Here is a 72,089-nt window from a genome sequence, read left to right as displayed (position 1 = left end):
TGTGTCCTAATTATTTTTGTAGAAACTTATATTGATCGTCTCATTTAACACATGTACAGAAGTATTGTCGAGTATATGCCTATTTGTATGATCGCGGTCTTCCTTGTAACTCGTTAACGTTATGTTCAGCGTGTGGGACATGAGTATTGTACCATATACACTACGGTGTGATAAAATATTTGTGCTAAAATGGGTTTACCAAAAAAGGGCGCCCATCACTTAATCTATTGTACCTCAACAATTCTTCACTTCTCAACAAATTTATTCTCGTACGTCATTTTTTCATTTTGATATAATAGGAGTAATAATGCTTGAGAAATACATTTGTCTATTTACTGCAGAACAGTTGAGGCTAGTAGCGTTCTTTTTCCTGCTTGTTGTCTCATTTTCACGCAATGATACTCAGTTGTTTATAATGTTCGCAAACACGACATGCAAGTTTAGTTGACAGTTTTGCAATTCTATTGTAACAAACTAGTCAATCAATTAATTTCCAAAGTAATATTTGTGTGAAAAAAAAATAAATGTTTATGCGATTGTTTTTCTCGTACCAAATAAATATCAAATTTAGGAACTTTCATATTTGATACCTCAGGTCAGCAAATACGTTGCTAAGGTAGTTTTAAAGGAAAATGCGTTTTTCATTTTACGAATGACTCGCACCTTTTCCTCATCCTTTATAAGTGTAAAACTCTTTGCATCAAAGTTCAACTACATCTAAGGGATCATTTTCTGAAGAAAAGTCAAAGGTCACTCGTTCTTTCCACCATTATGGCTGGACTAAACATGTTTCCAATTGTGGTCATTTTTGCTTTTGGCCACTAGTATCTCTCTTCCAACGTCGGTGCATTTGGATGACTCGCCGACCGTTGTTGAGTGTAAAAAACATTTCAGCATAAAGTATGCATTTGACGTGTGCAACTATATTTTCAAATGGCGGGAAATTGGCAACAGTAGTTGTCGGGCTCTTGTGGCATCGGAAAACACTGCCAAAATGTTTTCGTGAATAGCACTTTTACGTATGAACACATAAGGAACAGATTATCATTCAAGCCAGGGCTAACTAAGTATTTAATCATTGTATAATTGCAACTTCCATGCCACCTCCTTCTTCTCTATCTTAAACAGAGAATTGAACTTCTTTAGGGCTAATAAATTTGTGGGACGTTTCATGAGTTAGAATAAAATGTCAATATATTTGTTTGATGCCTTAATACGGCTTCACTTTGTTGCTTTGAGTTGTAAAGCATTTTCTTCATAATTGAGGAGTGAAAGCAACTACCGCGCAAATTTAGAAAACTTTGTGAAAACGTCACATGTAATATAGGTCAATTTTATTTTTATTCAGCCTTTACTCGTGCATTACTTCACGTTATTGTAACTAAACCGCATATTGATGTGTCCTGATTTTTTTTCTAGGAACTTATATTGATCGTCCCATTTAAGTCATGTACAGAACCATTGTCGAGTATATGGCTTCTCGTATGATCATGGTCTTCCTTGTAATAGTCATACGTGTCTTCTTTATTATTGTCTCCAAATCTAAGTTGAGAAAGATGAAAACTTTGTCATATCGTATTGCTCAAAATTATTACAAAACAATGTTGAAATAAGTTTATGAAAGATTCTTGATCAACTACTATTGAACTTTTGAGTAAAAGTGTATTCATTTCGCACACCTCCCCATCTATTTTTTTAACTTTATTTTATCTGGTCTTAATAACCTTTGTGAATGATTTGACACTTATCCGTGATGCAACTGTAGCTCGTTAACGTTGGCGTGTGGGACATGAGTATTATACCATATACATTAGGGTGTATTATAATATTTGTGCTAAAATGGGTTTACCGAAAAAGGGTGCCCATTTACTTAATCTATTGTACCTCAACAATTTTTCACTTCTTAACAAATTTATTCTCGTACGTCATATTTTCATTTTGATATAATAGGAATAATAATGCTCGAGAAATATGTTTGTCTATTTATTGCAGAACAATTAATGCTAATAGCGTTCTTTTACCGGCTTGTCGTCTATTTTTTACACAATGATACTCGGTCGTTTATGTCGTCTCTTGTTCACGTTATGCTCATATGAACAGATTTGAGATGCTTGCACTCCAATATATTTTTATTTTATAAAAGTGATAAAATATTTTATTACCAAGACCAAACGCATCGAATGAACGCATGAAAAGTTGTATACTAGTCTTGTAATTGAGCCAAACCTTGAATCGGAATTTTCTAACACTCAGTGATTTTCTTCTTGTACTCGTCATTTTATTTCGTTGGATTGTCCTTGTCCTTTGACTTGACAATTTATTTGAATTTTCAAACCGATTTAAGAGCCTCCTGTAAACCAGAATTTCTGGTCTCCTTTGCCTCCAATTGCAAGGTGCAAATTGCATCAAGCACTTGGAATTCAAGACGCAAACGTCGACGCGATTCAATGAGACATTGAATGGGTCAGTCAATCCCCACACTTAATTCTGCACGCGGAGTCTGGACCGGGCAACTCGGAGCTTAATTAGTCCCAATGACTTTTCAAGTAAATTGGAAATGTAGACCCCCAGCAGTTTTGGACTTTGATGGATCCCAATGACTTTTTAAGGAAATTGGGAAATGCCGACAAGACTTGCAAGGGCTTGCATGGTTAAATTGTCCAAATGGAAATTACTTTTGAGAAATTAACTCATTTAATATGATCAAAAACCTATTTGATCCGTATGTATTTGATTTTGATAAGTTCAACAATTGAAATTTATAAAATAATTATTACGCTTAATCTCCCAAAAATTAAACAATTGACACGACGTGATGACGATTATTCTAATAGAGAGACTAATATTAGTGTAATTTTGATAATTTCATGGTTGTTCTTTGTTTAGAAGACATGAATCAAACTGCCTTAGACGTTAAACCACACAAATTAAGCGTGAAAATTGACCACAATTTTTCTTTTGGAAAATGCTAGGGCCACATTTTGTAAACCACATCTAAACTATCTATCTAATAGAGGTGTTACTTTTATTAGAGAGATGGTGGTTAATCTTTAATTAAAACTCATTATGCACGTGGAGCAATTTTCTCAAGTGCATGTATTCAATCGAGTACTCCGCATGTTATAAAATATTGGAGGGGACATGAAAAGATATATAATTTCTTCCACATATTATGACATGTAAAATACCGTTTGAATACTCAATACTTGGAAAAATGTCTCTATATACGTATCTGGCAGGTTGTCATGATATTATCAGAGTTTTGATGCAACTGCAGGTGCCCACATTGTTAGTCCACGCAGTGATTGCCTGCCTAATTGGTAATGGTTTGGGACCTCCTCCAATAAATTCTACAGTCTACCATACCAAGTTGGAAGAAAAAAAAAAAAAAAAAAAAAAAGAGACTAAATTTAACCATGGCAGCCGCCTGTATATATAACCAATATATGTTTAAGTTATACACTCTCTTCTAGCTTCATGCATTTTTCCGACATATAAAATTGGAAAAGCTCTCATGGCTTCCATATTGCTACTACTTGTACTCTTGATGCCTGCCCTGGAAATAACAGGTCTCACTTAATTTAATGCCTCTGTCTATAGTCTGCAATTATATTGACATAAACACTAACAGCATATATATATATATATATATATATATAGTCGTTTTGAAATTATGGCTGGCTTAGATAGTTAATCAAAACTGTTTCTAGCTTAACTGGTTATACTGATGTGATGGTTTTTCTTCAACCATTGTTTCCAAGATATATTTACATGTTTTAGTTGTACGTTTGATAACTACTTGGTTATTTTATTTAATTTTTATTTTTTGGACTTGAAATATAGAAAAAGCATAAAGAAGAAAGCGAGGAAGAAGGGTGGTGAGGGAGAGGGAAAAAATATTTTAAAAAAAAACGAATAAAAAAAATATTGAAGTGAAATCAACTTGGAATAGTATTTTGTTTTGTTTTGGATTTAATTAGTATGCCCTGCCTTATAATTAATCAGAACTGTTTCTAAGCTTGGTCAGAACAAAAATTCTAAACTCTTATGTTTATGAATTCAAACAACAGACTTGGTGCATGAATATTTAAAGATTCTGATTTTTGTCTAATTTTTAATTTTCTTTTTCTTTTACCAACCTTCATCCACTCTTCCCCATTTCCAATTTTCAATTTTATTTCTCTTTTACCAATCTTCATCTACTCTTCTTCATTTTTCATTTCACCATATACCTTCCTCATATTTCAAGCATACAAAATATAAACTAAAAGCTAAAAATCAAATGGTTATCTAATATGTGTTAAATAATTTTATTTCTACAAACCATTGAAATGCCATGCAGCGAAGAAAAGAGTATCGTTTGGCTCGATCTTCTGTTACTCTTTCGTTAGTGATGTTCTAATTGTGAAATAACTTAAGTTAGATGAAGTTGTAGCTATAAAGTTTCACAACCCAAAAATCACCACAACCCAAAATATTTCTTACAGGAAATTCGAGTTTTTTCTTCCACAACCGAAAAATCACCACATTTTGATTCAAATATCATCTACTTATTTCAGGTGCACAATCTGTTGGTGTTTGCTATGGACGAAACGGCGACAATTTACCAGCTGAAGGAGAAGTGGTCGACTTGTACAAAAGCAATGGCATCGGACGGATGCGGATGTATGAACCAAATGAAGCAACCTTCCAAGCCCTAAGAGGTTCCAACATAGAACTCACTGTAACCATCCTCAACAACGAGCTTTCAGCCCTCAATGATGCTGCTGCTGCAACTGCCTGGGTCCAGAAAAACGTACAACCCTTTTCAGCCGATGTCCGATTCAAATACATCGCTGTTGGAAACGAAGTACACCCTGGTACTGCAGAGGCCGGGTTTCTCCTTCCTGCCATCCAAAACATCCACAGTGCAATTGTAGCGGCCAATCTCCAAGGCCAAATCAAAGTCTCAACAGCAATTGACACAACTCTTGTGACCAACCCCTACCCCCCCTCAGATGGAATATATACTGAGGCTGCAAATCCATTCATAACACCAATCATCAATTTCCTCGTCAGCAATGGCGCCCCACTCCTTGTCAATGTGTACCCTTACTTCAGCTACAATGATGACCCTAATAACATAGACCTTGGCTATGCCTTGTTCACTTCACAAGGGGTCGTGGTACCAGACGGAACTCGATACCCTAGCCTCTTTGATGCTCTTTTGGATGCTCAGTACTCAGCTCTTGAAAAAGCTGGTGCACCAAATATAGAGATAGTCGTATCGGAGAGCGGTTGGCCTTCTGAAGGTGGTAATCAAGCAACCGCTCAGAACGCAGCCACATTCTACCAGAATTTGATCAGCCATGTGACGAGTAATACTGGGACTCCAAAGAGGCCTGGGAGAGCTATAGAGACTTATCTTTTTGCATTGTTTGATGAGAATCTCAAAGGCCCTGAACCAGTTGAGAAACACTTCGGAGTTTTCTCCCCTAACAAACAACCCAAGTACCAACTCACCTTCGGATAGGAGTCCCAGAATCATGTCTCAAGTATGTGAGTTTATAGTTGAATAAGAGTGCTTTGTGCCCATGTTCTCTCACCCATATGTTATGCGATACAATAATACAAAAAGGCAATTAGCCACAATAAACATATTTTGACATTTTGTTGCAGAAATAATTAGTGTTTATTATGTCGTCATTGTATTACCATTGTGTTGTCGTTATGTCATTGTTGGTCATCAATATACAATCTCATTACTAAACAAATGATCATTTCCATAACCAATTATCAAAATATGTTTATTGTAACTATTTTTCCTAAAAAAGAATGCAGATAGTCATCTTGAGTTCGGATGTTGTTGAAGTTGTTCCTGATGTTATTATGTCATCAAGTTAAATGATAAGAGTAACTGTTTAAATAAAGTCGTCTTTTTAGCTAAGTCATTTTTTTTAATACTTACAATATAATCTATATTCAGGGGTGTGAGAGTATGTTAAGTCTCACGCTGAGTATTAAGTGACCAATAATGTGGGTGATTAAGAGATTATGTATAATTATTTTCGATGCTAATCACTAGTTTAAGCATATTCCACATTATAAGCTCGTGATCTAAACCAACTCTTTTGTTGTTTGATTATGTCCACTTAATCAAAACAATATTATCTACACCAAGGAGGTGGGAAAGTGGGCTAAGCCTCACAATAGGCTACCAATAATATGGTTCAAATTCGTCTTTGATAAGAATCGAATATATGACTTCTCACTTACCAGTAAAGATGAATATCACTAAATCATGATTTTAAATAGCATAAATAGAGTCTTAGATTTAACTTTCATGAATAACGAATTTTGATATCAAACTAAGGGTGGGCCATCATTTAGTTTAACTCAAAGTCCCACTCCTTATTAGCCTTTGGGAAAAAAGGGCCTATGCTGATCAATTCTTGTCATGGCAAGTGGTGGGCCACATGAAGCACGACCAGCAGCCCAAGCAAAGCTGGCCCGAGGAGATACCTAGAGTACATGAAAATCAGAAAAACTACAAAATAAGAAACAAAAATACTTATAAATACAAAAAAAAATTATGGATATCTTTACTATAAATACACAGCCATCTTCTTCATTTCCCTCCCTAAAAATATCCATACAAACTAATCCCTTTCTCATATTTTTATCTTCCACTTTCTGAATCATTTTGTGTAAAAAAAAAAAATATATATATATATATATATATATATTTGTCAAAGACACATCAGATATAATTCAATTATGCCTTTGAAATAAAAAGTTTATTATCAGATGCATGTTTTGTTAGGGGCGCGTTAAAATTGATTGTGCATTAAAACCAGATGCATGTTTTGCTACCAATATGGGCATAATATCTCACTGTTAATCCAAGGAATTTGGCCTCTATACATAAGTAATTTGTAAGTGAAAAGATGGCAATATTACTGGAATTTTACTTATCAGTTTCATCATGGCCTTTGTATTCTTGCAGTCTGTGTTGCTACTTATTGGGCTTTTGGCATTAAGCCTAAGAAAAAAAAAAAAAAAAAAAAAAAAAACAAGTACATCACTATGCATTTCAGGGTTGGCAGATGACATCATGTTTTGTTTTTTCTGTTAGAAACGAAGTTCCACATTTACTCTTCATTTTCTGTTAAACATGATCAGGGGAGATTGACGGAATATAGCTTCAGAATTACTCTTTTCTATTCGAATCATTCAATTTATTTTTCATTTCTCTGCTATTTTTTTTTCTCTCTGAAGTTTATCTCTTAAGTTTATTCGAAGGTAAGTTGTTCTTCTGGTTTTATATTTAATTTTTCTTTTCTCAAGTTTCTGTTCCTATTTAGATTTTTGAACGAGTTGTGTGTTTTTGAATTTTTTTCGGTTTAGATTGTGAAATGAGTTTCTAATTTTTCAATTTTTTATTGTTCCTATTGAAACATTTAAGAATTGTCACCATTTTGATTGCCATTTGTGCAGCATCAGTTTTATAGAATCTTCAAAGAATTTTAGCTCTATAAACCTTCGTGCAGAATACTTTTGATTAGCATTTTGTGCAACATCAGTTTTTATTACTTTTTTATTATCATTTGTGCAACACCAATTTTACATAATCTTTGAAGAGTTTCATCATTTGAAACCTTTGTGCAACATCATTTTTTATTCATTATTATATTTATTTTTAAAGAGAATTGTTATTAGCACTCCAAAAATCTCATTCTACACTCCAAACTTTCTATATTAGGAAAGAAAAATACACTTGTGAGGAGTGTAGAATGAGAATTTTGGAGTGCCAATAATACTTCCCTTTTTAAAATGCATGTATATATTTAATTATCTAAGTACATAATCATTTTTATGCACAATCATTGTGCAATTGTTTTAATTTTATGCTTTTTTTTTTTTCTTATGTAGATCATGTTTGTTGTTAAAGTGTTGAAGTGTGTGTATAAAAATTGTGCAGTAATTGTGCCGCTTTATTCGCACACTAGTTACGAAGATTTGTGTGGCAATTAACTTTTAGGTTTCCAAGTTTGTCATCAGTAGGTTTTTTGTTAAATACTCATTATATGGAGGCGAGCCTAACTGTTCATTAGAGTGCAACGAGATATTCAAACCTTATATTGGTGAATAATTTGATTTCTAGTCCAGTTGTTGAAGTTTATGTTCATGCTAAGAAGGAGATGTATATTTTTATATTAGTAGTGTGCCGTCTTCTTGTCTAAGTGAAATTGCTAGTATTAGAGATGAGAACCAATACTTGGTAAGTATGGCTCTTATGGACCTCACCATTACGCAACAAATAAGTGGCAGAGTTATATTTCTTACGAGGGTCAAAGTTATGAAGATGGTGCAGTTGGGTTTCGTAGAAAACTTACACAATACTCTATTGAAGTTGGTTTTTTTTTCAAGTGCATTAATAATGATTGGAAGCGTGATACTGCTATTTGCTCAAAGAAACTGTCGGAGATGTGTCAATGGTGTGTTCATACTATTGTGCAACAACCTAGTGGTTGTTTTATCATTAAAAAATTAAATAATATTCATACTTGCACTGGACATATTCGTCAAAAGGAGAATAAAAGGTTTGGTCATTTTGTTTTGTCCTCTTTGTTGGCTGCCAAGGTTCGTTCGAATCCATCTATTAAGGCAAAGGATGTTATGAGAGAAATGAATGAGAGTTATGGTCTTGATGTTAAAGACCATGCAGCTTGGTGTGGGAAAGAAATTGCATATAACGAGGTTAACAGTGATGAGGCTCTATTTTTTTTAATATTTGCCATGGTATCTTGGCGAGTTTGCGCATGTCAATGATGGATTCTTTTGTGTACTAGAATTTGATAATGATAGTAATCGGTTTGAAAGGTTATTCATGAATCATATCTTTTGGTGTTTGTGTTAAAGGATTCCGATGGTGTAGCCAATTTTGTTCCTTGGTGGAACATTTTTTAAAAGAAGATGTACTGGTACTCTTTTTGGCTGTTATGCTAAAAATGCAAATAATGGTAAGTTTTTTTAAATGTGATAAATTACAAATTTGTGATATTGTTTGAATTTCAACATTTATTTATTTGCAAAATAAGTTTATTCTTTTGTGTAGATTTGTTTATTAAAGTGCATTATTAGTTTATTAATGTGCAATGGATTAGGAACTAGTTAATGGATTATGAATCAATTTATAGGGTGGTTGGGGGGGGGCCCATAAATAGTGAAGAATTTTTTACTTTTGATTAGCATTTGTGCAGCAGCAGTTTTACAAAAACTTTTAAGATTTCAGTTTTTATAAACCTTTGTATAGAACCAGTTTTACATAAACAAGCCCCACTCCTTCTCCCCCCCCCCCCCTCTTTTAATAAACTTATAAGAAATTTCAACTTTGGTAGATTATGAATCAGCTTATTCTTATGTGTATATCTGTTTATTAATGTGCACATCAATTTATTAATGTGCACATCAATTTATTGATGTGCAAAACTAATTTTGTGATATAATTATTAATTTTTTTGTTTTTATACAGAGATTTTTCTTGTGTGTTATGGTATTGTTGACATAAAAAATGAAGACAATTGAATGTGGTTTGTTGAACATTTAACTCGGATATTAAATTATCAACTAAGGAAGATCACGTTCATTACCGACCGACATCGTCTTTTGAATGCTATTCGGAAGTACTTTTCTACTACTTCTCATGGTTTATGCATTATACATTTGAGAGAAAATTTAGAGAGGCGATGTGCAAGTAATAAGTTTTTGAATGATCAGCTGAGTGAGTATTTCAAAAATTGTACATACGCATGCCGTGTTGAAGATTTTGATAAAAATATTGAGGGAATGAGAAATGTTGGCAAAAATATTTCTTATTCATTTTTAGATGATCTTCGTAAAGAGCATTATTATATTATACACTTAGGGAAAATCGGGGGGACGAAATGAGTAATGCAACTACAGAATCATTTAACATAATGATTTCTGAAAAGCGTCGTGTGCCTATTCTTGATTTGATTGAATCAATTAGAGGAAGGTTGATGGTCATGATGTCTGATAAGAGGTGTGTTTCAAAAAAGTGGTTTTATCTGTTATATCCGAAAAAATAAGATGATCTTAGAGGTTTTGTTTGAGAAGGTAGTCATTGGATTGCTAGTAGGTCCTTTGATGATGTATTTGAGGTTCAGGGGATAAGAACTCTTTTGTTGTTATGTTGGATCAATGTCAGTGTTCATGTGTTCAATGGAAGCATAAAGGTTTTCCTTGTGCTCATGCTATGCAAGTTATTTTGCATGATTATCGTGATATTGAGGATTTTGTGGATGACTACTGAAAAGTTTATTCGTATAAGCTAAGTTATCAGTTTCCTATCGTTCCAGCTTCTGACTTGAACAAGCCCACTTTTGATCTAATAAGTGCTCCTGTTAAGCTCCCTCTTACAAGGAGACAAGGTGGAAGACCACATATTCATCGTTACAAGTCTAAAAATGAGATAAGAGATGTAAGATGTAGTCTTTGTCATCAGACTTCACACCACAACAAGACGACATGTCAGGCTTTAATTAGATTTTTATTTTTTATTTTTTATTTTTTTTGGGTTTTGGGTTATTTATATTATTTTTGGATGTTTGTTATTAGATCAATTTTTGTGTGGAATCAATTGTCGATTTTATGCAGAATGAGGTTATTGTTTTGTGCAGAATCAGCACATTCTTGTATAGAATTAGTTTATTACTATTTGTGTTGTATCATTTTTTTTTACCTTATTTGCAATTTTTCGTTTTCTATTTTATGAAGAAGCATTATAGATAAACTGTAAAAAGATAATGAAATCTTTTTCATTTTCATTTTTTTTAAGCTTTGTTATTTCATTGTGCAGAATCAATTATTACTTTGTGCAGAATAACTTCATTACCTTATTGCAATTTTTTGGTTTCAAAATTTATGAAGAATCAATTTAGCATTAAATTCACGTTTTTCTAACATGAAGTGATTGGAAAGGCAGTAAGAAGCTTCCTATTCCCAATTTTGCAAATTTTTTATAATGGAGAAATTGAATGAATAGATTGAAAAAGCTATGTAACATTTGCAAATATTTTCTTCTTCCCATTTTTTCTTTTGTTGCTCCAACATAGTTTCTTCTTCTCCAATTCACTTTTCCCTTTTTCCATGGTTTTCTTCTCTTTTTCTAACTTCTTCTTTTGTTTTTTCAAGTTCTTATTCTCTTTTTCCAAAGCATCATTCTCTTCAAAAATGTTCTCAATCACAGAGTTTTTGAAATGGCATGTGTTGATAGCATTATTCAACATCTGTAGCCGAAGTTTCACCCTCTTTTTCCAATACTTTGCAGGATCTATTTGGCTTTGCGAGAGCTCTTCTTACGTTAGTTCATCATTTGAATTTTCACATTTTCATTTTTCTTCACCGGTAAATAGAACAAGAAGTCATTCATAGAATGTTTGTTGCTTCATTGTCTTGATTGCTGACTCCTCGAGGTGAACTGGTACTTGAGGGACTGATTCTGCATTTGCTTCTTGTCCCTAAGGGTGAACTGGGCTTTGAGGAACTAATTTTGCAGTTGTTTTTGCTTGTTCCTGATGTTAAACTGGCATCTAAGGATCTGATTCTTGAATTGAGGTACTTGGAGCCACTTGTTGCATTGCCTCTTCTTCCACTTGAGGAATTGATTCTTCAATTGAGGTACTTGGAGCCTCTTTTTTGTACTACCTCTTCTTGAACCTAAGGGACTGATTCTTCAATTGAGGTACTTGGAGCCTCATTTTGTGCTGCCTCTTCTATATGGAAATTAACCACATCATTGATCGCCCTATCAATTTCAGTTGCGTCCATGTTTGTGATGTTCGCATTTCTTTCTTCACTTTCAATATTTAGATATGCAGAATGATGTGCATCATCTTGGTCATCTTGGACTTGCTCATTTAGAACTTGAGTGCTAAAGATACTATGACTATCACCTAGTGTGTCAAAGTGTCTTCATTTGCATTTTGGCTCTCACCCTCTTCCTCCTGAAAGTATGCAAAATTAAGAATATGAATCAAATTGCATAATCAGTTTGTAGAATTACTTATTATATTATCATATTGCATCATTACATATACCATAATTAATATGCGTTATTACTTATACCAACATTAGTATGCATTATTATTTATACAAAAAATTAGTATGCATCATTACTTATACGGACAATTAGTATGCAGCATTAATTGTACCATGTCTAGTATGTAGCATCAGTTATCGAATATAATCACAAATCTTTGGTTTATAGCAGAATAAGCATGCAACATCAGTTATAGAAGAATCAAGAATATGAATCAAATTTTATTTATTCATCATTTACTTATACAAGAATTAGCATGCATCATTACTTATATAATTTTTAGTATGCATCATTACTTATATAAGATTTTGGGTAAATCTCAGTTTACTACCCTCAAGTTTCGTAATTTTTAACATTTAGTACATGAAGTTTTTTTGGTCCCAGAGTCATACATAAAGTGTTAATTTTGGGACAATCTCATACATCCGTTAGTCTAACTGTTAAGTCTCATGTTAACTGATGACGTGGTGCCCATGTGGACAATGACTGGGCGCCATATGTCATTAAGGGTTACATGTGGAAATTAAAAATTCAAAAAAAAAAAAATTGCCCACATTTAAAATATCAAAATAATTAATGAAATAAAAGTATTAAAATAAATAAAATAAAAAAACCCCAGAACCCCCTTCATCTTCCCCACCTGACACCTCTCCATCCTATTTGGTAAAAATGATTTCATTTCGTACCACAATAATTTTACACCTTTAGTATATATATACAAGTATCTTGGACCCACTAAGGGAAGCAAATACAACAAACAAACTAACTAACTAATAGATTTCTTAACCACTAAGTAATATCTCTAGATGGTATAGTTACAATATTGCCCTTTATATCCCCCCTCAAACGAAACTGAGGAATTTGAAGTTGAAGTTGGTCATGAAGAAATAAAAATCTGGACTTGGACAGAGACTTTGTGCAAATATCAGCCACCTGATCTTGAGTACAAACAAAATGCACAGAAATCTGCTTGGCTAAGACTTTCTCCTGAATGTAATGATAGTCTATTTCAACATGATATGTCCAAGCATGAAAAATAGGGTTCTTGACAAGAGAGATGGCAGAAATGTTGTCACACCAGAGTTGGGGAGAACAAGGCAACCCTCCATCCTATTTAGTAAAAATGATTTCATTTCATACCACAATAATTTTACACCTTTAGTATATATATACAAGTATCTTGGACCCACTAAGGGAAGCAAATACAACAAACTAACTAACTAACTAACAGATTTCTTAACCACTAAGTAATATCTTTAGATGGTATAGTTACAATATTGCCCTTTATATCCCCCCTCAAACGAAACTGAGGAATTCGAAGTTGAAGTTAGTCACGAAGAAATAGAAATCTGGACTTAGACAAAGACTTTGTGCAAATATTAGCCACCTGATCTTGAGTACAAACAAAATGCACAAAAATCTCCTTGGTTAAGACTTTCTCCTGAATGTAATGATAGTCTATTTCTACATGATATGTCCAAGCATGAAAAATAGGGTTCTTAACAAGAGAAATGGCAGAAATGTTGTCACACCAGAGTTGGGGAGAACAAGGCAAGCAATAACCAATATCAACCAATAGTTGGCATATCCAAGTAATCTCAGATGCAGTGTTGGCAAGAGATCTATACTCTGCCTCTATGGATGATCATGCAATAGTTGGTTGCTTATTAGCACTCTAACTGATTAATGAATTGCCTAGAAAAACATAATAGCCCCCAATTGGTTTTCTATCTATAGCACAGCCAGCCCAATCGGCATCTGAGAAGGCAGTGATGGTAGGAGTGGTGGAATACTTTGAAAACCACAAACCAAGATTGATAGAATCCTTAAGATACCTTAGGATTATCTTAACTCCCTGAAAGTGTGAAATTATGGGATTATGCATATATTGGCATACAAGATTGACTGCAAATTTGAGATCCGGTCTTGTCCATGTAAGGTATTAGAGAGCACTAACTAATGAATGATACTCAAAGACATTGTCAAACAATGGAAAGTCATGATCAAGTTTAGATGTGCTGAGTGGTGTATTGCAAGGTTTAGCACCAGTCATGTTGGCCTTGGATAGTAAATCCAAGATGTATTTGGTCTGAGATATGAATATGCCTGATACGGATCTCTTAACTTCAAGGCCAAGAAAATAATGGAGAGGGGCAAGATCCTTGATTGGAAACATGGAGCTAAGCTGCTGAATTACTTTTTGACAAGCTGCAGAGTTGGGACTAGTGACCAAAATGTCATCAACATGGACTAGGATGAAAACCACATCTGGAATCTTTTTGATGAACAGAGAATGATCACTGTGAGATCTTACAAAACCAAGAGATTGAAAAGCACCATGAAGTTTTTCATACCAAGCTCTTGGAGCTTGTTTTAGACCATACAAGGATTTGTGCAAGTGGCAGACATGATATGGCTTGGTGGAATCTTCAAACCCTGGTGGTTGTTACATGAAAACTGATTCAGTGAGAGTCTCATGTAAGAAGGCATTGCTAACGTCGAGTTAGTTTAAAACCAATCATATTGAGCTACAAAAGTGAGACTGAAGGTTTTAGTGTAATCTAAATCTTCATGTTGATTGAAACTCTTTGCAACAAGTCGGGCTTTGTACCTGTCTATAGTGCCATCAGGCTTTCTCTTGATTTGGAAAACCCACTTGCAACCTATAATATTTTGTGATGAAGACTAAGGGACAAGATACCATGTGCATGTGTTGATAAAAGCATTTACTTTTTCTTGCATTGCTTGGCGCCAATGAGGAAACTTTGAGGCTTGAAGATATGTTTTAGGTATATAGTCCACTGAGAGATGAGAGGGTAGAAGGTGTTTAGTGGCAGTGAGGGCTTTAGGTTTAAAGATGCTAGATTTGGACCTTCTTTGCATGGGATGAGTGTTAATATGTTGTATGGGATTGGTGGTAGTAGGTTCTAAAACTGCCATAGTAGAATTTGAGGGTGAATTAGAAGGGTTGATTGGGGAAATGGTAGGGTGAAGTGAGGAAGATAGATTTGGTGAAGTGGAAATGGTATGAATGGGAAATGTAAAGGTTAGGGTTGATGGAATAGTGGATCTGGAGCTAGTAGGTAAGGTGGGAGTTGGTGGTAAGGAAGTTGAGATAGAGTGAAAATGGAAACTGGATTCATTGAAGAGAACATACCTTGAAATATACATTCAGTTGGTGGCAAGATCAAGGCACTTGTAACCCTTATGATTTAAGCTATAGCCAAGAAATACACAGGCCTTGCTTTTGGGATCCAACTTAGATGAAGTATAGGGCTTTTACCATGGGAAACAGGCACAACCAAAGACTTTCAAAAAATTGTAGTTTGGTGCTCGATGATACAGAGATTCCCAAGGAGATGATCTTGATGCAATGGACAATATGTTAATAAGATAGATTGTTGTTTGAAAGGCTTCAACCCAATAAAAGTGAGGCACTTTGGAAGCTGCCAAAAGAGTGCGAGTAGTTTCAACTAAATGGCGATGCTCGTGCTCTGCACACCTATTTTGCTTAGGGGTGTGAGGACAAGTAAGTTGATGATGAACACCATAATAATTTTACACATTTAGTATATATATACAAGTATCTTGGACCCACTAAGGGAATAAAATACAACAAACTAACTAACAAATTTCTTAACCACTAAGTAATATCTCTATGGCATAGTTACAATATTGCCCTTTATACATCTCTTCCACCCCCTCCACATTTCCACCCCTCCATCCCCTCCACTTTTCACCCACCGACACCCTTCCCCTTCCCTAATACTTACCCCTACCACCAAGCCTTTTCTCCTTCACCAAAAACCCAGCCATTTCCCTTCCCCCAAAACCCCAAAATTCCCTTCCTCCCTTCTCTTTTCTACACCCACCAACAAACGAATACACTTTCCGAGAGAAAAGATCGGAGTTCGTCGACGGCAAGGATGAAGTCTTGGTAGTGGACGTTGCAAACCTCCTCGATTTCGAACTCCTTGGATCTGGCGAAGTGGTGGAGGTGCCGGAGCAGTGTTTCAGGCTTCTCGGAAATGAAGGCATTGCAAACATTTAGGGCTTTTTTATTGTTTGACACAGAGTTGAGAAGGGAGGGAGGGAATTTTGGCATCTTGGTAGTGGACCTTATAGACTTCCTCGTCCCAAAATCCTGCTCGAACCTCGCTACAAACTGCGTTGCTTCATTCCCCACCGCCGACACCAACACTAATAGGGCCGAGGCCACACAGTCCCGACCAGCCCCGACCTCAATCATTCTGAGCAAATACGATAGCACTCCACCCGTCACCCACAACCTGAGCCCAACCACGCCAAAAATCAAACTTAAACTACTAGTAATAACTGAAATCAGCAAAGTGATGTTCCTCCAAGCCAAACCGGGTGTCGCGATGGGGTTTGACGACTGTGCAGATTGGTACAACGGTTGAGGAATGGAGCGAAGGCCGTCCCCACCGCTAGTATTGGAGAATGTGGAGATTCCGATGGTAGATGAATCTTCTAGTGAAGCCGTATGGTTCGAGGTGGTGGTGAAGGAGGAGATCGCGAGCTCGAGGTCCCATGCATGGACGTTGAGGATCTCCACGCACAAATTGTAGTCTTCGAGGCTGGTGATCGCTTAGAAATACGCTAACTTGTTCACTTCGACCATCTCTGCATGTAGATTAGGGCTTTCTCTGGTTCGAATCAGGAAGAGAGAGAAAGAGCTGAGAACAATACGACGACCCCTTAATCTGGGGGAAAGGAAGAGGCTAGGTTTTTGGGGAAAGAGAAAATGCTTGGTGGTAGGAAGGGTGTTGGTGGATGAGGGGTGGAAGGGATGGAAGGGTGGAGTCGTGAATAGGGTGTTGGGGTGTCGGGTAGGGAAAATGAAGGGGTTCTTGGTTTTTTTTTTTTTTAATACTTTTATTTAATTAATTATTTTAATATTTTAAATTTGGGCGAGAAATTAAAAAAAATAAATTAATTTCCATGTGGACCTTTTAATGACACGTAACGCCCAGTCATTGTCCACATAAGTGCCACGTCATCATTTAACGGGAAACTTAACAGCTAGACTAATGGATGTATGAGACTATCCCAAAATTAACACTTTAGGTAGACTCTGGGACAAAAAAAAAACTTCATGTACTAAAAGTTGAAAACCACGAAACTTGAGGGTAGTAAACTGAGATTTACCCTAAGATTTTAGAATGCATCTTTACTTACACAAAAATTAGTATCCAGCATCAGTTATGAAATAATTAATATGCAACATCAATACTACCAGAATTAGTATGCAGCATCAGTTACACCATCATCATTCAGTTGATGGCATTTAATATTTTATGCAAACTCATCTGTTTATATAAAATATACACACAAAAACTAAGTAGAATTAGTTTGTTTGGGATTGCCATTTTGTTTGTTTGGTCTTCATCTGTTAGAGCATCACCTTTTCTCGGCACATCAAAAACTATTCTTTCATCATCATCCTTTTCTTCCTTTTCAACGCCATCCATCTCATCATCATTTTCACTTTAAGCATCACCTTTTGCCGTCCCCTCTAATATGGTTCATTCATCATCATCATCATTTTTTTTCAATAAATAGATCAAGTTTTGCAGGTTTCACTACATTTTGATTTTCTTCAGGTACTGCATGTTCAAGCACCAATTGTTTTGCTACTTTAGCTTTCTTGGCTTTCGCCTCATTTTTCGCTACTTGCTTCTTCAATTTCCTCTTTTTCGAAGTAGGTGGAGGATTGAAAAAGTCGTCATCATCATCGTCTTTTGAGCCTTGTCCAATTGAATCATCAATTGGCTTTGCATTGTCCATCTATGAAAGTTTTAAGAGTTAGTTTTTTTATACTTTTGTTTGAAAACAACACACACCACGTAGGTGCAGAATCATATCACAAACAAAAGGTACAACCATAATCACACATGCAGAACCAGTTTTACACAAATATAATCTATTTTTTGTTTTTTTTTTTTTTTTATGAATTTGTTTGATACTTTTGTTTTGGGAATAAATATTAAGAATTTTTTTTTTCACTCAAAGTCCATGTAGAATCATGGTTTACAAAAAAGTACATGCAATATTAGTCCTTTAAATTTTTATCTACTTCTGTAGAGATTTTTTATGCATAACTGACAAATCTCACTTGACTACTATTGGCAAGCATTTCTCCTTTTCTGCTATTGGTTTGATGGTTTGTGTGTGATCATAAAATTAATATTGTAGACAAAAAAAATAAAAAAATTATTAAGGATTTGTATCTAATGGAAAATAACACAAAAACTTTTTTTTTGTTTTTATTAGTTTTTGTTTGCTTACCAATAAAAGTACAACAGTGCCACTGAAGGTTGGTTGTTTGTCTTTTTTCCTCTTATGTGCCCTATTAACTAATTTCATCAAGTATCTAGTTGTTTCTTTGGCCCAGTTGTACTGATTTATGTTAGTGATGGAGTTACAATTATTGGCCAAACTCCAAGGGAGTTTCCCTGCTGAGCTCTCAAGAAGATTTGTGTTGAGCAAAAATATAATTATAAGACATGCTGCATCTTCATTTCCTTCCTTTGTCCCAGTATTAAATGCAACTTTAATTGCGTATGCAATTTCTTTTCTACCGATTCTTGCCATATCTAAGAAGTATTTATCAACAAATATGTTTTCTTTCGGCTTTAGGATTCTTGTGTCTATTGTTCACTAAGTGGCTTGTCTGTCTCAATTTGGGATCCCAAATTTACGTTGAACATCATCAACATTTACTTGGCTATATCCATTAGTTTTTCCTCAAATTTTGGCTTGAGCTCTTGTATTAGTTCTACAAAGGCCATGAGTTTCAATCTTCTCTGAGCATATTTCTTATATGTTGCTCGCGCTTTACAACATGAGGTTTTCGAGATGCTTTCTTTTTTTGTTACTAAATGTTTTTTTTTTTTGCGGCATCTTCATATAAAAATGAAACGATAATGAGTATAATTTTTAATCAAATAATATGAAGTCATATAAATGAAAAAGTAGATACAAATGGCAGATGTAACATCACTAGTGGACAAACTAGATGCAGTATCACTTAACAAACAAGGTAGATGCATCATTACTTAACAAACAAGGTAGATGCAGAAGTGTTTGTTAAATCACAAGGTAGATACAAAATTGTTTTTAACACACAAGGTAGATGCATAATTTTTTTTTTTTTAACACAACATATTTATGTGCATAATCAATTTACAAATAAAAAGTAGTACCATAATCAATTTATAGACAACAGGTAGGTGTAGCATCAGTTCACATACAAAATGTAGCATCAGTACAAGTGCAACATCAGTTACAAAGTGCAGCATTAGTTAAAAAGTGCATCATCAATTAAAAAGTGCATCATCAAGCTAGACGGTTAATATTTTTACTCACAAAATTTAGACGCATAATCATTTATTTTTTAGATGTTGTTGAAGAATCAGTATACATATAAACTAAAAAAGTGAAACTGAGCATCCAAAACGCTGAAAATGTTTTTTCTCGAACTAGAACACTGAAATTTGTAAAAATAAATACAAAAACAATTGATAATGCATGTGTTTTTGGCAGATTTCGAAAGTGTTTTTAGCAAAAACAAGTGCAAAATCACTTTAAAATGCATCCAAATCACTTGATAATGCATGCGGCTTTTTTAAGAATTCGAAAGATAATCATGTAAAAGAATGCTTTTGAGTGGTAGAAAATACCTTGAAACACTGATCTTCTGCAAATCCGGCTGAACCTATGTATTATTTATTGAAAGCTTGAAAGTATCAGAATCTATGGAGATTTTAGGATTTTTCTAAGGAAAATTTTTTGCATAAGAGAGTTTTCGTAATGATTGTTTTGGGGAAAATGAAAGAAAAACCGTCAATTTGCCGTTTCGAATGGGCATACGGTTCGTTTTTATGATTTTTTGTCGTGTAGTAGTTAACGCGTGGACGTTTGTTAACTGTTATGGTCGAGGGACATGGGTCGTAATTTCCTCGGTCCATTACTTTTTGGTTTGGGCTTGGTTTTGTGCTGTTTGGGTTTTTTGTCTCTTCATGAAATGTTTTAAAAGTTGTGAAGTTGTGTGAAATATGGTATATGTTGGTGTCTCTATAATTAAGGGTCCCTACATTTTACATAAAAAGAATTGCTACATTTTACATACATATAACAAAGTGGTGCATATTTTTATGTAGATTATAAATAATTTATGAGTACAAATAAAAGATTAAAAGAAATTATGGGTACAAACAAAAGTTCAAAATATGGGCACAAAAAAAAATCAAATATATGGGAACAAACTAAGACTAAAACAAATTTGGTACACAATTTTTGCAATAAAAAAATGGGTACAAATAAAATGACATGGATAAAAAGTGGTGCATATATATAACATGCAAAATTTGACATGGAATTATGAGTGTCGATTTAATCTATGAACTATTACCTCAGTGGTAATTAGATCTCTGAATTTTTTTTGGTAAAATACTTCCCTAAATTCATTAAAAATTGCTAATTTCATCCATACTATTATATTCAAAGATATTTTATCCAATTTTTCGACAACTTAAGTCACTTGATACACTTTAGATGAAAAATTACCAATATACCCTCCAATGTATATCACATGCAAGTTACCTCTATTGACATAAAATTGAATATAGTAGCTTTAAATCTAATTTTAGGGATATTGGCAGATTTTTATAATTCAATGATTGATTTTTCTGAAAAAATAATTTAGTGACCTAATTTTCACTAAGGTAATAATTCAAGGATTAAATTGGCAGTTCACCCTTTCTTTTACTTTGAATCAAAGATTAAAACTTTCTTGCATTCTTAAAGCTATAAGATTCGACATGGTTCCAAGCCTTAAAGGTACTCTCTACAAGAAAAAGAGGCAATAGCTATAGAGTAAGTGTGGCACTATTACTATGTAGTTATTGCTAAAAGCGTGACAACAATCAAAAAGTGTGACAAAAATGTTACAACGTAGAACCGATTACTCTAGCTAATAAAATTGGCAATTATTCTTCAGAAAATTGTTGATTAACATCAAAAAAATTTCCTATAACCTTAAGTAAATTGTATGGGCACGACCGAAGTACATTATATTATATAACTGTGTATATAATTTAGAAACAGTAAATGTAATTTAGACAATCAACAGGCTACTTCGAAATCGATATCATTGTTCAGTTGTTAGAGCCCCTGAATCTCCCAGCCAACAAGGCATTGTTTTCCTCTCTCAAGCTCTTATATATCTCAATCAGGCTCTTCAAAGCTTCCATTCTCTCCCGTACATTTGGAACCGACTTCTGTTCCTGCAAACGAAGCTTGGTCGATTCGATTTGCTTCTTCAACTCTTGAATCCGTGTTTTTTTCTCCTCCAGCTCTATCTGTAGCCTAAGTAATTCTGTTGGATCTGTTATAAATGACTTCAAAAATTAATGAACGAACCCTAACCGAGTGAGACAAACGCTACCCTATTTTTCGATATTTTCCATATGCCATATGAGAGGACCAATGTAAAAAACCCCTTTAAGAAATTGTGAGAGCTACAGGAAAGAAGGTACCATAGGTGGAAAGGAAGAAATTGGGGGTGGTGTTTGAGCTGCTGCTGCTACCCTCCATTACTTCACAAAATTTTTATCACATTAGAAGAAATAAAACAAAAATATTAGTTTCCTCCCTTATCATTAGATTTTTTTCACTTTACAAACCATGTTTACCCAAAAAGAAAATTCTTTTTTTTTATTTTTTATTATATCGATATTTTTACATTAAGAAAAGAGGGAGCTTGGCAAAGCCACACAATAGGCAGCCTAATTTGGTATCGAATTCGTCATCCACCATATTTGAACCTAAGACCTCTCACTTCCAAGTAAAGAGGACTATCACTAGACTGTAGTATTGAGTGGCCGCTAAAGAAAATCTTAAAACCACTAATAAAATAAAGAATACATATATATAGGCCCTTTATGCAAAAGGATCCCCTTTTTTTTTCAAAAAAAAAAAAAATGAGAATTAGGTGTGGGGCCCACTTCACATCCAACTTCAACGATCCGAACCATCCATTTTGTAAGTCTTGATTCATACATTATCTTCAAAAATTCAATTCAATCCGAAATCATTTGCTTATTTAATTATCAAGATAAAATTTCATTGTTTCTTATATAACAAAGTAGTCGTTAATTTCTTTGAACTCAATTAGATGTCTTAAACATTTCCGATATGGCTAATATTTTGTAAGGATGATCTATGAGGTGCAACTTGAAAAATAAACGGTTCAGATCGTTAAAGTTTGATGTAATATGGACTCCACAACTAATCCCCATTTTTATTAAAAAAATAAGAATTCCTTCGCTTAAAAGTTTCATATATATATATATATATATAACAAACAGTATGACAATCTACACTCAGTTCATCTAAATTATGAAAATATGGATTCAAACTCGAGTGCAAAGAGAAACACACTGCTATAGTCAACTTGACTAAGCTAAAATAAAGCATTTGTAAAAAATTGTTGTTGTATGAAATATTCAGTGGTACTTAAGAATTTGTAAGTTAACAATTATCTACTATATATATTTATAAATTCAATAAAATTAATTTTTCTTATTTCTCGCTTCAAAGAAACAAGTTGCTAGCTGGGAGGAGAGTTCTTTTCCCTCTTAATCTCTCTCCCCTTCCCTCCTCTCTTATTTGAATGGTTACGGTTAAGCCATATCAATATCTTATATTGATTTTTTTATAAAGACAATAACACAAAAAGTAAAATGTGAGAAAAGAAGAGGAAGAGAATAAAAATAGGCAGGGAGATAATCATGCTCCTGCTGGCTGGGGCATGTTTCTGTGCCTAGCTTGAGGCAGCAATTGAACACGTCGACAATGTGGTACATTTCGAATAACAACACAGTAGTTGAGTAAATTGGGAGATAAAGCAAAGGCAAGAGAGGTTAATAATCTCATTTGTAAAATGGGAATTGGATCCTCTCCTGAGCGAAGGCTCGGGATCCTCCTTATTCAATAACACGGGTCGTTTGATCAAAATCTAATAGCTACAAACAAAGATCTTCTAAAAATTATAATAATTGTAGCTATTAGATCAAAATCTAACGGTTCATGTTAGTGATTCATGGATAAATAAATACACTATCGATTGAAAAGATAAAAAAAAAATGCATACAAGATGAGTAATGAGAAATAATAGTACCTAATTTGGAGCCTTAAGGCTTGCCACGAAGAGACGACGGCTGCTGGTCTGATTCGACTTTAACCAGATGTGGATGCAAATGGTAATGGAAAAGGAAAAAAGAGGAAGAAGGAGCAGTCAAGCAGAGCTCTAATATTATTTTTTTTCTTTTTTAATAGAACTACCGTTACAACTTTTTCTCCAGCTAGTGCTCTTATATAACTCCTTAGATAACACAACTGGCATTTCTAACAAACTCCCTAAAAACAAGTAATTGTTGTGGTCCTAATTAGATTAGGAATGTGATTATATAAATTCTAGAAAATTCTTATGAGATTCTATCATATCTATTATACTATTAGAATTGTAATATGTTTCCTTCTACTATAAATAGAGGTACAATGGTGTGAGAAATCACACCTCAGATGAAATTTACTTTTCTATGTTGAACGAGGCAAAACACATTGGAAATAAGATTCTGATTTTCTGATAAGGATCTTCTACAAATTCAAAGGTCAATTTCAGTTTTTGCCAATCAAGTTCCCCAAAAATCCAAGTTCGAAATTTTCAATGACTATAATGGATGAAAACATTTTTTATAATGTATGAACCTTCTGCATTTATAATTATCTTTCTATATATATTGTATATTGCATATATTCTATCAATATATATATATATATATATGTTCATGCATACGCAATTTATAAAGTCGCTAGGTGTAACTTGTCAGTCAAAGAAAAATAAGCACATAGAGGCAAAAATTAAGGTTTGAAAACCTTAAAATCGAAAACAAAAACAAGGGGCTGAGGCTCGGCCTGAAGCCGCGCTGTTTGGATGAGCCAAGCCACGTTAGCAGCCCCAGTTGGAGCCGCTGCCCAAATCCACCATGTTTTCTGGTGGAGAACTCGCAGCCAACCGTTATTTAGGTCGTGGCTGTGACAGAAACTCGTTCAGACGATTTCCCGAGCAAATCCCGACAAAACATGACGGATTCAAGGACCCAGTTTGCAATTCATCATCGCATACACCTCTCTTGGTTGAATCCGAGATCGGTACAGCGGTTTAGAGCCGATTAATCAACCCCATGCATCGTGCAGCCACCATCACCGTCGTTCTGCAAATCAAGAGGCCGCGCCCAGCACAGGTTGGGCCTTGTCCTTTGCTTCGGCCCACGCTTTTTCTTTTTATTTCTTGGGCCTGATCCCCCTCGACCCAATCCCCCGCAGCAACTGCAGTTTGCCTGCTTGCATAGGCTGCCCCTGCCCCGTGCAGCCTTCCCCAAGCCCAAGCCTGCACTCTTTGCTACAGGGCCCACTATATTGGCCAGCATCCAGCAATTCTTTGCTGGGCTGCCAAGTTTCTCAAGGCCCAAACATTTTTAACCCGTTTTTGCTTCCACCCCACGCCCAACTATGTTGGACTGCCTACGGCTAAACCCTATTTTAGGCTATTTTATAATCGTTTGGCCCAAAGCGATCTAAAACTAATATTAACCGATCATCGTTATTTTTCTTCCATGTTCGACCCCGAATGGTCTCGGATCTATTAAATTAATTTAAGTGACTAGTGGTTCATTAATTTGACAAAAATGCAAAAGTAATGGCCCTAAGCCCAAATTTTGGAAATTAACGATTCAAAATTTGAGTATTTTTCTTTGAATCGTTGACATCCTTTTGTAGTCCTAAAGCCATTCGCACTTGAGTTCCTAAAGAACCCAAATTCACTACACTATAGTTGCATACTGTATTATGTGTTCTTACAGGTACCTCTTTTTATGAATCGGAAGTTCATACTAAACTCGAACCTATATTTTTGAACTTAGTGCCCTTGAAACCCGAAGCTTTCATAAATACACCTATAAAAACCTGACGTTTTTCATGTAAACAATGTCTTAGAACCTAAATGTTCTAACTTTAATGCTTATGGATGTTTTATTTCCTATAACACCAGTCACAATCTTGATCCCTCTATTTAGTAGATTGACGAACCGTCACAAGTTCGATTTCACTAATTTGGACGTTTTTTACTGAAACTACTTTATGTAGGTACAAGACGTGAATCTCCATGTGATTATCAAGAAACTAAGAACCATTAAAGCCAACAATGGCATGGAAGAGCTGAATAAACCTCTGGCATGATCTTCATTCGAAAACTTATACCCAAAGCATTACAAACGGAAGTACCTCCTTGACGATGATTCCATGGCTCTTTGGCTCACTCTATGGATAGTTTAATTATTAAAGATGATATTGCATGAAGTAAACCTTGATTGAAACCCTTACATCCATGAATGAGTACGATTCTAAAGTTTATAAAATTCGATTGAATTTGACTGGAGAATACTTTTCTTGTCCTTCCATGTCTTTGAATTGCTCTTGAAGTAGCAAGATAGAGAGCCCCTAGTGATTCCGTTGGGAGGTATCGAACGGGAGAGAGAAATTTTTAGGATAAAATCCTCTTTCTAAGCCTGGAAAATGCTAGAGGACATCTAGGATTAGATATTGCATCCCATTAGGAGTTATGATCACTTACGGCACACACCAATTCCTAGATTTTATAAACTCCCAGACTTAAAGAATCTGATTGTGTCTATATCCAGATTAGATTACGTGTCTTGCGAAATAAGCATGGTCATCCAGCGGAGTCGCTAGGACTCCGCCAATTGCTCCATAATAGAGGTGATGGTGGCATCGCTACTCTATTTGATACAGCTCTGCCCTAAGCTGGTAAGTCCACGATCGGACTTCTGAGCTAACTGTATTCGAATAAACTTTACTCCAACCCTAGAAAATCATGGATCCAAAACGGGCTAGGCTGTTCTATTGTTTTTAAATTTTTTTTAATTAAGTTAAAGGGCTTTTTGAGTAACCTACTAAAAAAGAACCTAGATTTTGTCTCCTCCAATTCCCTCCTATATTTGAATCCTCACGATTAAATCATATTAACATTTCATGTTGCCTTCTCTTATTTATATAGGGAAAAAAACAAAGACGAAGGGACAGGAGGGGAGGAGAACGGAAAAGAAGAGAATCCTACAATCCTACACCATCGAACAGTCAGCAAGCACATGGAGCAAAAAACACAAAGATTGATGAGAAACAACAAACATTTCCATTAAGAGTGAAAGCGAAAGGAGTGTGATAAATAACTTTGATGTATACCCATTTACGTAAATGTCAGCGGCACCCATGTGACGACTTTACTCGTTGCACCCACGTGTAAAATACAACAAACAATATGTGACAAAGCACACCACCTACCAAAAGCAAAAACTTTCAACAAAATCCCCTTCCTGCCCCTGATTCGGTGATCACGTGATGCTGCTGCTGCAACCAAAACATCAGACAGCTACAAGACAATCATATGACCCCAACAAAACATAAAATAGCCATTCGATCCCCTTTCTACTTAGACCTATTGTTAGAGTAACTAAACTTATCCCAACTTACTCCAATCTTTTGACTAAATATGAGTTAAAACACAAAATTTTTTTTTGGGATAAATTTAGCCCAAGATTCCCCTAAGGTTAGTTGAGCTAGCCCACCATATATGTATATTTTTTATAGTTTTATATTTATAAATTAATAAAATATAACGGTTGATATCTAATTTAATCAAATCCAACAGTAAAAAAAAAAAAATATCTAACTGCCCAAATTTAAATCCAACTGCTAAAGTAATTAAAGAAAATTATTTTATATGTTTCATATTCTTTCGTAGTGCTTCACAAGTTTCACAGTGTCAATTAAGTGATTTTTCAATATTAATTGGAATCTAAACATTTTAGATTAAAATATTCATAAAATTAAATTATAATAGTCTACATAATTTATTAAAAAAATTAAGAAAAAAAATAATTATAAATTTATTTTTTAATAATTTCGTGCTAAATATTTAACCCAAAAGGTTGGACGAGAAAAACTATTTCTAAGTTACAACCTAAATTTTCTAGGTTGAAAATTTTGAGTTTTAACTTCTTGAAAATAATCTTATGTACAAACCAGCCACTACTGATTCTTATTTTTCTGGAAAACTCAAAACCTAACCTTAGGAAACATAGTAAGATGAAAGATAAGTTGTTCTGTACATAACAACGTAAAATACAAGTTACAATCCTTGTTCTGCTCTAGACTACAGAAAACACAAAATAGCGAAAGAGATCGATCGATCAATCCCACTCTCGTTCGTATTTTCATCTGTCCTTACGTATGAAATATGTATTTTCTTTTCGGTTAGCAGTATGTATCGGGGGTGATGGCAAGCGAGACCTCGTTGAGATCTTCCTTCTCTATGGATCTACTCTTAGTCTTTGATGTAGGTATAATTCAGCAGCTATACATCTTCTAGCGGATTTACTCCTCCTTTTATATGCTTCTCTACTTTCCTGCACAAGGGAGGAGGAACATAATCATAAACGTAGATTGTTTGATTTCGCACCGCTACAGACCTTAGCAAAGTTATGTACACAGAACAAAATTAGTAGGGATGGTCCTTACCCTAGCAGTAGCACAGTCGATCAGCATTATCAATGAGAAGCAATGAAGCCAGCAGAATTGACTGATGATAATGTGTTGTTTTCAGTAGTAATGGCAGTATCATTAACTTCGGGCACAGCGGTTGACAACTCAGATAGATGATGATCTCCGGCAGATTTTGTACAAGCAAAGAGGCTATCAGGCAGGACCTGCTCTGCACTGCTCTCTCATCACAACCACAAGAACATAAAAAAGAAGATAAATATATTAAATGCAATATGCAGAAGAACCTGATATTTTACAATAGAAGAAACTTAAATCAATAAACAAATAAATTAGGTCACGTTGTTATAGCTGTAGTCAATATTTACTTGATACGAAAACAAAGCTCCTTACCTTTTATGAAGATTAGGAGCATCCAGGTTGGAGACTAGCTCCTTTTCCTTGCCATTCCCATTGCCATTGTTGTGAATGAAAGCCAAATTATCTTCCTTCTGGGACTGCTGCTCAGCAATTGCACCAGTCACAGAGATTAAGTCAGCTGGAATGTCAATGTGGCCTGCGATAACATGGAATTCAGTAGTCGGAACAACGATTATACATCACAAAATTTAAACATATACACAGTACAAATTAATGGTAAGTGATAATAAGAAAACCTTCTGCAACTTCTTGTTCCATGCTGTCAAATGGAAGGATATTTTGATTGATCTGAGCATGGGAATGAGGGCTCAACAGAGGACCATGAGCACCAACAGATAGACTGCGGTGATGATGGGTTAAGCGTTCATTCTTCCAGTCCGGGAGCTGCAGACTCATAAGTCTTCTGCCTTGGAGTTCAATTGCTTGCTGCAGTTCAGCCTGCTCCTCCAACTTTCTTCTCAATAACACATCTTGTGTACTGTAGAACATTCTTCCCCCTAATAGAAGCATTCAGGTAAAATATAAAACGAAAAAAAAAATATCAACGAGAATAGAGATTCTCTCTTGCATATTCAGCAAAATGCTAAGACATTTGTCAACATTCAGTCATCCCTTCTTTCTTTTTACAATAGTGTTTATGGCACAAAGTATCCATTCTTGTTTTACTAACCAAGTGGGAGATCATATGCATCTCTAGAATCAAGACTACCAGGGCTCAAACATGATGAAAATTCTCCCCTCTCCAAATGCTGTTGTTGTTGTTGTTGCCTCCTGCAGACAATCAACAATTGAGGCATCAATGCAAGTGAAATAACAATATGCCTTAGATTAAAACGTAACAGAGGAATAATGCACATACTTATCCAGGATTTTTCCCTTCTCCTTGTAGGGCTTGACAAGCACACGTGAATCACATATAAAATGAGGATTGCCTTTGGACAATATAAGCCTGACAGTTTCTGGGAAGACAAATGTTACGAACCCAAACATTCGCTTCTGCTGATATGGGATCCGGACATCTTGAACTGGCCCGAACTTGCTGCTAAAGTAGAACAACGAACAAGTCCATAAGAACTCCAGAACAGTAAGCGTTTGAACACTATAATAACAATCATATGAAAATCTCTTATCTTGTAATAATACATAGAAATCCTTTCTCTTTGTTAAAGTAGAACCAAACATGAGGGCCAACACACATTTGGCCAGCCACTCAAGATCCCAAAAGACCTCTGAATTTGTTTTACATTGTGATATTGACACTTGACATCATCCTCTCCAATAACCATGCATTGGGACCTCCAAGGTCATTCAATTTTCATGATTGAATTCATGCTTAATTTTTATCACTTCCATATTCTCTCTCTCTCTCTCTCTCTCTCTCTCTCTCTCTCTCCCCATGTCAAGAACCTTTTTTCTTATTTTCCAGAAAAAAATTTCTTTCACTAAGTCGTACCATGACATACCAAGCAATAACCGGTTAGAAAAGTTATTTGACAGATTCACAAACAACAATTCATCATTGCCATTGCAAAATCACAAAGTGGGAGTCATACAAAGACAAAAGTATGGTTGATCAGATAAATCGTTTTGTCAAATGGTGTATGACACGAGACTCATGTTCACAGCAGAGCACTAACTGAACATCTTCAGTTTATTTGACTTCATCCTGTAAAAGAAGAATCCCTCAGTAATAATTCAAGGCAGTGCATATGCTGCATTAGCATAATATAGGTCAATTGTAACATTTGAAGCCAACATTGCATGCCCTAATGCAAGTGTTGGGTACGGTTCAAAAGTAAAATCCCTACTGATTTAGACTGTTGACAATGTATTCAAGTCAAACAATGCCCAAAAGCCCAAATTGCCTTCTCATACTAACTTAAGAAAACATATAGATTGTCATGCCACAAGATGAAATGCATACACTAGAATGCCATTATAGTTGACCGAAGTGCTAAGGAATGATCGATTCGAAAGAAACCAATTCCTATTTTGCCAATACTCAGGCATAACAACAGCTTCGAAGACTTGGTCCAACTAACAAATAATAAGGAAGTAATAGGATGTATAATTCTACCTGAAGTATTCTGAAACATCTTCATCTCTAAAAGTGCTCTCAGCTGGGAATGTCAAGTAGATCTGTCTTGAAGCTGAGTTCGCCTTTTCAACAGAAGCCATTGCCAGAAGTTCGTTTCTATCAGGTCGACACCGCCCAAACTTGAAAAGTTCTTCCCCCATCATCATGGCCGCAAATCTACAATGCAACAGATTCCACGGAGGAAACAAAAATGTTGAACCAAAAAAAGAGACAGAACCAGTAACCAAACCAAACCAAGAATGCACTTGCAGTCAACAACACTTCCACACAAAAGACATCAATCTATACAGAGCGAAATGGGTTGTTTTCAACATACTCTAAATAAATAACAAAGCAACAGAAAATAGCAAAATCGGCGACTTCCAATTTACCTCTGAGGGTCATTCTGCTGTTGCAATAGGAAATTCATGTACTTGTTGTACGAAGAAAGCGACCCTCCAGCCATGAACTGAGAGGCAGCAGCCAATCTCTGTTGCTCAACTTTCAACCGCAACATCTCCTCCTGCTGTTCGAAACCAGTAAGATTACTGGGAGACCCCACAATAGCACCAGGAGCGTCCAGGGAATCAGCAAAACCGCCATGCACAAACTTGCAATTGCTACCATTCTTGCAAAACCCTCTAGCAAAGTAAAGACACGGCTTGAACCCAACTCCCAAAGCAGGGTCCTCGGACCCGAGACAAGCATCGCTGGCCGAATAGCTCCTTTTGTGGAAATGGGTGTCGCCATTGTTAACCGAATGAACCCAATCAGGAACCCCGGGACCCAATTCGAACCTGGGATTAATGAAATCGCCCGGCCTCGAAGAGGAAGAGGACTCGTTGAGAAAGGAGAGGTACTCGCTGAGTTGATGCTCGTCGATGAGGTCACTTCCTGGCCACCCATCACCACCGCCCCCACCACCACCATCCTTACTGAACTGGTGCGAATGTACTGGAACGGAGAAGGACCCGGCCCGGATATTGTCATGAGAGAGTAAAGGGCTTGCCTTTGGGTTAATGGAGTTGTTTGGGAAGCCAGAAAGCGGCCAGGAATTCGAAGAGGGAGAAGAAGAGTTGTTCCCAAAGTCAAAGCCGTTTGGGGTTCTAGGAGAGGACTGAGAAAATGGGTTGGCGTTGGTTGGTCTGGCTATGGGATTTAGGGGTGAAGGAGAGGAAGGAGTGGAAGATGCGGACGAAGTGTTTGAAGAAAGTCCCAACTGGATTTTAGCCCTCAGAATCAGCGAGTGCAAAAGGCTCTCGGGACCATACGCCAAACGAATCAAATCCTTCTCGGCAAGATCTTGAATGAGAAGATAACCCATGATTTTGATGGCATTTTCTGGGTCTAAGGTTTTGATCTTCGAAAAGAGTACATTTGTAAGTTCATAGGAACCCATCAAGTTTTCTCTATCAGACCGGAGAAGGAGTGAGAAAATTGGTTTTTGAGTAGGGTTTGAAGTGTATTTCAGTAGACTGTGAAAAGCCTCTCTCTCCTACCTGTCTCTCTGTCTGTCTTTCTCTCTCATCCCTCTGGAATCTATCCTTTGAGGGAAGACCGGAAGGAGTGGTAGATTTCAGATCTACTTACTTCAAAGTTAATTGTCAAATACAACGCAACCACGGCTGTGAATTACCGGTATTTCTTTTTATTTGTAAATAAGATATTAAAATATAATTTTTAAAATTATAATTAATTTTTAATTTTTATTAAAAAAATTTAAATCATATTATTATTAACATTCGCTTCTTAAAACAGATATCATTGGCTATAAAAAGTCATACACGGACAATTCATCGTAACCCTACTTCCAACGTTGTCCCACGCATCCAGGGTTTTTTATATCTGTTTTAAGGATTAAAATTATTTTGAAAAAAGTCCTCAACTTTTTATCCAAAAATTCAAATTTTGAATATAAAAATCAATTACGGTGCGAAACCCTGCAGAGTGATAATTTCGAGGCTAATTTAAATAGGAATTAAATATTCTTAATCTATATTTTTCGTCTGGTGGGGTAATCGTGGATTATGAATCATCTGATTATTCTTTAAAAAAAATCATATGATTTTCCAGTTCACTTCAACTGTTTCTTGAATTTTCTTTTATCTTTATTGACAATTTCTTTACAAATTATTGCATTTATTCCTTTTTTCCGATGAAGAAAAAGAATCATTTTTGCATTCGTTAATATTATTTTGAGTTTCAACGTTGTGTAGATTTACAGACAAAAATTATCCCAATGTCAAAGTAAGGTACTTTTTACACCCGAATCCGTACGAGTCGTTGCTCGTATAAATCAAAATAGCTTAAAATATTCTGAGAGAATGTTAAAGTTTCTTTGTATAAAAATTCGTTTGAATGTGTTTTTAAAATAATTGAAAGAGTTTTTAGTGAAAATATTTTTAGAACCAATTTTTAGTAAATATGCAAGTAAATCCTGAAAAAACACTTAAAGTGCTTCCTGGAAAAAGCACATAACTGGTGTTTCTTGCATAAAACACTTAAAGTGCTTTTGGAACTCAAAAACATTTTTCTAAAAGCGCTTTCAGTCATTTTAAAAGCACATCCAAACAACAAGTTACAATTTTGCTACACTTCTGAACCCTGACTTATTGTTTGTCATATGTAATGCCACCTATAAAATCATTATAGCAATTTTTTTTAACATACGATATTATCTACAGTAAGGTCAACTCCAACCGACCCGCCTAAAGGGTTATAGGCCAAAAAATAGCCCGTTTTGACATGAAAACCATCTCCAACCGAGGGCTAGGCCAAATGGCTCGTGGGCCCTACCCGACCAAATATTGGAGAACCAGCCAAAGGGCTGGCCAAGAGCAGCCAGCTAACCAACCCTATAGCCCCAGCCTAAATACATACTACCTGACATCATACTGATGTCAAGTTATTGTTGGATTTAACTTTTTTTTAGACGAAATTTTTTAAAAAAAAATTCTAATTTTTTTTCCTATAAATACCTAGGTCATTTCTACCCCATTTTTCACATCCTTTTCATCATTTCATACTATCTTACCTCATTTTATTTCAATTCTTCACCAATTTTTCACATCCTTTTCATTATATAAAGATAAGAAATCCAGAGGCTTATTAATTTAGCGACAAGTGACACTCAAAATATGTCTGAAAACCTTATTTTAATATGATAGTTTAATTCAATTAACCATATGAATTCAATTAAAATAATAAATTATTGAGGGGGCTAAAAAAATAGCCCCCTTCAGTTGGAGACTAGTTTTTTGTCAAAAGGCTATGTTTTGGCCTATGACCTTTTGGCCCCCTCGGTTGGAGATGATATAAAATATGGTCTGATACTATTCATTAAAAAATAATTTCTTGCAGTGCTATAGGGCTAAACATGGCTCTTTGGCCCTCCTTTGGTTGGAGATGACCTAATGGGGAGGGGGTCAGCTTAGCCTCAGAAAAGGCTAGCAATAATGTGGTTCAAATTCACTCTTAACGAGAATCGAACCTAAAACCTCTCACTTACAAGTGAATGGGAATACTACTAGACCATATAGAGATTTTACTTTATCTCCATCTAGAGATTTTATTGTATATTGGCCTAAATCAACCCTTTATATATTGGAAAAATTTACATTGATGCAGTCCTAAAATTAGTTAGGAGTGATTCTATAAATACTTATGGGATTCAATAGTATCTTTTAGATAGTTTTAGTTGTAATCTATTACTTGAAAGGTAAGGATTCTTCTTTTCTTATGACTATAAATAAATGCACAATGGATAGGAAATCATTAATACAGAATCACCAGATTCTCTATCTCTCTCTATTTGCCACTGATCCTTCTCCCTCTCTTTACCCTCAGTAAAATAGGCCTACAACACGTTATCAACACGTTCTTGCTACTGCTTTAAGGAAATAAAGGTTCTTGGAAGAGGTTCTTCTACAACTAGCATTCAAAGACTTTCTTCGTCATCCAATTAAAAGTTCTTCTAAAACACATAATCGATATTTTATAAGCCTTAATAACATGAAAACATTCACCATGTTGCATGAACCCCCAATTTATCTATATTTTATATATCGCTTTATATATATAAGAAAATTGTAACAATGGTCCCTCAACTTTAACCGAATTGGAGCGATGGTCCCTTAATCAAAAATTCATGACTATTGGTCCCTTAACTCATCAAAACCTGCAGCTATGGTCCTTTTGTCAACTCTATCAAAATTCCATCAAAATGACTATATTGGAAGGATCATTGTTACAATTGAGTTAAAGTTAAGGGACCCTTGCTACAATTGGGTTAAAGTTCATGGACTATTTCTCCAATTGGGTTAAAGTTGAGGGACCATTTCTCCAATTGGGTTAAAGTTGAGGAACCATTGCTACAATTCTTTTCATTTAGCTTGCCATATTTACCCTTCAATTAAGCCTCATATGCGTGACACGTGACTTATTTTGACAGAAGTTCTAACGAAGTTGACTTATTTTGATTTTGGATATGCAATATTATGATGTTGATTTTGCATATACAATATTATGTAGACCTGAAAATTTCTTACATGACATGTTAACACGACCTGAAATAACATGAAGATAATGGAGTTTGGGTCAACATGTTAACTAATCAGATTGTTATCAGGTCACACGTTAACAGGTTCTTAATAGTTTTGCCTGTGAATAACCCATTCAACCTGATAAGAAAAAAGTTAGTTTGATAATTTTAAACTACCAAAAAACCTTAATAAAATAGCCATCCATATAAAATTCCAAAGCACATTAAAAATACCAAAGCAATTTAAAATTACTATAGCCTATTAAAAAAAGCATAATAATTAAATTCTGGTGTGAAAAATATGTCAATGCTCATAATAAAAAATATATAATAATTAATGAAAATGTGTGAAAATGTGAAAACAAAATATATAAACGCTTGAGATTGCATTCTCTACACTTAAAAGATGGTTACATAGTCATTAAGATTTTTAAAACCCTCCAAACCCTCATGAATAGTGTTTTATTGTTTGAGTGCAAATTAATAATTCATAAAGATCGACGTAGAAGTGTGAAAAATGAGAAAAGAATATACAAACACTCGTAATAACAAGCTTTACAACTTTTTTAAAGGAGTCATCTCCGAAATTTGGCACAAAACCCATAAATCCTAGATTTATATTTAACCGCTGGTGGTCGTTTACGCTCTATTCTTCTCATTGGATTTCATTTTTTAGATTTTCGTTTTGAAAACATGATCTTTTAGTAGATGCAAAAAAAAAAAAAAAAACGGTTCGGATCGTTGATATCACATTCCGACGATTAACTGAAATATAAGTCGATTATACATATATTCTAGGGACTTTAGAAACTCTAAGAAATATTTTCACCAACCGTACAAATCTGAATGTGATATCAATGATCTGAACCGTTCATCTTTCTGCTTCTGCTAAAATGTCATGTTTTTGAAAAAGAAAATCTAAAAAATGAAATTTAGTTAGAAGAATGGAGCAGAAACGTAAATGACAATCAATGGTTAAATTTAAATCTATGGTTTTATAGGATTATGATGGCGAATTTCAGAGTTGACATTTTCACAAAAATTGTAGAGCTTGTCGTTATGAGTGTTTAAATATATATTTCTTCACACTTCTAGATTAATTAAAAAACTATTAAAAAAACCTTACTACAACAATAACCATAGGATTTAATCTCACTTATGTGAACTAAAATCCTTACCGTTGGATTCTTTGATCTCACTTACGTTTTTAGTATTACGTTTTTCTTTTGATTATTTATTGGTTTAAAATATATTTTTCTTTGACTGGTAACGGGTCGAGTTCAAAGCGAGTCATGTTACTTGTTCATTTTAACAAGTTTTACACGACACGACCCGTTAAGATATCAGGTATGTCATAAAAATGACATGAACACGGAACACACGATACAAATGCCAAGTCTAATATTATGTTTTATTATGCTATTAGATATTGCTAATGTGAGAGCATGATTTTCCAAAGCCGGAGTAAGGTGGACCGGAATTCGAATACTCATAAGTTTGGTCATGGACTCAATAGCCTCCAAAGCAAAGCTGAATAAATGGAGCATCAATGCCACATCATTTTATTTTGGAATCAATGGGCGAAGTCTGACGACTTGCCAGAGATTGACCATGCTTATCCTGCAATATATGCTTAATCCAACAAGGAATCATCATGTTTTCTATAATCTTGGAGTCCTTACAATCTAAGGATTGGCATATGCCACAAGTAATCACACTTCTAAGAGGATGCAATATCTACATTCTAAATATCATCTAAGATTCTCTTAGTTTAATACAAATTCACTATCCTAAAATGTCTCATCCTTGAAGAGTATAAATATATCATTCTAGGGTTAATCTCTGGTAATGCAATTATTACCTACTTATGCTCTTACCCACTGCTTAAGTCTTGTATTGCTTACTAACTTGATCGTTGGAGAGGCTTTAATCAGCACACACCCCTGTTGTTTGGCTAATTCAAGTTTATGCCCGGTTTTACAAGTAAACATATTTGTGCATCTTCAACCTTCATGGTGGTGCGCAAATTTGGTTCCAACAATTGGTGATTTCATTAAGAGTTAATTCATATTCCTCATAATCAGACCACTTTCCCACAAACATGACTGAAAGCTCTATTAAAACCGTTAACATGGCACTGAGATACAGTTTAACCCCAAACGCACCCATTGCACTCATCGGGAATAACCATATTCCAGATGCCACCACCATTCTAAGGGCAAGCAACCAACCCCTGATGTTACAACCACCCCAGGGAGTAACGATGCTCCAATCGCTGGATCCCTTCCTATCATAGAACAAGTTTGAGAAACTTTGTTAAAGATTAACACCTCTATTGATAAGTTGGAGAAAGCCTACATTGCTTCTCTGCGGAAAGTCACACAAACTTCATGGACGTCAAGAAATATATGAAGGCTTTAGAAAACTCCAACGGGACCACTCCGCAAACCCAGATTCCTATCTTCTATTATGGTAGCATAAGTACCATAACCCCAGAAAGACAGCCATTTGTGCCAACTTCTACTCCGACCCCAGCAGACATTGCTAATCTGAGTACGTGACACAGCCTGATCCCAATATCCCCAAATACTAGGATAGGCATGTGCTGGCCAACACCTGAGGGTGGCGACGCTATTTAAAGCAGGGATGAAGCTAAAATATGTAAGTAGAAGGTGATATACCAATGCAGAATCGTGTTCAGAGCATACAATTACTCAAGAATAATGTGAAATAATTATTATAAAAGGTATGAACAAAGGAATGGGTTCTACCCTGAGAAGACTCAAAGATCACTACGCAGAAGTGCCCTGATGCCGAGATTATATGCCTCAATTCTAAATCCTAAAGGGGGCGCAAAACAAAAAAGGTGAATGGACCCAAGTTTATAATAATAGTACTAATAATAAGAAAACCATTCACCTCATTGTTTTGAAAACATATATATAATATTACATAGTAGTTTTTTGAAAACTCTACATGCCATGAAAACATTCGTAAAACAAGTTCGAGTCAAACCATGCTCAATAATGGTGTTATCATCGTCCGAAGGCAAATCCATAAATCTCATTAATACTGTACTTTCTAGGGGTATCATAGTCGCCCGAAGGTAGTACCTTTCCATCACCCAAAGGTGAAGTTGTACGACACTGGGTTACGCTAGCAAAGAAACATGGTAGGCCCCATCACCCGAAGGTCAAGCTGTACGACTCTGGGTTACGCCAAAGAAGAAATATATAACATCACACACCGACATTAGCCCCAGGCTAGTGAAGCTGGGGGTATATCATCAATATCATCAACTCCTCATTTGCCCGAATGCAGTACTTGTCCATCACCCAAAGGTGAAGCTATACGACACTGGGTTACGTAATGAAGAAACATGGTAGACCTCATCACCCGAAGGTGAAGCCATACGACTCCGAGTTGCACCAGAGAAGAAATATATACATATATCCTCAATTGTATCATATGGCCATAGACGTCTACATACCCGTGTTGTGTGGATGTGTTATATGATAACCCACTAGATAAGTAGTGGATTAAATCAACTTCAGAGGGCAATTATTTATCCCTACAAGAAAAAAAGAAAGCTAGAAGATATTTGTTCCCCCTCCCCTAGCACTCTTCTTTGCTTGCCCATACAAAGAACCGCCTTCTGTTGATTTCTTTGTCTTCTCCGCCTGCACCAATGTAAGAAAAACTTAATTTTCTTTGTCTTCTTCTTGGGTGGTGTTGTCATGGGGCAATCGTCGGGGTGGTGCGGTACATCGGCTAGCAAGAGCCAGGATTCTGCTTGGTATGGGCCGAGAAGGTGGTGTGGCAGGGGCCACAACTTGTATTGCTCGGCTTGACTGAAGCCAAAGGTTGGCTCGACATGGGTCGAGGAAGTCACGTGCATGGGCCACGATTTGGGTTGCTTGCCAAGAATGAGGAAATTGCTTAAGTTTGATTTTTCAGCTGCCGTAGATGGAGAAATCAAGGACGGAGTTGCCGAGATTGGAGCTGCTGAAGATGAAGTGTTGGATGAGCGAACTGTTGAGTACGAAGTGGTTGCTGCCCTCTGACCATTTGCTACTTATCTGGTTTTCGAGTGTTTGATCTTTAAAGCTGTGTGGCTTCCTCGCACTGGAGAGCAATTAGTTTATCCTCCCACACTAGAGAGCAAACCTAGATGGGTGCTGGGGAATTAGTTTACCATATCGCACTGGAGAACAATTAGTTTATCCTCTCGCATAGGAGAGTAGACCTAGATGGGGAATTAGTTTACCTTTACACATTGGAGAGTAATTAGTTTATCATCTCGCACTGGAGAGCAGACCCAAATGGGTGTCGGGGAATTAGTTTACCCTTTTGCACTGAAGAGCAATTAGTTTATCATCTCGCACTGAAAAGCAGACCAAGATGGGTGTCGGGGAATTGGTTTACCCTCTTGCACTAGAGATCAATTAGTTTATCCTCTCGCACTAGAGAGCAGACCTATATGGGTGTCGAGGAATTGGTTTACCTTATTGTACTGGAGAGCATGGAAATCCTTGTTGTGAGTGTAGCTGAGGAAAACTGGATTGCTAGACAACTGAAATAATCCTCAGCCTATAACGTCTTGTTCGGCGATCTGCTTGAGACTTCGAACTGTTTGTGGAACCCGCGTAAAGGTGTACGTAGGAAGCGCAGTGACTTGCTTCCAGACTTTCTTCAAGTATTGCACCATCATTAGATGTTTCGTCGTGTGCCCTTTTAAGGCTTGGTTGGTGATCAGCTAAGAATCTGAATAAATTGTAAGCTTTTTCACCACTAAGTCTTTCGTTAGCAGAAGCTGCTAATAAAGCATTTTCTTCCGCTCCATCGTTGAATACTTTGAAGTTTGGAGTGACATGGGTTTGGTCGGCATAAGCCACATGGAAAGATTGGTATGGCTGGGAGCAGTGGTGTAAGATTGGCACAGTTAGGAGCCATAATGATAGATCAAAGGCTGCCGGGAGCCGTGGAGCAAGTAGGCATGGCTATGAGAGCAGAGCTAGGGCTGGCTTGGGCCAAGTTGTGCGCAATAGGAGGAATTGGACCACTAGGCCCGTGATGCTCGACTACTAGTGATTTGTTGTTTCAGTATTAAATCGTTTGGAATGTTGAGGACAAAGCATGCCATCAGTTCTTGGTAGTTGGGCTAGTATGTCCTTGTGGTGCTCGTTTGCCCCCGGCGTGCCATTAGGCTGAGTTGCTAGGTATTTTGATCACCTTTGACTCTTCCTTGATTGAGTCGTTATTGTCCGTTGCATTTGCATGTGAATACTGGTGTGCCTCGAGGGTAATTTTTTCCTTTTCACCCAAAAGTACACGTGTGACCTCCATAATTTTCTTGATTATTTTTTGCTCCACAGACATATCATACGATATCCTACACTAACCGTAACTAGTGTAAGCTGGATAATATTATCATGTCATCACTAAGTAGTCTCGAAGTAATGACAAGCTAAATATAATAGTATAATCATGTTATTATGAAGTAATCTTGCCATATTGACAAGCTGAGAGTATATCTAAATAATCATGTCATTACAGAGTAATCTCGACGTACTAACAAGTTGAGTATAACTAGATAATCATGTCATTACGGAGTAATCTCGACGTGACAAGCTGAGTATGTAAGATACATGTGTAAGTGAATGTCATGTAGTAGACAAGCTGAGTATATATCATACACGTGCAAGGTGAATGTTATGTCGGTAGACAAGCTAAGTATATATATTGTACGAGTGTAAGCTAAATATGACAATCGTAAGCTGGTACAATACTCTAAACCTGTGTAAGGTATGTTTACCACAAGATAAGTAATAATAGAGAAATCAATATTTATATTTGACTAGGCACGCTTAAAATTTAATAAAGAAACATTTTTTAAAGTAAAAGTCTACTCACACCTTCGACTAGCTCTCTTCGGAGGGGCTTTGTCTTTGGTGAAGAATCTCCGATGCCAAAGTTAGAATTAAAGAGAGAAAGTGTTTAGGAATTTTTCGGAAGAGAATGAACTAGCATTTTAGTGGGCAAGCATGACTATTGATAAGGGAGTGACCGGCCCAATTTGGAGAATAGGGGCCGGCCACATATGGTCAAATTATGAGTGTAATTGCAAGATATTATGTGAAATAGTATCTTGCAATTAACTGGCAATTAATCCTAAATTGAATATGAAAATTGGGAGTTACTTTTTGAGTGAGGATTTGATGAGGAGTGATGAAAGGGTTTTGAATAAATATCATTTTGATCACCTTTGACTCTTCTTTGATTGAGCCGTTATTGTCCGTTGCATGTGCATGTGAATACCGGTTTACCTTGAGGGTAATTTTGTCTTTTTCACCCAAAAGTACACGTGTCGCCTTCATAATTTTCTTGATTATTTTTTGCTTCACGGACATATCATACGATATCCTACACTAACTGTAACTAGTGTAAGCTGGATAATATTATCATGTCATCACTGAGTAGTCTCGAAGTAATGACAAGCTAAGTATAATATTATAATCATGTTAATACGAAATAATCTTGCCATATTGACAAGCTGAGAGTATATCTGTATAATCATGTCATTACAGAGTAATCTCGACATACTAACAAGTTGAGTATAATTGTATAATCATGCCATTACAGAGTAATCTCGACGTGACAAGCTGAGTATATAACATACATGTGTAAGTGAATATCATGTAGTAGACAAGTTGAGTATATATCATACACGTGCAAGGTGAATGTTATGTCTGTAGACAAGCTAAGTATATATATTGTACACGTGTAAGCTAAATATGACAATCGTAAGCTGGTACAATACTCTAAACCTGTGTAAGGTATGTTTACCCCAAGATAAGTAATAATAGAGAAATCAATATTTATATTTGTCTAGGCATGCTTAACATTTAATAAAGAAAGATTTTTTAAAGTAAAAGTCTACTCACACCTTCGACTAGCTCTCTTCGGAGGAGCTTTGTCTTTGCCAATTGGTAAAGTCATACCCAGCCCAATCACAAAAATGTCATGTCTCGAACTCCGAGATGTGGTATCAATTAATTTTTATTTAATATAATGGCTACATCTTTCGAGTTAGTCTGCCTACGTACTCTATGAATGGATCAAGCTAATCGTAGTTCATCGTACATACGAGAAATTCAACATACACTACATAAACGTTTGCATATCATACTTAGTAGAAACGAATGTTTCATCTCATCACAAGATAGAGTGACGATGGGCAGATTTTGCCCGCTGGGCTCTATTTGGCCTCTAGTGATGCTAACTTCAATATTTGAGATTGCAAAAATGTTGGCCACAAGTCAATCCTCGGTCAAAACGGTATCTGGTAAAACCTACCCCTCCCCCCAATTAGTCTCATTTTGGAAGATCTGACATCGGATTTCCGATCTATAAGTTGTTTAAGGCAAACACATTTCTTCTACAATAAATATTATTACAATTTCATAATGATCTAATCGTCGGATCTCCGCCTGCTACAAATTCAAGTGGCAGTCAATTATGGAACTGTGTTACGTTCCGTTTACGCCCACGCATTCATATTGACGAGCATTATAATGTACTAAGATGCTATCATACATGTCATGACATTATGGTCAACAAAAGTCAATTCTCTCCCTTCTATGAGCATTTGGTCATTTCACACATTCAAAAGTATTTCTTTTAAATACCCTAAAGCATGTCACTTAAACGACATGGAAACATCACCAATCTCCTAATTAGGTTGATTTGGACACCACACTAGCCTAGCACAATATAAATCAAATTAATTAACACATCTAAATATATGCTAACAATGTTGAGTGAGGAGGGCAGCCATTTGAAAATTGTCAGAATGTGAGGGGCAAATGATGGAGACATCTTAACCACATTAGATTTAGAATTACATTAATGCAGTTATCCAACATGAATACCTTTTTGGTGGTCCTGCTGTGCTGTATCTCCACATGTTGGCCTAAACATCGGCAACGATTCCATCTTACAAATATGAACTTACTCGTACAAATTGGTCACTAATCCCCTTATGCTAAATACGTCCACGCATGGTACCACACTTCTTGCACTCAAGATCATAACGTTTGATTATCTCATTCTCTAATATCGTTTGTATAAATAAAACACTGATCCGTACCTAGAGAAAATTTTTAGACCGTATTTTTTTTTTCTTTTATTTTTTTTTTGTTATAATTTTGTTGTGAAACCCACAACATCCATATTGACTCTGTTTGGAGCACTATCGCACTGTCGTTTATAGGGAGGCAGTCCCCAAGAGTGGGACACAAATGCAAGACATACAACACTCACAAACAAAAATTTAAGCAAGAGCTCAAATCAAATCCACAATTTCAGGGGTAATTTTGAACTCACAAAATATTTTCAACATTAGAATTGAATTAAGTAACATTTTGTGTATTAAAAAAGAGCGTTGGACCATGGCACCTGGATGTCCGAAATGACCTAAATGCCCTCTATGTGTAATCATGTCAATTGCTTGAAGTGCACAAATTTTGTTGAACTTGGATTATCTCCCCTCGCCTTCCCTCCTTTTCAATCTAGACTGTTCAAAAGAGATATGATGACTTGAAATTGTCCCACATATTTAATGAGCTTAATTTTATTTTTTATTGCTTTTGTTCAACAATTCTTCCTCTTCTCCACTCATGTACACACCACCATTTACTTTCCTTCTTATACATGCCAGTCATAATTGGCTCCTCAAGTCGATCTTGATGTTGTAGCAGAAATTAACCGTTATCTTGAAGGTCTCAAAGATATTGGGGATGTCGGAGGGACATCTTGAATTGCATTGTCGTTCTCATTGATTTGTTCAACAACCCTCACATGCGTTATACAACAAAACTAGATGTGAGGGAGAGAAATAGGAAGACAGAGAATGCTCCCCCAATTTAATTTCAACATATGTCAACGAAGACACATTACCCCTTGAAGAAAATTTTCAATTTATCAACCCACAAAAAATGTATTATGTTTCAACGTATCTTGTGAATCGAAATTCTCGACTACTAAATATTGGTCATTGAAATGACAATAAATTCCAAAATATGAGATCTACAACAACGTACTGGAAATTTCTATCAAACCATGCCAAAACACGAGGACATCAAATCGAAAGCAACTTGCATAGAACGAGTTCAAAACCATCATAGTGTCTCCAAAAATACATTTTTATGTGAAGAAAACCTTACACATAACAATGTATCATTAAACCGTGACGTCACACAACAGTGAATGCTTTCTATTTTACTCTCTCCATCAAACCCTATAAGTCAAAAACAAAAATTGAGAAGCAAATGTTAAAATCAGAAAGGGGTCAGAGAAGGAAGGTCCAAAAAAGGCACTGAAACTGAAAGGGAAAGGAGTGCGTGGTGCCCAGATCGGCATGGATACCATTCAAAGGGCTTTCAGACGCCATGTGAGGGACTGACTCTGTGGCCCTTCCTTTATATATTAACCCTTGTTTAAAGCAAAAATTACAAAATAAGACAAAAGAAAGAGTCCTCCAAAAGCAACCCCCTTTACTCGCATGAATGGACAACTACCACTTTTCTTTCTTTTGTTATTATTTTTACCCCTCCTTTTTGTCATAATTTTCCAAATGCACATAAAGTTTTCTTTTCTTTTATGTTCAGACAGCCTAGCTCAGATTCTACCAACGTTAGTGGATCAAGTGATTCAAACCTTCAAAATTTTATTCAACAGTTAAAAATTATTATAACTTTTAAATGGTCAAAACAGGTAGACCGTTGGATGAAATTTCAAAAACCCGAATGACTTGATCCGGTAACCTTGATAGAAAAGATCCAAAATGATCCGAATATGATTTGATTACCTTGGTAGAAGAAATCCGGAGATACTCTCTTTTTCATATAATGTAATTCTAGATTAAGCCTCAAGATGGAGCCAGAGATGCTCAGCTTTTTACCCTCCCTCCACTGAGTCATCTCCTCTGCTGCTTTTTGCTTTTGAGGGCTCCATTTCAGTGCAATTGTTATGCTTCTGCTACACTTGCTCACTACTTTATTGGCTATCCCCAACGAATATTCTTTTCCCTTCTAATTTTTATGTTCTTTGTGTTCTTCTTACTTGAACGGTTATATTAAATTCACGTTAACATTTTATATTATTTTTTTAACAAAAGCATAAAGACAAAAATAAAAATATAAAAAAAAGTAGAAGAAAGAAAAGAAAATAGAAAATGAAAGAATCCTACTTCATCTACAACAATACCTCTCAATCTGATCCAGAGTTTTCGTCTCTCTAGCACAAAAAGGGGAGCCCCTTAAATCAAACATGTACGGTCTCATACTAATTCGTGACATTCTAATTTAATGATTTATCTTCATGCGGAAGAAAAAAACTTACATATAATTTTATATTTATTTACTTAGCCATAAACCGGTTACATATAAGTCTGAAGTGGTAAAATAAAAAGATAAGTAACCCTAAATTAAAATATCATATGAAAGTTGATATGTTACATTGTTACAGCTTGCTTGCTGTGGTCCAGCCAGCACATACCTATGGAGATAGGGCAGAGAGTACTGAAATAGACCCCACTAAAATAAATCAGTCCATCTGTTTTTTTATGTATACAATTAGGTATTATTATTCTAAATAGTATACATACATACATACATATATATATATATTAATGACAATAGTGATCTTGCTGAGATCTTGTCTGCAAGTTTGCTTTGATATAGGTATATGCTTTTGGCTATATAGCTAGACGATCTTTTTCTTCCTTTTGTAATCCTTCTCAATTGTTTCTGCAAATTAAGAAAGTATACAAAATGTAATTACTACCAAGAACGAGGGATTTTTTATGGTGCTCTGGAGTGTTCTTTACTCTGAATTTTAAACTGTTAAGTTATTAGTTCAAGATATAATGATCAAGATTCTTGTTCTAGAGTATATAGATATACTCCGAAGCACCATAAAATTTTCACATGAGTGATCACTTTGGCTCGAATTGTGTATAATAAGCTTATAAGAATCTTGCAAGAGATTGAAATGTATGCTTACCCTAGCAGTAGCAAGGTCATTTCTCCCCCAATGCTGCCCATGCTTGACTTTCTTAATTACATTCCAAAAGAAAACCTAAAATGTTAAAATTAATAATTTGTTTATTTTTTATTTTTTGGTCTTTATATGGATCATAGCAGTAGTAAAGCAAAGCATATGTGTATGTGTGTGTTTTTGTTTGTATTTTGTTATATGGGGAAAGAAGAAGTGACAGTACCTGGACATTTGGAAAGAACAGATTTTGGGGAATCTGCATTTGGGGTAGAAGTGGTGGGCAGTAAATTATCATTAATATTGTTAGAAGAAATGGTGGTGGTTCTGGTGAAGCTTTCAGTATTGACTTGTGCAGAAGCAGTAGTTGAGAAGACATTTATTTGGTCTCCAGCAGCTGATTTCTTTGGAGATGCAAATAGGCTATCAGGGAGAATGTGCTCCATACTGCTTTTCAAATAAAAAGAATGAATTAACATTGATTCGGACATTATATATTTATTCAGAAATTAATTTGAAGGTTAAATTTATTCTGATCAAAACCTTTCATGCAGGCTAAAATCATCGCCATTGTTATCTTCATTTTGATGATTAAAAGTTGGATTCATCTCCTGCTGCAGTTTTTCAGCTTCATCGTATTCTGCAAGAACATGCAATGTGAACAAAGCATAAATGAATTAAGCACCACTAATTGGTAATGGAAACCGATTTCAACACACCCATTTTCTCTTTCTGCACACAGCTTATTCCCGACCATTGAGTCCCATGTAATTTACTCAGTCCAATTATCAAAAATAAGCAGGGGTGTGCATGTGGATAAGAAGGGTGTGGAAATCACTTCCCTTGGTAATGCAACTATCTTTCTACATCAAGAACTCTAGAAACACATTGATTAGCAAACCTTGTGGGACTTCTTCATTATTGCCTCTAGGTGAAAAATTGAAGGATTGATTTTTGGATGCATGTGACAAAGTGGGTGAAGGAAATGGAGACCCTTCTGATAAACCATTGTAGTACTGATTCTGATGATGAAGATTGTTGGGTTTGATGCCTAGAAGTTGGAGGTTCATAAGTCTCCTTTCTTGGATTTCAATGGCTTGCTGCAACTTAGCCTGGTCCTCTAATTTCCTTCTCAAAAGCATGTCTTGTGTATTGTAAAACGTTCTTGATCCTACAAAGACATCAAAGAAAATAAGATTCATAGTGAATCCTCATTTTACATGAGCTGTTGTATACCATCAAAGGACCATGTTTTCTTACCAGGATTGAGATCATAATGCTCTCTCGAATCGATCGCGGACAGGCTTCTACACAGATGGTGGTCTTCCCTCTCAAACTGTTGGTGTTGTTGCTTCCTGGAATTGTCAATTCAAAGCAAAATTAACAATGTGGAAGGAGGAAGGCAAAAATTGTAAAAGCAAAAACAAAACCAGAAGACTCAAAAATGCACAACTTACTTGTCTGGGATTTTGCCCTTCTCCTTGTAAGGCTTCACAAGCACCCGAGAATCGCATACGAAATGAGGATTCCCTTTCGCCAAAATGATCTTCACAGTCTCGGAGTAGACGAATGTAACAAATCCAAACATCCTCTTTTGCTGGTATGGAATCCTCACATCTTGCACTGGTCCATAAATGCTTCAAAACCACACAAGTTCTCAGTTTTAAGTACTTCATCAGGTTGCTAGAAGGAGAAAAGAAAAACCATTTAATTACCTAAAATAATTAGAGACATCTTCTTCTCGAAATGTACTATCAGCTGGAAATGTCAAGTAGATCTGCCTTGAACTGTGATTGACATTTCCTCCCAAATTTAAAGTCGAAAAATCGTTTCGATCATGTTGGTATCTCCCAAACTTGTGAACTTCATCACCCATCATCAATGCAGATGCTGCTGACCTGAAAAAACACATGAAAAATCCAAACAAAATTCATTTAGAGGCAATAACTTTATGCAAAAGTTAAATTTAGTAAGAACCAAGCTTGAAGTACATTTTATTAGAGTGTGGTCAGTTTTTTTACTGAAAATTTGCAGCGGAAAGTATGGAAAGTTAAAGACGACTTGATCTGCTTTATTCGTAAAACTGAAGCGAAACACAAAGTAGATCGGAACATCATACCCCAAATGATTCCGGATAAACAACCAAAAACTGTAAATACATTTTACTACCACTTTAGTTAATATTACAAGTATATATATACCTTGGAGAGTCATTTTGTTGTTGCATAAGAAAATCCATGCACTTGTTGTATGGGAAAGAGGAAGCATCACCACCGCGGCCAGCCATGAAGTGTGACACTGCAGCCAGTTTCTGCTGCTGAGCAGCGGCATTGGATCTGATTATCTCCTGGCACTGTCCAATCACATTGGCATTGCCTGGAGAAAAAACATTAACTGAGCTGCCGCCGTGGAGAAAACGGCAGGTGCTGCCGTTTTTACAGAACCCTCTTGAATAATACAAACATGGTTTCCATCCACCCCCAGAATTCAAATCTTCAGATCCATAAAACAAGTCATCAGTTTTTGGATCACTGAGAAAAGAAAGATTGCTCTGAAACTGGTATTTGTCAACAACTTCGCTACTAGAAGCACAGAGAGAAGTAGGGTTAGTGTTTTTGGTAAGAATACTGGCATAAGACGGAGAAGAAGCAGCAGAGGGGCTCACGGAATTGGAGAGGCTCCAAAGGTTTGAGGAAGAAGAGGAGGAGGAGGAGGAGGAGAGGGACAAAGGGGTAGGCCTAGAGATGGGGGTGAAAGTAGCAGAAGTAGTGGTATAAGTAGTAGTAGGTTTGTCGGAGGGAAGAAGGGAGAGTTGGGTTTTGGCGTTGAGGATGAGATTGTGCAGGAGAGTTTCTGGTCCAAATGCCAAGCGTATCATCTCCTTGTCGCCATGGTCTTGCAGCAGAAGGCACCCCATGATTTTTGAGGCATTTTCTGGATCCAAGCTTTGGATCCTTGAGAAAACAATCTTGGTAGCTTCATAAGAATCCATGGAGAAAAACAACACAAACAACTTGAATGTGTTTTCTATAGAGAGAGATTGAAGGGGGGGGCGAGAGAGAGAGAGAGAGAGAGAGAGAGCAGTGGATCAGTGGAGTGAAGCTGGCCCTTTTGTTTTTATATATACACATATACGTATATGTACATACAATAGTAAAAAGAAGGGGAGCAATAATGGGGTGGATGATTATTTTAGTATAATGATTGTTATTGGGTATACAAAAAGGGAAAAGGGATTTTATCCGGATCCATTCTATTTAATCATTTTTATCAAATAATTCGGATTCTAAAAATTTGATCAAACGATTAAAAACACTCATTTTAAAAATTATAATAATTTTAACTATTCAATCAAATTTCAAAAACTTGAATTATTTAATAAGAATGATTAGATAAAAGGATCCGTCCCTTTCCGACAAAAGGAGAGGCAAATGTATGAGTGAGTAGGTGAAGCTTTATTTAAGGACTAGATTAAGCTGTGATGGTTTCAACTTGAAGATGATTTGGTGGAACAAAAAAGAAAAGAGAAAGTATCAATTCAATTCAAGGGTGCCTTGATGACAGCACAAAAACCCTGCACAAGCTGCAGCCTTGGGAGAGTAAACTAGCTCTCACAGTCTCACTCACTCACTTGCTCGTTACTTTCTCCGTCCTTCATTCTCTCTCTCTCTCTCTCTCTCTCTTTCTTGAACATAGTAGTTTCAAGGTTTTGTTGTCTTTACACAAAGAGACAAAACTAGACAAAGTGGGAGAACTGAAAATTGCCCCTCGTGGCAAAAAAATAGAAATTAAATCCTTGTGTTCAGATCCATTAGGTCGCGTTTGGTACGCGGGACAGGACGGAACAGAGTGGGACGAGGCGTTCCGTCCCGTGTTTGGTGCGCCTAAAATGAGTGGAACGCGCTGTTCCACGGAACAGATTTTGGATGATTTTTTGTTCCACACCCCCACCCTGGAACGGGTTGTTCCACGTCTGTGGGACAAAAATTTCCAATATTTTTAGACAAAAATGCCCCTGGTCTTTTTCAAAATTTACAACTTCAAAATCAGTTAACAAACCCTAAAAACAAAATCTCTTCTTCTCAGCCGTTTCTCTTCACCTCTGCATCCATTTCCCCTTCGCAACCTTCCTGCTCATCTTCTACTGTGCAGCCTCGCAACCTTCCTCCTCGTCCCCTTCGCAACCTTCCTCCTCGTCCTCTTCCGTGTAGCAGCTCTGCGAACTTGGTGGTCCTCAGGTATCTCTCTCTCTCTCTCTCTCTCTCTCTCCTCTGTATTTTTGGGTAACTTGAATGTTTGAATTGGTGATCACAAAATCAAGATTTGTTTGTCAGTTACAGTATTAATAAGTGCCTGATTTCATTTGTAAACTATTTCTGTTTACAATAAATATGGATTGGTAATTATTGGATTTATGGATTCGTAGTTTATTTCCCAGCTGAATTAGATAATTTTGGTTTTGATTATTTATGTTGGTTGGTTTGCTTTAAGAAAATTGTTTTATTATTTAATTAGTAGTCGATTCTAATTTGGAGAAAATCTTGTGATAGGGTTATTTGGATGATACAATGAAAGTTGAGGTGATTTTAGGTTCTGGGTTTCTCTCAGATTTTAATATTTTTATGGGTTTGTGATTTGAATGGAGGATTTGCATTCTGGGTTTAGCTAAGATCAACAGAGAAGGAAAGGGGAGTTTATTAATTCAAATGTCGAATTGTCGGTTTTGAATGAAAAGGAAAAGGACAGGGTAAAGAATTAGTGTTGAGTGGGATCTTAACAACCCAGTAAAAAATATTACAAACAGGCATCTAGGGATTGACTATGCTTGGTTTTTTGTTCTGTCCTGTTTCTAATGACTTGGCCACTGACAATCATTTAGCAGTCAATGCATCTTTTTATTTCATTTTCTCCAGCAACCAAGAGAAGGGTATCGAGTAGTAGAGCAGTAGAGCAGGCTTTTATTAGCTGGCCTCTTTGCTATGGATTTTGGGTTGATTTTGGTTCGTTTATTAGTAGTAAAGCAGGCTTTCTGCTATTATACATCTGCTTAGAGCAGTTGGTTGTTTGCTTTGAAGAATATTGATTCACTAAAACACCTAATTTGGTATATATCTCCCATTCAATTTGATTTGATGGAAATCTGATGCACAGAAAAGTACGAGGAAAGAAGCAGTGAAGAATATAATCACTAACTTTTTCAGTTTATGTTTATATTTTTACTCTTATCTCTGTTGGTTACTTAGTTAACTTTAACAGTATATAATTATCAATCTTGGTAATTTTGTCTTTTTGTGAAAGAACAGAGATTAGGCATTGTTCTTGATTTATAAAAACGTCCATAATGGAAAAGGGTATTGTTGGTTGAGTTTTAGTTTCGATGGCTGAAGTCTCATTTAGTATATTTACTGTTTAATCCATTAAATTTATAGATTTTGGAAATGTAATTTTATTTCTTATATTGCTTGATTTAGAGGAAATTTAAGGTTCTTTGGCATTCTGGAGTAATTCAATTTCTGAATAAAGCTGTTATTATGAATTTAGAAGGATGACATAAAGCTGGCTTATGTGGTTAAATATAATTTCATGACGTTTTAGTGCTAGGTTTAGATCAAATGTTTGGATTAGGCCTAATGAAGGGACCAATTCAGTGTTCAAGAGCTTGTAGATATAACAGAATTCGTAGAAATGTACTCTCATCTTTGAAAAAAGATAGACGTGACCAATTTTTCTCTATAGGAGGATGACATAGGTATAGGGATGTCAAGATTTGGACTCTTTTCTTGTAAGGACAAAACACTCATATGCTCTATCTATGAACCACTGATATGATCTTAATAAATATTGATTTGTAAACTGTGAAAGTTCGAGTTAGGTTTTTCTTTTTGTAACAACCAACAAACATCTGAAAACTGCCCAGTTAAGGTCCTCTTTTGTGTGGGGTGAGTTTATTAGGGAATAGGATTTTCTTTCCTCTCTCTCAAGCCCTACTCTTGATTTTCGGAGTTTCTGTTTTACGTTTTTTTAATGGTTTATTGATAAAATATAAGGATTTGCCTTTGCAAAGAAACTGTCGGTGCATTTGAAATATAGTGAAAAGATTAGGTTGTGAAAGAGAAGACTACTAGGGAAGTACAGGAGTTATGATGCTGATTAGTCCTCAAAACAAGTGAAACCATTATTGCTGTTGTGCAAAAATATAAACTGTGTGAGTGCAGTTGTTTTAAAATTATTTGTGTGTGGTTTTTTATAGTTTTTCTTTTTTCCAGTTTGGATTAAAATGGATTTTGAATTTTTGAGAAGAAATTAAAAGGGTCGTTGGAATTTTGGAAACCTTTGTGTTTTTGGTGAACACGCAAACAATCTTGAAAATTTGTGTTAGAAGACTAATGTTTGTATATAAAAATTGCAGCCATGTGGTAAAGAACAATGGTTCATTCTAAATGTCAATGGACTAATCCATGTGTTGACTGTGTTGAAGGGCACAAATTTTTTTGACATGTTTGGGTTTGATCTCATGTGGATTATTGGAAAAACAAAATGGTATTGCTCTGACAGATTGTTGGTCGCTTACAGGTCTGAAGACTAATATTACGAATCGTGATTCTAAATCAGCCCAAGATCGTTATTTATCTGTGAGTTTTGCATGTTTATCAGCTTATATGGTTTGGATCTTTTTTTTTTTTGTTGGATCGTTATTGTGCGTGTCTGATGCATTTTGTTTTCCAGATTCGGGAAACTGTCCCTTTCAGATTTTTGGAATTTCGATTCTGATTCTTGGAACTCTTTGTGCTAAAGGTATATAAATGTATTATTTGTTTTCTTTGCAGCTAAATTTTACTTTTTTTTTGGTTTTGTTTTGGTGATTTGGGACCTTTTTTGTGCATGTTTGGGTTGTTAATTGGTAATGCATGTTTTCTTGCTGATTTTTGTGCTAGCAAGTTTATTTAAATCCACAGCTGCTTTTATCATTATTACCAAGTCCAAGTATCTAAAATGAATTTAGCGTATGTTGATACTCCACTCATTCATGTGTTTTTTTGCATGTGAAGGTATGGATGAATATGAGACTCAATTCTTTGTTCTTTTGAACGTTTGGATTATAATGGCACAAGTCTTTACTATGAATGCACAATTGTTGAGGTATAGACAACAACAAAGGAGACAACGGGAAATAGCTAGTTTAGAGCAGAGGACATTTGTTAGACTTCATGTTAGGAGAGAGGAAATAAATCGTATCACGCGATTGAGTGATACTAACTGTTTGTGGGAGCTACGAATGGATAGGAATGCATTTGCAGTTTTATGTGATTTACTACAAACTCGTGGTGGATTGGTAGATGATGGTCATGTTACAATAGAGGAGCAAGTAGCTACTTTTGTTAACATATTAGCCCACCACAATAAAAATAGGCCAATGCAAGTTAGATTTTTTAGGTCTGGTGAAACTATTAGTCCATATGTCCGTAGAGTATTGCGTGCATTACTCAGTTTGCAAGATGTGTTGTTTGCAAAACCAACCCCTATCCCAGAGGATTGCACGGAATCGAGATGGAAATGCTTTAAGGTAATAATCATATTAAAATCATTAATAACATAATTATTTGTAATTGCTAATTAATATAAGTTTTTCTTTTGTCTAGGGTTGCTTAGGAGCGCTAGATGGAACATACATAGGGGTCACTGTGCCTGATGTCGATAGACCAAGATATAGAACAAGGAAGGGTCATATAGCAACTAATGTGTTAGGCGTATGCACACACGACCTCAAATTCGTATATGTGTTATCCGGTTGGGAGGGATCAGCTACTGATTCGAGAGTTCTTGATGACGCTGTTACTAGAGCTAATGGCCTCAAGGTCCCAACTGGTAAGATAGACAAGCACCTAGTATTTTTCCTTACCTTTGTTGGCCAACAACTAAAATTTATTATCAACTAATATAGGTACATATTATTTGGTTGATTCCGGATATACGAATGGTGAGGGTTTTCTGGCACCGTATAGAGGCACTAGATACCATTTGCAAGAGTGGGAAAACAATTCACGTGCACCTAGGAATCATGAAGAATATTTTAATATGAAACACTTACGTGCTAGGAATGTCATTGAGAGATGTTTTGGCCTCCTCAAACGACGTTGGGCTATCTTACGAAGTCATTCCCACTATCCAATCAAGATTCAGGGACGAATGATCACCGCATGTAGTTTACTTCATAATTTTATCAGAATGTATATGGCAGTTGATCCTGAAGAAAATGCAAGGCTTGCATTTGATGAATTACCTATAGGGGAAGATTTACCAGAAGTATTAGCCTACATTGAAACCGTTGAGTCAAGCCAAATATGGACTCAATGGAGGGATGATCTTGCAAGAGAAATATATGATGAGTGGAGAGGAAGGAGGGCTTGAAAATTGGTTAACATGGTAGTTGTTGTAATTGTCTTTTAGATGTGGACTCAATGTAGTTGTTGTAATTGGCTTGAAAATTCGTAACATCAAGACTATTGAGATGTTTGTTATTGTAATATGGTAATTGGGAGTTATCTAGATGTTATGGCTTATTTGATATGTCTATTTGTGTTACTAAATTTTAATAAATTTTAAAATTAGGGTGTAGTCATTGTCATTTGATTTGCCTTATTTGATTTGGTAATTGATTAGTACAACTAATATAAATTTAGTCATTGTCATTATATCTATGTTTATTTGTGTTACTTGTGTAATATATGGCTTATTTGATAGATTATATGGCCACCTCACGTAATTGGATTGATCATGAGGAGGATGTACTACTTACCATCCTCGAGGAGATGGTTGCTGATGGTGTTAGGTGTGAGACCGGCAGTTTTAAGGCTGGTACTTTTGTAACGGTTGCCTCCAAGATGAGGGAACAGATTCCTGGCATTAATATAGAGCCGAAGCATATACAAAACAAATTGAAGCGTTTGAAAGAAAAGTATTCATCTGCATATGACATGATGAATACATCTGGATTTGGTTGGGATGATGAGAAAAAATGTGTTGTTGTGGATAGTGACGAAATACTACAGGAGTGGGTGAAGGTAAATTTTTTTTTTTCTTATTCTTTAACAATTAGTTGCTTTGAAAGTCTTAACCTTGATTTCTTTGGGTTCTTATTGTAGAAACATCCCAATGCATCTTGCAAACCAAATAAGCCATTCCCGTTGTATCCACGGCTATGTACGGTGTTTGGGAGAGACTGAGCCACGGGTAGCATTGCTGAATCAGCGGCAGATGCAATTGAAAATATGGGTTTGGAAAGTGAGGATTGTGAGACTTCTGAGATACCTCCACTTTCACCTACCCCATCTCCTTCTGTTGCTACATCTAGTGCTTCTCAACCTGTTAGGAAGAGGAAGAGGAGCAGGAATGATGGTGATGCAAATATTGTATCTGTTATCAGTGAAGGTTGTAATAAAGCTGTTATTGAAATGAAGAAATTAGTATTTGTGGTTTTAGTATGGGGAACTTTATCAACTTCTAAGTGTTTTCATTATTACTTTAGCAAGACATTATTTGTTTTTTAAGTCAGGACGAATGTTTGATTTCGGAAATTTCATGTTTAAGTTATGCATATTTCATTTTCTTTGTTTAAGTTCTAAATGTTTAAACCCTAAAATGTTTACGTTATGCATGATCATTAAACTTATATATTTTTCAACATTTGTCATGTGCTCTTATGTGGTTTGCCTTGTTCCTGCAATGGGGAATATTTAGAGGGGTGTCCTTCTAAACAAGGCCAATTCTAATGTTTGTAGAACCTAAACTCCCTAAACAACAACCCACAATTGAAAGGACCAAAATTAGGGACTAAAAATTGAATTGGGGTGTGGGTTTTGCAATTTGCACAATAAAATTTGATGGGTTTGTGGTGAAAATTCGAATGGAGGTGTAGAAAACAGGAAAAATTACAAATTTTAAAGGGGTTTGCATGTGAAACACAATATATACCTATTAAAATTTGGACCAAGAAAAACAAATAATGGATAATAGTGTTCAAATTTGAACAACTTAAAAAAAAAAAAAAAAAAAAAAAAAAGAGTCATGTCCCGTTCCGCCTATAAAATTGTACCAAACAACAGCGGAACATGGGTATTTTAGTCATTTTAATCTTTTGGTTCCGTTCCGTCCATGTGCTACCAAACGCAGGACGGAACAACCGTCTTGTTCCGTCCTGCGCGTACTAAACATAACACAGAACATCTGTTCCGTCCCGTTCCGTCCCGTCCCGTCCCGTCCCGTCCCGTCCCGTCCTGTCCCGTCTGCGTACCAAACGCTACCTTAGGAATCAAATTCAAAATTAAAAGTTCCGATAATTCTTTTGTTAATAGGTTGCACATGAGCCTCACATGTGAGTTAAACATGCCATTTCCTTGTACCTTTCAATTTTGTACTGAGAACAAACAAAGAAAGAACTGAAACCTTCTCCACCGTCATGCATCATCCCCAAGTTTTCCCAATCAAGATCGACGTACCCCGCAATCACAGCCAATTGTAGCTGGTTGATCCAACCAAGGAGACCAATCTTTTAAGATGCATCATGTCAAACCAATTATCAGTCGTATTTTTCGTTTTGCTGGTCCAACCAAGGAGACCAAACTTTTAAGATCCACCATATCAAACCAATTATCAGTCGTATTTTTCATTTTGCAGGCATTGCTTACTTTGGATTGGGATTGTTCATAAGAGGTCAGCCTAGTCGATTTCAGGTGGTAGAGAGAGTGTGTAAGATAAAACATATTTTTAGAAGTTGTGTTCTTCATTCATTCAACTAATGTATATATAGTTACAAATACAAAGGGTTCAAACAAGATTACAACTCTTTTGAATACTATTTGATATGTATATCCGCAAATGACAAATATTTGAATTTAAGCTATAAAAAAGTCATAGACCCGATTTGGAAACAAGAGTGGAAAAGTAGTGACACGCCCCAATTCCGATGTCTGAAGGACAACGGGATGGCCATGTGTTGGCCGACACCCGAGGGTGACACAAACCATTTCATGAATGTATATGCCGAGAACATGTGAAACATGCATATAAATTTCGCGCGTAACTACACAATGTAATATTCAAATACAAACCTTACAAAATGATATAATAATATTCAACTGCCAAGTTAATAATAGTGATAATGCATGACATGTTCAGAGCATACTACTAATTTAGAATACAAACGAAAGGTACAATAGAAGGTGCTATTACAAGAGATGTCCAACGCGGAGAGGAAGACACGAGTTCACTAATATGGGAATGCCTCGTAAGTCGAATCATATGCCTCGTTCTTAGGTCTTTAGGGGGCGCAAAACAAAACATGAGCGGACCAAGTTTATATATATAGTAATACTAAAACAGTTATTCATCAACGTACTAACCCTCAGTTTATGAAAACTCATATAGCATAATAAGTAATAGGTTTTCCGAAAACCCTAGCATGCTATAAAACCTTCATAAAACGTAACTCATATATAGTGTGCTTAGTAGTGGTATCACAATCGCCCGAAAGGCATATATAAATCTTCAGCCCGTAGGCACTACATCGTCCGCCCGAAAGCATACATAAATCTTTCTCTCGTAGGCACTACATTGCCTGCCCGAAGGCAATATATAAATCTTCCGCCTGTAGGCACTACATCGCCCGTCCGAAGGCAATATATCATTCACCCAAAGGCACACATGTATGAATATCCACTAAGCAAGCACATAAAATCATGAACATAATGTTTCCAAAATATATCACATCAGAGCTCAATAGCTCAAACATCATATCATAAATCATATTCATAAATATTTGAGTAACGTAAATTCGATAAAGCATGATATTTCATAAAGTGTAAATCCAATTTACTCGTAAACGTCGTAGTCATAAAATCATGCTTTTCATGTATGCATTTCTAGTAATAAAATCATGCATTTTGGAAGGGGTCCACTCATAGATACATAGTCATCGAAGAGCCGTTCGAACTAGGATGGACGGAAACGCCATTAACAAATGCACCTAAGCACATAAAGGGACAAATTAATAAAATTATACTAAAATGATTAAATTTGGAAAAATGGAGGTTGTAAAAGGATTTAGGACGAAGAAAAACCTAAAGGGAACCTCGGGTACCGTCTCGCGCTGCCATAAGGTGGCGGCTCGGAAGGCCACGAGCCACGGCATGTGTCGCCACACGTCGAGTTGAGTCGCTGAACAAATCGTCAGCGTCGCCGTCCATAGCGGCGGAGCATAGTACCTTCGACGAAGGCGCGTGTGCTCCACGTGCCAGCCATGGCAAACACCCAAGTGCGCCTACGTGCTAACCTAGAAACTGGGAATCGGTCGGGTCGAGTCATATCCGAGTCAGATCTAGGTTTTGGGTTTTCTTGGTTGGGCCAGTTTCTAGGCTTGGTTTAGTGGGCCAAAGTTTTGGGTTGGGCCAAAAAATATGGTCCAAGGGTTTGGGTCGGGTAGAAAGGTTGGACTGGGATTTAGGTCGGGTCGACCCGGTTTCAGGTCGTGGGTCAGCCGGAAACTAGGTAGATCTTCTAGAGCTTCGTTCGAGCTTATTTCTTCACCATTTTCAACATACAAGCTATGAAAATTAAGCTTTGGATCAGAGGAAGAAGTTCGTACCACTTTGGAGATATGTTGTGGCTGGAGTTAGTAAAAAAATCGTTTAGAATGCACGGGTTCTCGTCGGAATTTGGGGAAAGCTCACTCCGAGCTATTTATGCGTTTAACAAATATGTACAACTTAAAACAAGCTTCGATCTAACCTTAAAACACACCCCAAAGGTTTCAAGGGACTTATCCACGTCAGAAAAGCCACAAAACACGTTGGGGTTTGTCGAGGGAGGTGTGAACAGTGACTCTATCACTGTTGGGGTTCCACGGCTTGGCACGGGGGTTTCAAGGTCTCCGCATCCAGTTGGTGAGGGTTGTGGATGTTGTTGTTGAACTCTAGAAGGAAGAGGAGAAGTTGCAGAGAAGAGAGAGCTCGAGGGAGAACTTAAGGGAAAGAGAGAAAGTGAGGGGGAGAGAGAGAAAGGGATAAGGAAATCAGAAAAAGGGGAAGGAATCCGGATAAAGACAGGGATAAGGGGACAAGAATCCCTATGTGGGTCCTACGGTTTGCAATTTAAGATTGCATAATACGAAACACAAAATATCCGAAAAATGTTCGACATTTCGAACGTAAAATCTTCGTTACAAATCCAATTTCAAATCCGTTCGCGCCTATGCATTCGTGGCGATGAGTACGATAAGAATAAATTATTAAAATTAAAACTACATGTTTCGACGAGGTGGTCAGCCAAAGTCAACTCAAGGGTAATTCGGTAATCTAATAAATCCAACGATATGAAAATACAACAAATTAATGATGGGGTTTCACAAGTAGAGAGAAGAAAGATAGAGAGATCATGTGGAAGATGAGGAGGTGAAGATGATATACAGGCAACCGGAGTTTCTATCGCTGCCTAACCATAACCCTAACTCAGGCTAAAACTAAAAGGATGATGAAATGACAATTGTAGCCTCACATGTGAGGGTCACGTGCAACCTATTAATAGAAGAATTAACATAACTTTCAATTTTGGGCTTGAACCTAACAGATCTCATAAGAAAGGTTTAATTCCTTTATTTTTTATTTTTTTTATTTTTTATTTTAACTTAAGAGCAGTCTTCAGAATATCCTTGTTGAGGCCTAAAAATTTCACACGCAAGCCTAATGAAGCCTCAAAGCCTAATCGCTATATGAGCCACAATTAGAGAACTAGGGGAAAATGGGAGAAAGGACTTAGCCACAATTAGAGATTCCTTAGGAACCTTAGAAAGGAATCATTTAACTAGAAATATAGATAGAAGCCATTAGAATGGGCTAGAACATCGTAACAGAAAACCTCAAAATCTAGAAAGCAACACCCCTGCAACCTCAACGCTTTTTCCATAGCTTTTCCTCTGAGTATTCTATCCATCAGAAACCTTGTTACCACCCTAGGAAACCCAGATTATCCAACCTAAAATACCATATAACCATGCAAACTCTCTCTCTTTCATGCTAAACTGATAAACTTCTAGCTTCCACACCATACCTCACTTGAGCAAGCCATTATTTGCTTAATCATGCTAATCTTCGAGTCATTGATCTAACGGGGATATTTCCTAAGATGAGCTAACTTTTTTGAGATATTCCAGGACTTGGTATGAAACCGAACGAAGGGAGACGAGAGAAAGTTCTCAAAGGCGACGTCCACCTTGACTTAAAAGTCCCCCAACAATCCTATTATCACGAGGACTATTAATCTGATTTGGCCAAATATATGTGTACAAAGAGAGTTAAGGTATAAAGACAATTGAAATAGGATATGAGTCATAACAAAAATACTACTATATAATACAATTCTAAATATCATGAAAGAAAACTCGATTAGTGCTTCCATTTCAATTGGTGCATAGATCTCACGCATGTCCACTTGTTGAGCAGGTTGTAAAACAGTCTACTCGAGCCTTCCTTAAAAAGTGCATCTAACAATTGATATTCGATCTTCACAAAAGGAAACATAATAATCTCAGCTTCTAAATTCTCCTTAGTAAGTGCATAAGACTTGTTAAGGATCATATAATGGCTCATGTAGCGTAATTTTTACTTAGAGTTGTATTAGATGGGCATTAAAACCATATTTTTCATTGGTGATCTACAAGAGAACATTTACATTATATAGTTTACTTGGTGACTTAACAAGCGTCACTATAGTGGTATCTCAAATTTGATTAGGTAGTAACCTGATTCGATTTTGAAGAAAATTAGGTAGATTAGTGTTTTTTCTTTAATACTTTTTTTCGAATTTTATAATTAATGGGAAGAGGAAGGGTTCGAGACTCTTATAATAATTCTGGAAAAGAGGAAATTTCGAACCCGAGACGCATGAGTAAAAACTCAACACTCTATCACTAAAATATTGGACCACAAGCAAGTAGATTTGTGTACTTACTTAAAGCTCAGAGTTGAGCCAAGACCATACTTATCTTGACCTTTTGTTGTATGTTAGGATTATTTCAATTAAACCAAAGTGTGCATAATAATGGGGTTGCTGGCAAAAAGTTAAAGAGGTATCTGCGAAGAACAAAAATTGCATGCTTGACTCACCTGCTTATATTTTCTCTACTCATTTGGGAATAGACTTTGGGAGGTAATATCATTTTTAAAACTCAAACTCAATTAATAGTACATTGCTTCTGCTTAAACTCATTTAAGGATCATACTCCACTATGGAAACCATTAGAAAGAAAGATTATGCTCATTATGTTCACTATCAAGTGATGAGAAATGTAAATACAAGAAAATAATCCAAGGATGCATGTTATCTAATTTTTGGATGTAGTTAGAAAATAAAGGATTTGACTACAATACTTTCATGTATTCAATACAATCACTATTTTATTGATCAGATGCTTGTATTAAATACTTATGTTCACATAAATTATATATGCTCGTCGGATGATAATTGTATTGAATACATAAAAATATTGTAACCAACTTATTTGAAAACATTCTAGTGTCATTTCATATTAGAGCGAACAAGTCATTTATTTATTTATTTATTTGAAAAAAATAGATGTATTCAACAAAATGTAGAGTGTCACTAAAAGAAGTATGAGCTGAAAGCCCACATCTTCAACATAGGGCTATGGCCCTGCTTCTGTTCACAACTGCACATGAGAGACAAAAGCCTCTACTAAGTAAAGGGTTTTCGCGGTGGTCGAGATTTCGGCCATGGTGGTCGAGATGAGGGATACGCCGCCGCCTTCACTTCCATGACTCTCTGACCGACTCCTCCCAGAATTTCTTCAATACATTTGTCGCCGCCGCCACAAGCCTTTCGAATCCATCCTTCAGGGAAGTTCAGTAGGTCCAGACAGATTTCTCTCGCTATATAACCAAAACAAAGATCGCCAATACAAAGCGTATAAAGCGTCGAAACTAGTTCAATGCTTCAACCCATGACCCTCAAGTAGCTGCTCCTTATTGCAGCAACGACGAGGTTTGATTCCACCCGACATGACGGGCGTTATCATACATTCATCATTGCATCTAATATGCAATGAGCCTCGTATTTTAATGTTGCAAAACAAAAGACTCAAAGCAAAACAGACAATAGACTAAAACCCTGAAACAACAAAAGCCTAGGGTCCATTTCCTGCGTTACAAGCACTAGCCAGCCTCTCCACACACGCGAGAGGCCTTTTTTTATCTCATGACAGGATGACACTTTGATACAATGTTCTGCCACTATACAACTGAGGGATAAAACAAACAAGAAACATAAAACTTGATACATAAATGAAGGTTAAACTACATTTAAAGTTACAAAATTCATGGTCTTAGCAAGCAGCTTCAAAGTCACATAAAAAGTAAATCACACTTAAGGAAACATCCACATGTTAACAAAAACAAATCACTGAACCGCAAAATCATCACTTGAAACCACAGTAAGGAAAAAAGTGGGGGCTCCCGCGCATAATTAGAGATGAATCCATAAAACCAGTGAATTGCACACACCACCTCAAAGCTCTAATAACTCGAGGATAAAACATCCTACCCCCTGTTGGAAATCGGACCCCCTCATGAGGTAAATGTGCACACCACATTAGTATCTCCTCCTAGGACTCCTTGAGCGACGTTCTCTTAGCGGTCTGCATAAATTAAAAATGTTAACACATGATGTTTAAAGAAACATGTGCCTTAAGCATTATTATAAAGTCCCTATACTGTACGAAAATTTCACAAGATTTGGTGTAAATTAAAACCTTGAGTTCTTCCTGGATCCATCAAGGAAGGATCCATTGCTGAAGGCCCAATCAACAGTTAAAACTTGTGTAAGTAACGGTTCTCCGTTCATTTTGTCTATCGCAGTTTTTGCCTCTTTAAAACTCTCATATTCAATCAGCGCATATCCCTGATACAAAAAATAATAATAATTCACATTAAGTCACCAAAGAACTATTATTTAATTTCTGACTAAGAAACCGGTCAAAACACTGTCCGAAAGCCTTCTAATCATCCACATTGTCATATGAATTTAACGGTGCATCACCAAAATAAAAGCATGAAATAAGCCCATTAGAATGTCAATAGCATTCTTCCCATCCTATATTATTGTATGAATACAGAACTACTTATTTTTCTGAAAATAGAACAACAAAAACTGCACTTCCTAAAGAAATTTAGACTCGAGCAATATATGGATTTGACTGTTCAAAAGCTTATTGCGAGATGCAAATATACTGTGGCTCAAGAAAGATGACTGCTTAACATTTTGATACAAAATCATATTCTTTGCTTTTACTGGAACAATATTATCACAGATGTACATATGCATTTAACATACTAGCGAGCAGTTTCAGCATTTTAAAATTTCCATTCCACAATAGATTGTTTTTATTATTGGGTCCATAGGATGTAAGAACTCCCAGTTTAGTTGCTTACCAAAATAACAGAAGGTCCATTATACGTAACAGATTTTTATTCAAACTTTTTAAGTTCGTAAGGCAAAAACCAACACCCCCACCCCCCCTACTTCAACTCTATACCATCAGAGCACCTGATTAATGTAACAAAAGGTTCTGATCTCACAGGTAAATAAAACCCCCGTTTTAGGATTTGGAGCCTTTAGGTTTCCAGTTTAAATAAATGAAAAAGAATTAGCAAGGTAATACAGGGAATACAAGGTTTCTAGTATCCATTATAGAGCTTAAAAAGATTATGTAGTCTAGACTTGGGTCAAAATAGTGGCCAATATACCACATAAAGAAGGTGGGAACAGGATATGAGGATAGATCCGTCCATCCTCTTACCATAAAAGCATTAAGACTTTATAAGGCAAAAGCAATGCTTAATCAAGCTTCGTAATTGATCTAATTAGATGAGGTGGCTTATAGAGTATGCTCTAGGAACCATGTAACATCGATAAAATGAATTGGCAGAGAGAGACCCAGAATGTGGGCTACTTTTATGACAAGAAAAGGCAAGTTTCTGACTTCCTCTTTACCCAATTCTTATTTGAAAAGAGCATGACCGCTTCTGAATTCCCATTTTAAACAGTCAGAATAGGTCATAAGCCTTTTGGCCTTCACTTCTTAGAGTTAAACCACCACCCTGACATGTTGAGCTCCCCTTGTTCTTGTACAATCTTTTTTGTGTGTGTTTTTTTGTGGGTGGGTGGGGTGGGGTGGGGTGGGGTGGGGGAGGGGGGGGGGGGGTGTGGTGGGTGTGGTTGGTTCTATTTCCAATCTTGTAATTATAAGGATTGATAATCCAACAGCTCAATTCAAAAGCTCCATGGTCTTATGCAGATTCAGTCGGTTCTGTGAATTTTCAAAAACTTATTTCCATCCTTGACTAGAAAAGATTTAAGAATTTCACCCACAACTTTTTTTTTTTTATGTTCTGGTATTCTCCATATTCTATAACTGATTAATTACTTATTACCAATGTTTTTCAATAATTTTAAACAAATGCATATCCAAATTTCATGGTATAGATAATGAAAGTACTATCATACCTTCACAAACCCGGTGCGGCGATCAAGATTTAAATGCAAATTTTTTATCTCCCCATACTCACCAAATGCATCTTGTAGGTGGTCCTCTTGGGCCTCTTCATGGACCCCAGTGACCAGAATAATCCATCCCTCAACAGCTGTAGACATTTACAAAATGAAAGAAAGAAACTGTCGGCGGATGCAAAGGTCAACTATATGTAAGTAAGATTAATTCCTCTATGGCTACAAAAATATAGAAAATTCTATGATAGTTTAATGAAAAGGTTCTGTGTAAACCACAGAAGAATTTAATTCTTGACTGACCAAAATCAAAACAATTGGAATTTATTCTAAATAATTCAACTATTGAGGTCTTAGCATTACTGAAAGAAGTCTAACAAGCAATGGAAGGCAAGAATGGGCCAAATTAATATAATTGCCTTCATAGTTGAGATAAAGAATGAATTCATGACTTGGTACACATTCAAGCAGCTTCTTGCAGTAGGTAGAATTACGGGCCACCAACCCAATATCAATGAGATAACATATTACCCTTCGAGAATGAGCTTCCCATATTCTTAGTAGCTCCAAATAAATCCAGAAATTAAAGTCATAACCCACCTTTCCTACACATCACATCTTATGCATTTGCAGTGTTCCTTTCTAGTCATACCCACAGATGTTATACTCAGTCCCAAATTTTAAAGCATTTAAACACATTTTGACTGCCATTATGCTCCAAATTTCAACTTGCTGCCACAACACACACAACACACAGAAATATACCTAATTACCCCCAATAAATCCGGACAAACAAAAACGAAGAATGCTACAAACCCAGCTACCAATCCAATCTAAAACCTGTTTCCATCAGACAAAACTCCAAGAATCCTAAAACCCTAGCTACCAGAAAATTCTAAAAATTGAAACTTTCCCAAAACATACAATCCAAGCTACCAATCAATCAGGAATCTCTTTCCATCAGGTAAAACCCCATGAATTCTAAAATAATAGCTACCAATCAATTCTAAAATTGAAACTTTTCCCAGTACCAAAATGCAACAAAAACAAAATATACATATATATATATATATATATAGAGAGAGAGAGAGAGAGAGAGAGAGAGAGAGAGAAGATGGGTGGAGGGAGAGGGGATTTACATCGTTGGGGTTCAAGGCCGTTGGAGGAGTTGAGAGAGTCGAAGTGGGATGCAGTGAGGCGGCTGTTACGGTCGGCATTGAGATCTTCACGGAATCCGCGACCTTTGGTCTTCTTAGGGGCGGCAGACGCCGCTCCGACGCCGGTGATTGCGGACTTGAGCTTGGGGAGTGGTGCCCTGGGGGAGGCGGAGGGCTCGGCGTCGACGGCTCCGTCCTCGTCCATGAGGTCATCATCTTCGGGCTCGAAGTCCACCGTTTCTACATCTCCGCTCGCCATAGCTGATGCGCTAGCAGCTCTGGAGGGTTCTAGTTTAGACGAGGAAGCGAAAGGGCACAAGGGTTTGGGAATTGGGACGACTGGGATTTATGGGTTTTGCATTGGGCTTTTTGGGAGACGATTGTCGTTATTATTATTATTTTTTTTAACAAACATATCACTTCCTTAACCTCACAATGAGTTAATAATAATATGGTTCAAATTCACCTTTGATGAAAATTGAACCTAAGATCTCTCACTTATAACCGAAGAGAAAAATCACTAAATCGTAATACTAAGTGGTTGATTGTCATATTGAACGAGAAATTTTTCAGTATAATCGATACACAGAATGATATACCACGTGTCACTATATAAATTGTGAGATATGTGTATTAAAAAGTTAATAACTTGAAAAACCACTAAACCGTAATACTAAGTGGCTGATTGTCATATTGAACAAGAGATTTTTCAGTATAACCGATACACATAATGATTTTTCAGTATAACCTATACAAATTATGAGATATGTGTGTTAAAAAGTTAATAACTTAAAAAATAAAATTTCTCACTACTTCTATAAAACACGTGGTATAAACCCATGTTCTCGTCATAATGAAATTTTTTTCATATTGAACAAATTTTGGTTTTGATGATTGGACTAGTACGATATTCATATCAAACAAGAATTGAAACCAAATCGAACAAATTAAAAAAATTGAACTGAACCAAAATCATTTGATTCGATTTCAGTTTCAGTGGTTCGACAATCGAACTAAATTGTATGTATATTAATGTTATTTATTTATTATGTTGAATATGTTAGTATTTGTTTGGTATCCTACTTGAGTTCAACTTTTTTAAAGTTTTAGGCTTTGAAGTCTTGATTCGTATGACTCTTTTTAAAAATTGGATTCAAAACTAACTTAAAAACATAAGTTATTTATGAAAAAACTCTAAAAACTCATTTTTAGAGTTTTTATGTTCTCTCATCAACATCTTTTTTTGCCCTATCGCCTAACCCTCTCTTTTTTTCTCTCCCAACCCTCCCTTTTTTCTCTCCCCACATCACATTTTGTCTTCTCTCTCTCTCCTCAGCCTTTGTCTCATCACCCTCTCTTTCTTGTCTCATCACCCTCTCTTTCTTCTCACTCCTCACCTTCTCACTGCAATTTTCTACTCTCACCCTCACTTCCTCGCCCTCTCCTTATCTTTCTCTCTCCTTGCCAACTATTTCCTCTCTCCTCTTTCCTAATTCTCTCTCTCCTCCAATTTCCGCTCAAGGAAGTTTGAATTCAAACCAAAAAATTCATTTTTGAAAACTCAACCAAACAGATTTTTGAAATTTTGAGATTTAAAAGAAAACTGTTTTTAAGTGATGTTATTTGAAAATTATTTTTAGAAACAATCAAAGTTTTTTGGTAGGATACCAAACGGGCCTTATTTTTTAAACCCAATTTCAAGCCCAATTTCTAAACCCAAATACGTTAAAAGCTAAAATTCAAGTCCATTTTAAAAAAGGGTCTTCTTACTACAAACCCTTGCATATTCTTTTCTCCCTCCTTTCTTATTTTCTTTCCAAGCCGCATCCTCTCTCCCTCGTCTTTCTTCTTTCTTTTCTCCTTTTCTTTGTCCCCAACAGACCTATCTTGGTTATGTTTGGGTTAATATTTGAACCTTGGGCTGCAAGTATGTGGAAGCCCAAAGATGCCGATTAAAAGAAGACTTGCCCGAAGCCTAGCATAACGCCCAAAGACAAATTGGCATCTTCCCATTAATGCATAGGTCATGTGCCTATGATTTAAATGTCAAGTGATGGTGACTAACTCACAATCAGCCAAACAACATTTTTAAGTGGCAATACAAGTAAAAAGTTGATGACTCACTGCCCTCTAAGTGCTTTTGAGTAAGAGCAAAGTCACTGCAGTCGAGCTAATCTACCTATAAAAGGAGGAAGAGGCTCTAGAGACAAGGACACTTAACCAATCAAACAAGCAAACATACAAACTCTATTCTCAAGCCAGATTTGCATCTAAAAGTTGTAATCAGCCTAGATCTCAGTCCTTTTTAGGACCATTCCCTACAAAAGCCATCTTTTGTCTAGTTTAAAGCTTTGCTATTACCCCTAGTGGCGTAGTATCGATTCCCTTGTGTAAACTTGTTTACCATCCATCCCTTTTTAGCGAATAAACCTTGTAAACTTAAAAGAGAAGTGATTGCAAGAAGTTCAACCTTGCCCGACAAGGTGAAATCTTGCTCAAAGCTCTTTGTTTGTTTTATAAGTTAATAGATCTACTGCTTAATATCTTTTCCGGCATGTATTCAAGTAATTTCCATCAGTTTTCCCATTATAAGAGTTCCATTTGCATCCAGATCTGGTTAGTTTAATGGACATGCTATCATTAAAATCAATCAAGAACCATGTAAATGACTTAAGGAGATATGAACTCCCTCAATTCGAACATACAAGACCATGAACTAGAAGTCCTTGTTCGCAAGGCAAGAAAAAGAACTTAATGTGGACTTAACCCATCCACAACAATCATTTGATAACAATAAGTCCAAGTAACTTCGGGTGCAAGTAATCGAGTAAACACAATCTTGTTCTACATCTGCTATACCGAGATAATAGTGGCACAGCTAGCTCTTGGTTAGTTTTGATTGTAAGTCTCAACGCCTACACCTAAGGCCTTACAAAGACACATTTCAAAACTAACTTTATCCTTTTCTTGCAGCACATCAGCAGGAAAGAGTCCGACTACACATCTACAGTGCCAATCCCTTGGGGAGCTGTGCTGAGAGCCGAGCAGCCATCTCCGAAGAAATCTTCATCGAACATAGTTTTGGCACGCCCGATGGGATTACATTAGTCTTGTATGCCAATAAGAAGAAGGAATGAGAAAACCTTCAGGTGGAACACAGAGTACAGGTTACCTGTCACATCCTGACCCGGGTGGGACCACTTCCCGAGCCCGCTCCACCACCGTAGCACGATATTGTCCGCTTTGGGCTTACCATTCCCTCACGGTTTTGTTTTTGGGAACTCACGAGCAACTTCCCAGTGGGTCACCCATCATGGGATTGCTCTAGCCCCCTTCTCGCTTAACTTCGGAGTTCTTACGGAACCCGAAGCCAGTGAGCTCCTAAAAGGCCTCGTGCTAGAGATGGGAATATACATTTAAGGATCACTCCCCTGGGCGATGTGGGATGTCACAATCCACCCCACTTAGGGGCCCGACGTCCTCGTCGACACATTTCCGGCCAGGGATTGGCTCTGATACCAAATTGTCACATCCCGGCCCGGGCGAATCACTTCATGGGCCCGCTCCACCATCATAGCACGATATTGTCCGCTTTGGGCTTACCATTCCCTCACGGTTTTGTTTTTGGGAACTCATGAGCAACTTCCCAGTGGGTCACCCATCATGGGATTGTTTTAGCCTATTTCTCGCTTAACTTCGGAGTTCCTACAGAACCCAAAGCCAGTGAGCTCCCAAAAGGCCTCGTGCTAGGTAGGGATGGGAATATACATATAAGGATCACTCCCCTGGGCGATGTGGGATGTCACAATTGTCACATCCCGGCCCGGGCGAATCACTTCCCGGGCCCGCTCCACCACCATAGCACGATATTGTCCGCTTTGGGCTTACAATTCCCTCACGGTTTTGTTTTTGGGAACTCATGAGCAACTTCCCAATGGGTCACCCATCATGGGATTGCTCTAGCCTCTTTCTCGCTTAACTTCGGAGTTCCTACAGAACCCGAAGTCAGTGAGTTCCCAAAAGGCCTCGTGCTAGGTAGGGATGGGAATATACATATAAGGATCACTCCCCTGGGCGATGTGGGATGTCACAATCCACCCCCTTTAGGGGCCCGACGTCCTCGTCGGCACACACGCGGTCAGGGTTAGGCTCTGATACCAATTTGTCACATCCCGGCCCGGGTGGGACCACTTCCCGAGCCCGCTCCACCACCGTAGCACGATATTGTCCGCTTTGGGCTTACCATTCCCTCACAATTTTGTTTTTGGGAACTCACGAGCAACTTCCCAGTGGGTCACCCATCATGGGATTGCTCTAGCCCCCTTCTCGCTTAACTTTGGAGTTCCTATGGAACCCGAAGCCAGTGAGCTCCCAAAAGGCCTCGTGCTAGGTAGAGATGGGAATATACATTTAAGGATCACTCCCCTGGGCGATGTGGGATGTCACATTACCCCAGTGTCCACCAAGATCAAACATGATAGATCGTCGAGAGAATGATTCCTCCTTACAAAGACCAACTATTCTGATAAGCTCGACCTTATTTGAGAAGTCAAGGGAAATGGTAACCAATGAAGACTTGCAAGCCACCATGGTGCAAGTGTTAAGAAGTATATAGAAGATTTCCCTGAAAACCAGGGAAGAAGTAAGGAGACTATGTTCTTTAACAGGGAGTTTGCAAAGAAGACTAGATCTGAAATATTCTACTCCAAAGAATGGTTATGTGAGGGGAGCAAACCCTGAGAAAGAACCAGTTATTCCATTATTTCCTTTGCTCGAGGAAAAGAATGGTAAAGATAAAAAAAACAAGGAGGAATCTGGAGCTAGTCAACCAATGTTGATGGAAATCCTAGAAGCGAAGTTGCCTGACCCTTCACTATTTTCACTTAATAGTAGGGGGTAGAGCGGGCAAGACAGAATGAAGTATGGGATGCCTCAGTTGATCAGGGAATCCAGTTAGAAAGACGGGCCTACTAAGGCAGACAAACCTCTTCCTTATAGGCCCCCATCATAAGAGATGAGATGCCAAGTGGAGAAAGCCCGAACCAAGAAAATAGACTTTCTTGGACAATGATTGTAGCCCAAAATGGGAACCGCCGCATATTTTTCCTGATAATACAGCTTATTAACAACTCAGGGATGAATTAACCGAGTTGAGGATGATGGTGGCCCGGAATGCTCAGCCACAAGCTCGCCCGCTGTTTAGGATCAACTATCAGAAGCCCTACTCTGAGTACGTTGATGAACATAACCCTTTTTCAGTCAACGTCAAGATGCCCACATTCCCAACATTCAACTGAGAAGACGGCAATGTGTCTTCTAGATATCGCATTTTCAAATTCTTTAATCACTATGTGGCATTTGAAGACAATCTCAACTACAAGTTGAGATTGTTTGGGAACTTCTTGGTGAGCTTAGCATCTCAGTGGTACTCTCTGTTGCCCCCTAATTCTATTATCGACTAGGGGCAAATGAAGATGGCATTCCATGAGCAGTTTTATAGGGTTGAGCCTAAGATGACTATTAACGATCTGGTTGAAGTTAAGCAGTATGACCATGAATCCACTGAAGATTTCATAATGAGGTTTAAGAGGACAAGGATGAGGTGCCAATTCCCTATAAATCATGCACAACTCATATCAATCACTTAGAAGGTATTGAGATGTATTTGAGGAAGAAGTTTTATGACAGGCAATTCAATGAGTTGCAAGAGTTGGTGATTACTGCCACTAAGTATGAGAAGCAATTATTGGAGGAACGGTAAGCAAAGCACTCATCTAAGGTACCTCATTTCTACAAAAGCAAAGCTGCAATCCACCAAGTGGAGTTCGAAGAGGTAGAACCAGAACAAAATGATGGCCATAAAAGAGAAGTAATAGACATGTGCGCAGCGGAGATAACTGCCCCTTTCAAACCTTTGATAGTGAAAGGGTTAGTCCAGCCAGTCAAAGACCAGAAATTAGTCATGAATGATGGTGGATTTGTCCTTGTGAAGCCTCCAAAATACCAGAGTTATTTCTTTGACTTAACTAATGCCACATAGATCTATGAAGAGCTGGTTTGGGCGAGAGTGATTGTGCCCAATAACACCAAAAAGTTGCCCAAGCTTGAAGAACTGAGAGGGAAGAAGTATTGCAAGTTGCATTACACTTTCAATCACTCCATAACCAACTGTATCCAGTTCAGGGATTAGATACAATACCTTATAGTGAAAGGAAAGTTATTGTTGGAGAAACCGTAGGTCAATATGATGATTGATACTGACCTCTTCCCAGAAGCCCCAATAAACATAATCAACTTAATGTGGGTTGAGAAGGGGAAAGGAAAAGATACATAGGAGGTGAAAGCAAAAAGGAGGCAAGTTGATAGGCTAACTGAATGAGCTATCAAGTTGCCCGAGAAGCCCAAAACAACCATAATCAAAAGAGTGGTGTTGTGTAGCAAGTGCCAATGTGAGTGTGAGTTGGAAGTCCTAGCGTCAAGAGCCATTATTGATCAGGAGTTGAT

The 72,089-nt window shown here is 36.6% G+C and overlaps 4 protein-coding genes across 7 annotated transcripts; 1 reads left to right on the top strand and 3 right to left on the bottom strand.

Annotated features, from left to right (window-relative positions):
• Positions 1 to 3,434: 3,434 nt before the first annotated feature.
• On the top strand, positions 3,435 to 5,664 carry LOC137716196 (glucan endo-1,3-beta-glucosidase-like). The gene is made up of 2 exons (XM_068455609.2): positions 3,435 to 3,569; positions 4,560 to 5,664. The coding sequence occupies exons 1-2, from the start codon at positions 3,515 to 3,517 to the stop codon at positions 5,510 to 5,512; spliced, it is 1,008 nt and encodes a 335-aa protein (XP_068311710.2). The 5' UTR covers positions 3,435 to 3,514; the 3' UTR covers positions 5,513 to 5,664.
• A 21,689-nt stretch (positions 5,665 to 27,353) lies between these two features.
• Positions 27,354 to 31,884, bottom strand: LOC137715381 (zinc finger CCCH domain-containing protein 55). 2 transcript variants are annotated; one of them, XM_068454687.2, is made up of 8 exons: positions 30,656 to 31,884; positions 30,264 to 30,440; positions 29,046 to 29,228; positions 28,857 to 28,957; positions 28,423 to 28,683; positions 28,160 to 28,322; positions 27,785 to 27,982; positions 27,354 to 27,672 (listed from the first exon to the last, which is right to left on the bottom strand). In XM_068454687.2, the coding sequence occupies exons 1-7, from the start codon at positions 31,660 to 31,662 to the stop codon at positions 27,814 to 27,816; spliced, it is 2,061 nt and encodes a 686-aa protein (XP_068310788.2). In that variant the 5' UTR covers positions 31,663 to 31,884; the 3' UTR covers positions 27,354 to 27,672; positions 27,785 to 27,813. The 2 variants fall into 2 exon arrangements, with proteins under 2 accessions (XP_068310788.2, XP_068310789.2); XM_068454688.2 differs by having other exon boundaries at positions 29,046 to 29,225; positions 30,656 to 31,878.
• A 13,983-nt stretch (positions 31,885 to 45,867) lies between these two features.
• LOC137715548 (zinc finger CCCH domain-containing protein 46) lies at positions 45,868 to 48,945 on the bottom strand. Of its 3 annotated transcripts, none has more exons than XM_088690997.1 (8): positions 48,060 to 48,945; positions 47,574 to 47,756; positions 47,316 to 47,495; positions 47,119 to 47,213; positions 46,760 to 47,029; positions 46,402 to 46,498; positions 46,085 to 46,305; positions 45,868 to 45,942 (listed from the first exon to the last, which is right to left on the bottom strand). In XM_088690997.1, exons 1-8 carry the CDS (start codon positions 48,848 to 48,850, stop codon positions 45,920 to 45,922), a joined length of 1,860 nt encoding a protein of 619 aa, XP_088547123.1. In that variant the 5' UTR covers positions 48,851 to 48,945; the 3' UTR covers positions 45,868 to 45,919. The 3 variants fall into 3 exon arrangements, with proteins under 3 accessions (XP_088547123.1, XP_088547121.1, XP_088547122.1); XM_088690995.1 differs by having other exon boundaries at positions 45,868 to 45,918; XM_088690996.1 differs by lacking the exon at positions 45,868 to 45,942 and having other exon boundaries at positions 46,039 to 46,305.
• Positions 48,946 to 62,185: 13,240 nt separating this feature from the next.
• LOC137715557 (RNA-binding protein Y14-like) lies at positions 62,186 to 65,950 on the bottom strand. The gene is made up of 4 exons (XM_068454904.2): positions 65,568 to 65,950; positions 64,429 to 64,565; positions 62,675 to 62,823; positions 62,186 to 62,560 (listed from the first exon to the last, which is right to left on the bottom strand). Exons 1-4 carry the CDS (start codon positions 65,842 to 65,844, stop codon positions 62,515 to 62,517), a joined length of 609 nt encoding a protein of 202 aa, XP_068311005.1. The 5' UTR covers positions 65,845 to 65,950; the 3' UTR covers positions 62,186 to 62,514.
• Positions 65,951 to 72,089: the final 6,139 nt, after the last annotated feature.

Source organism: Pyrus communis, chromosome 3 (assembly GCF_041283825.1).
Source record: "Pyrus communis isolate YQ-2024b chromosome 3, ASM4128382v1, whole genome shotgun sequence".
Lineage (NCBI taxonomy): Eukaryota > Viridiplantae > Streptophyta > Magnoliopsida > Rosales > Rosaceae > Pyrus > Pyrus communis.
This window is presented reverse-complemented; position numbering and strand designations above follow the sequence as displayed.

Coding starts and splice junctions, on each gene's coding strand:
- LOC137715381 (XM_068454687.2), bottom strand. CDS start 31,662: ATGGGTTCCTATGAACTTACAAATGTACTCTTTTCGAAGATCAAAACC. Junction 29,229..30,263: donor GATGTTTCAGAATACTTCAG/GTAGAATTATAC, acceptor GTTCTACTTTAG/CAGCAAGTTCGGGCCAGTTC. Junction 28,958..29,045: donor AAGGGAAAAATCCTGGATAA/GTATGTGCATTA, acceptor GATTGTCTGCAG/GAGGCAACAACAACAACAAC.
- LOC137716196 (XM_068455609.2), top strand. CDS start 3,515: ATGGCTTCCATATTGCTACTACTTGTACTCTTGATGCCTGCCCTGGAA. Junction 3,570..4,559: donor GCCTGCCCTGGAAATAACAG/GTCTCACTTAAT, acceptor TACTTATTTCAG/GTGCACAATCTGTTGGTGTT.
- LOC137715548 (XM_088690995.1), bottom strand. CDS start 48,850: ATGGATTCTTATGAAGCTACCAAGATTGTTTTCTCAAGGATCCAAAGC. Junction 47,757..48,059: donor CAACAAAATGACTCTCCAAG/GTATATATATAC, acceptor GTGTTTTTTCAG/GTCAGCAGCATCTGCATTGA. Junction 46,499..46,759: donor TAATGAAGAAGTCCCACAAG/GTTTGCTAATCA, acceptor ATGTTCTTGCAG/AATACGATGAAGCTGAAAAA.
- LOC137715557 (XM_068454904.2), bottom strand. CDS start 65,844: ATGGCGAGCGGAGATGTAGAAACGGTGGACTTCGAGCCCGAAGATGAT. Junction 64,566..65,567: donor CGGCCTTGAACCCCAACGAT/GTAAATCCCCTC, acceptor AAATGTCTACAG/CTGTTGAGGGATGGATTATT. Junction 62,561..62,674: donor GGATCCAGGAAGAACTCAAG/GTTTTAATTTAC, acceptor TAATTTATGCAG/ACCGCTAAGAGAACGTCGCT.